Genomic DNA, 71271 nt, shown 5'->3' on the forward strand with positions numbered 1-71271 from the left:
GAAACATTTTACCTTTACACTGCCAGGGTTAGGGTAAACACAGGCAAGACATCATTTTGTTCCACCACCTCATTTGTGAAACATAACGCAGCAAGCAGGCTGTGGGGTGATTGGTCTCTTCTGCTCTTACCTAGGTCACACACTGACCAAGCTACAAGACACAGATTCATCAGTAGCTGACTTCAGGCCATTACTTTCCCACACAGATCCTGCCTGGGTGGCAGTGGAACAGCAGCACACTGGAGCACTGCTGTATGCAGAGTGCAGCTCCTGGGTGCGAACACTGACAGTGAACCTTGTGGGTTTTTTCACAGCACCACCCAGTCTGGTAGAGCAGATGCTGCCAGCACACAGCCCTTGTCAGCGAGGCTCCTGGCAGAGCAGGGCCCAGGTCAGGGTGGAACACTCTAACAAAGCAAAACAGTTTCAAGGTTTTAAAATTGTTACTGGAAGTATGAAGGTTGGGGGAGGCCCCAAACGTGCACCAACCACACATATCCTCCTGAATAGGGCAAGGGCACTCTTACAACGGCTCTGAAAACCAGGGATAATCAAGCAGCATGCTGTAATTATCAAGCATTGCTCTGATTCCCATTGAACAGCACTTAGATACCAAGCCCTCTGAAATAAACACACAGACACAATGCTGACAAAGGATTAGTCACGTTGTCTTCACAGATACCTCCGAGCTACCAAAGGATTGAGTAGTATTCCAGGCTAGAAGCCAGCAGCAAGTTTCACAGAGTTTCACAAAAGGTCATTCCTAACCCTGAAGAACCTTTGTTTCACCACAATGCCGAAGTGAGTGCAGAGCGCCTTCCGGCAATCCTCTGAGGTGGGGATGCTTTACACTTGGAAAAGGCCAACATTTCACAGCCTCGTTTTAATCCCGACTTGAAGAGCAGCTCAGCTTTTTACATTTCACTGTTTGAGGGACAACAGGTAACATTTCAGGTTGTGAAGTTCTCCTTGAACTCGACAGACAGCGTAACATGCAGCTGTACGGGGGGATTTGATTTCCGCAGGACTACAGCACACAAAGGTCATGGCAAGGACAGAGCTCCTTCAGACAGCACATGTATCTAGAAACTCGTTTCAGCAGCTCCTCAGCATCACCTGACAATACCAACAGCCAAGTCTGTGGGACTCTGAGGTTTAAATTCAAACTAAAGATTCAACTTGGCACAGCAGCAGCAGCTGGATAAAGACAATTGCCTTTCGCCACCAGTTTGCATCCTGTCAGCTAAACGTGATCTGTAGGAAGATACTTCCGACAAATCAGGAATTCCATAAGGGATCAAAATTCTAAACATAAATACAATTAAAGCCTTCTAATATTAATGCACACTTTTTATTATATTAAAATCAGGCAATGGTCTGATACAATAAAAAGGCTGCTCATGGAATACTGTTAAACTTTTAATTACAGAGGATGTTAAATCCTTACAACTAATATTTTCCTCAAAAGAGTTAATGGAAACATCAATTGTTCATTGATTGATAGCTGCTGCTTTAAAATGTGTTTATTTTTACTTTTGCTCTTTTTTTTTCTCCATTTTTCCTTTTTTTTTTTTTCCTTTTTTTTTTTCCCCAGATTTTTTTTACACAAACACTGAATCTCTCATAAAACTTAGGACACACTGGGTTGGTTGTACGTAAGCTTGCATCCATGTTTCAGCAGCTAGTGGTCCAGAGTAGTAAACCAGAAAAGGCAGTGATTTGCCAGGATGCAAAGCCAAAAGAGGTCCTTATCTGCTGTGTGCACTGCTTCCCCAGAATCTTCACTGAAGAGATTTCTCTCCCATGACTTAAGGAACCCTAATAAAATCCACTACACTGATTTGATTTGTCTGCAGTCATCACATCTTTGCATGGGCCAAACGTTAAGTGCAACATTTCATTAATTAACATTCTTGGGTCAAACCAAAGCACCAAAATGCAACTGTTTGAGCTGGAGTGTGTGTGTGTGTGTTCAGAATCTCTGTGTGCAGAGCCTCCCCACTAAAGTTTGGCAGCAGAAGATTTCAGCAATCCTGGTAAATTACTGCTCTTTTCACCATGTCAAAGCCTATCTAAGAACAACAGCCGTGGCCAGCTTGGCGGTGTGGCAGCAGTGCTGGAGGGAGAGGGAAAATCCAAGTTTGCGAGCAGAATAGATACTCTTGTTTCCCAGGCTGGTGAAGACTAAATTTGTTGCAAAACCAAAAAGATAAGCAGGAGGAACAGGTCAAGTCATTGCCCCAGTATCACCCCTGTGCTGGCCAGGGGTGAGAAGAGTCACAAAGAGGGGCAAAAAGAAAGCAGCACCCCCGCTAAAAAGAGGGGAAGAGGAAAGAGATTAAAAGAACCCTGGAATCCCTCACCCAAAGCCCATGTCAGTGGTGAAGGGGACCAGGAAGAGAAATACAATCTATGCCTTGGCCAAAGGGAAGAAGGAAAGCTTGCCCCAGATTATCAGGGCATTAAAGAAAAAAAAACAACAAAACCAAACAAAACAAAAACCAACCCAAAATGATCACAGTCAGTCACATTCAGCCTTTACTAGAGATAGCACAAAGGGCGGGATGACTGAGGTTAGCACACATCCCCATTAGTAGTCCATAAAGCCCAGCGCAGTACTGGAAGCGAAAACCTTTGTGTCTACTCTAATAAACAGCCCTGAGCTTCGACTCTATTGCAAAAGACAGAAGAAAGAAGAAAGAAATACAAATAAAAAAATAAACCAAACCAAACCAAAACCCAACTCAGGCCAGACACACAGCAAGGTGATTGTGGGATGTATGCTTTCACAGTTAAATTGGATGTGCCACACTGGTCTTTGACAGTAATAAATTTAAATAGACTTTTCCTGATAGCAGAAGTTCAGCTACGTGGACAGTGGTTACACGAGAGGATTATTTGTTATAGCACAACTTATATTTCAAATGAAAAAAAAAAAAAGAAACAAAACAAAACAAACCCAAAAAAATTAGTATCATTTACAGTATCTCAAGAAAAAAAACTTCCTTTGAATGGGAACTTCCTTTCCAGTATTTTGAGGTCTACAAGATGCATCTAGAAAATTTACTACTGTGGAAAATGAAGACAGCTTAAATTGAATAAGGGGAGGAGGGGGGGTGGGGGTGGGGGCATGTTTGTTTGTTTGTTTTTAATTAATTGCTGTAACATTGTCCTTCAGGTGGCTGAGGAAGTTTCATATTTTCTTTAGACATCATTAGACGCCGAAGCTCTTGCAGAACAACTTTGATACTATAAGAATTCTGCCATTTTGCTAGGACTGATATGGCTCTGGGGTCCACCTAAAACAAAGAAAAAGAGACCATTCCTGTCAGAATTCGTATCTCTGATGCACTGAACAACCTCCCCCCCCCACACACCCCCACCAAGAAATCTGGGTGGGAGAAACCAAAGAAAGCAAAAGCAAGCAGAGTGGTTTCCTAAAAGCATAACAGATCCCTGCACGATGCAAGTATTTGTGAGTGACAAGGCAGCAAGCAAAGGCAATTCTGTGCTTTGGTTTCAGAACACACTTGGCTCAGACACTTCCCTTCTACCCCTCTTTCCTTCTCCACAAAGCAAACGGCAGCAGCAAGCAGTGTGTGGTTAAGCAAGCTGCAAGGATCAACAAAGCAAGAATTCAAAGCTGCACATGAACATCACATTGAAAGGAATAAAAACCAAAGACTTACCACTCCATTAGAACTATTTACTCCATTCATATTAATTTTTGTTACAAATCTTACAAATGGAGGTGCTTCTGGATACTTAGGCCCACATTCTATTTTAAGGCTGTATATTCTGTTTTCATAAATTGTCTGAGGGGAAAAGAAAGGGGGGAACAATTACATCAGGCAGTTGAGTAAGCATTTGGTTCAAAGAGTGGTTAATTTAGGAACGTGCAAGCTACTAAACATCAGGGCAGACACTTATATACTGTGCTGGCCACCTCTGGTTTGGGTTCACTTTAGAATATTCAGAGTATCAGCTGTTACCTCTTCAGGGTAATAAATTCTACTGGTCTTTTAAGCATCAAATTTTCACCTTAGGAATGAATCTGACATTGCTTCCCATTCACCAGCTGAATCATCATACAAATCAGATACCTACTTTTCAACCAATCTTTAGAAAGCAGCTTGGTTTTATCAGTTTACTAATCAGCCACACTACCTTGAAACTGAAGCCACAACTTTAGCTTATGCAACTGTCTGAAGTCAGCCTGTCCTAGAACTGCACTTGAAACATATTCTTTGGTCATAAACCAACGTGCCAGCTCTCAGAAAGGGGAATGCTCCAAGATTCGACACATTGCAAAGTACATCCTGATCCCAAACAGCTCTGTCACTTCATCTCCACCCAAGTTACATGCTGTGCTACTACTCCACAGATAATAGAAATCCTGAATCATGAGTCTGTAAGAAATCTACAGGTAAAGAAAAGAGACAAATTTAACAAGGCTACTTTGATTTTTCAATAGTTAGCTACAAGAAACAACAGCAGTCAATGTTGTGCTGCATTCTGAGAATAACTGGGTTTGATGTGCTGATCTGGTGCAGCCTGGTGCAGAGCTACAGTGAAGGCAGGCAATGCAGGCAGCTGGCAGAAGCATACAACAGGAACAGGATCATCATGGGGAAGTTTAGGCAGACAAAGCTCTCCAGATTTAGAGCTTCTGACACAATTTCCTGCACCTTCAACACTGCAATGAACATTCAACTCCCAAGGCAGAGACCATGAACAAAAACCCAGGCAATATGTGAGTGCAGAAGCCCAGAAGCAGCCAGCAGGTCCTGCTCAGCTGCAGCAGCCAAGCACAACAGCTCCACCAGGATCTCAACCACAGCTGCCCATGTACAAAACCTCAAAATAAAACTCCAAGTGAGCCCTTTCAGGAGCCTGTTACACTCCTGAATAACTTAGTATTTCCCTTCATACTAATGAGCATTCTGATGCAAACTACTAAAAAGACAAGAACTGACTTCCTGATTCAGCTGGTTCTCATCTGGGCAAATGAAGTGGCTGTGAACCAGCCTGCAGCTACCTACAGCGATACCCAGCCAGCACTGGCTAGCAGTGGTACCTCTTGGTCACTTCTCCAGCACCCCAGCCAGCCTTTCACAGCTGCCTGTCCAGCAAAGGCAGCGACAAAATGAATGCTGTCACAAAGTTTTGGGGGAAACAAGTCACCCATCAGCTCTCCTTGGCCTGCCCAGGTCTCCTGGCCAAGTCCCTGAGCATGTCTTGTGCACAGAGCAGTGAACAGCCCAGAGGTCTGTGCAGGTTTTAGGGCCTCTGTAAACAACAGCACCACAGTAAGACTAGAGCACAGAAAGCCCTGGCAGTGCACATGTCCACAGCCAACGTGAAATATGTGCAGATGAAGCTGAAGTTTTGACAGCACCACTGTTTTTAAATAGCCTGTGTAAAAAAGATGAATCACTGGCTGCAAAACCATCCACACAAAGTCTGGGAAGGAGAAGCATGCTTCCATGTATGGTAGCACGGACACTCGGAGCAGCAGCATAAATCCAACTCCGCAACACAGTTCGTTTTTCCCTCTGGGATGCCCAACATAAGATTCTGCCACCTGCTACAAGTGTGGCTGCTTTCCACCCAGAAAGAAATAGGATTTAGAAATTTATATATCCAGAGCCAGTACTCCCACATCCTATTAAAAAAGGGGAAAAAAAAAAAAAGGTAATAATATACTGGAGTATGGACAGTGCTGAAAGCAGGACAGCCACTTAGCAAAGCTCCCAGAGCATCTCTCAGTGCAGGCTGTTGCTTTCAAGCAGTAAGCTCAAGTGAAGTCAAGACACTTTTGGAAAAGAAAATAAAAACCTACATTCATAAGCATGTCAGAAAGACAAAAGAGGCAGAGCTGAATCATCTCCTGTGCTAGTCCTCCAGCCCTGCTTAGCAGGATGACAGGAACTACAAACTTCTACCACCGCTGACGAGCCAGCACGTGCCTGTCTGCACACTGCAGCTGCTACTTCATTTTCTAAATCAGATTCCAAGGTTGCTTAGTTGTTCCAGAAAGTATATGCACACAGTGAGTCTTCTTCACAGTCTTAATGCAGGCTCATTAACACTCTCCCAGAGTTCTAAAATCAAATGCTCCTCTAAAAAAATTATGCAGGCATTATCACAAACAAACAAACATCACTAATGGGGAGAGGTTAACAACGGCAGACAAAGAAAAGGTAACTGACAGAATGGAAACACACAGGGCAGTGGCATTATTTAAGGCCTGTAAAGGTTTCCATAACATAGATGGAAAACACTGGAATTGTTGAGAAGTGATACTGAGGCCAGATATAGAAGACATCATCTACTGCTGTGGGCAGGAGAATCAGCTACTTGCACTTCATGGTCAGGATGTTAGGGAAACAGGCCAAGGATACACAGCGAAACTGGAGACAATGGACAAGTCTTGCTTTTAGGATACATGCACAGGAACAACGCAGAACTAAGTCCCTCAAGTCCCCTGTTAAAGTGGAGACCCACAGTTTAGCAGGGTTTGGGGGCAAGAAAAGAAAGAGAAGACAACAATACTACCACAAAGACCAGGAGCATTCTAATAAAGCTACTTCAGGAGAGAACATTCAGAGAATAAATCCAATTCATCAGAATCTGAATTTCCTGAGTTAGCTGAAACTCTGCAAGAGCAAGTCAGTACTGCTGAAATAAAAACCAACCCATGAACTCAACGAGAAACAGCAGAAAGACTGAGCAGTACTGAACAAAACATCCACGTTTTACCTACATCAGCTCCACATGTAATCTCACTAGCCGAAGGATTTTAAACCTTGCTGTATTCAAGAGTACAGGATACTAGAATCCTGGAATCTCAAAAGTTATGTCTTAATGAATCTGTAAATACAAAGCAGACATGTAACAGAACTAGCCAGAGAGAGGCACTGAAAATATTCCAAATTATAAGCAAAAAGACACATGGATACATGAAACCCATTGTTATAGAGAGCTTGAGCCTTTCAACACAAATCATTTGCTAATAGCGGTGGGGCTTTTTTCACTTATTTGTGGTTTGCTTTCTACTTCAGTGGTTAGAATGAGAGGAAAAAAAGGGAGAAGATTAAAAAGTAACAGCACTACTTTAATATTTAAGTGGATACTTACTCTTGGAGGCCCAATAATCATTCCTGTCCATCTTGTAAGTGTCATATCCTCATCATCTTCAAGGCCCCAGCTAACTGTTCCATCACCTACTCCTTTCTGACCCTCTTCAAGTTCTTCCAACAGACGAAAATTACGAGGAACTTTTACTCCTGAAAAGAGTCAGGAAAATATTTTGAGTTGAGAAAACTAGGAAAAAATAAATAAATAAGGCTAGAGTGATTTCCCTGACACTTTTGGTCATGCTACAGAAAACATTTCGGGTGAAAACATAAACCGAGTACTATTCCTTGAATGAAAATGTTTCAATGCTATGAAAAAGCTGCTTATATTTAGTCTGGCTTTGACAGACAAAAATCAAGGTATCTACAGTTCAGCATGCTAGAATGCTGCCAGGCAGGAAAATGAAGGGCAACCTCTGTCTATTCAGAGATCCACAAGTGTTGTGAAGCTCTAATCAGCACTTGCCTACATGATGTAGTACATAAAAATGTAGAAGATTCTGCAAAATGACACCATGTGGAGCTTGACATCACTCACCTCATTCAGAGCTTTCAAAAATACCATTCAAAGCGAGTAAAACTCTTTCATAACATTAGTAGGTTAATCTGAAGTTAATTTAAATGGGCTTTGTCAGCAGCAATAGCATCCTTTGTACTTATGACCTCCACCACCAAGGAACTTCAGTGCTTCTTAATCGCTGGCATTTATCCCCAAAACACAGCAAACCAGGGAAATTGTCTTATTCCCATTACATTAATGGAAAATAACGGTATAGAGAGCTTAAGTGACATATCCAAGGTCACACACAAAGTCCGTGGCAAAGGAAAATCTTGAGCCCAGGCCACAGATGACTTAATTACTCATTCTTCTTCCAGGTAACTGTACCTCAGTCACCACAAAACATAAATGCACTCTAGGCCACCACTTTTCCTTTGCATTAGGTTTGCATGGCAAGATTTTGATGGTGGGGGCTACAGGGGTGGCTTGTGAGAAGCTGCTAGAAGACTTCCCTATGTCTAATAGAGCAAATGACAACAGGCTCCAGGACAGACCTGCTGCTGGCCAAGGCTGAGAGAGTCAGCAATGGTGTTTATGTCTGGGATAGCATAATTAAGAAAGAAAACCACAGCTGTTTAACACCAGTAACAGTCAGAAGAGAGGAGTGAGAACATGGAGAAACAGCACTGCAGACACCAAGGTCAGGGAAGAAGGAGGGGGAGGAGGTGCTCCAGGTACCAGAGCAGATATTCGCCTCCAGCCTACGGTTAAGACCACAATGAGGCAGGCTGTCCCCCTACAGCCCATGGAGGGCTCCAAGCAGAAGCAGGTAGATGCCTGAAGGTTGCTGTGGTCCTGTGGGAAACCCACAAAGGAGCAGAGTCCTGGCAGGACCTGTGGATCTATGGAAAGGGAGAAGCCCATGCTGGAGCAGGTTTGCTGGCAGCACCTGTGACCCGTTGTGGGGCACTCACACTGGAGCAGTCTGTTCCCGAAGGACTGCACCCCACAGAACAGACCTAGGTTGGAGGAGTTAATGAAGAACTGCAGCCTGTGGGAAGGCCTTGTGATGAGGATGTTTGTGGAGGACTGTCTCCTGGGGGAAGAACTCCATGCTGGAGCAGGGGAAGAATGTGAGGAGTCCTACCCTTACGGAGGGGGAAACAGCAAAGACCAAGTGTGACAAACTGACTGCAACCCCCTTTTTCAAACACAAAGGAGTCCATGCCAAATCTACACCTTCACCTCCCAGCAAGACCTTCTGTTTCCATGGCTGCTGAGCAGTGCACGTCTTTGGCTTTGAAAGGAAATGAGTCAGCTGGTGAAGCCATCACCATAAGATTAACCAAGCACTAAAGCCTTGGTGGTTACAGGGTATCTTGGGGACTACTGTCACCTCCCCATTTCCACTGCACAAAAAACTCCAGTGTTTCCCCTCCCAGTAAAAGTGTGAAGTATATATCTTGTGTGCCTCAGGGACACAGTTTCAAGTATGCAGCTCATACCTGAAGGATGACAGATTAGCCACTTCATCTTAATTACAGTCCCAGTGCTCTCCATGCCGTAGTTAGGGGAGGCAGAGAGCACAGAGGATAAGAGCTGGGGGACAAAAGAAACAGATGGAGTGCAAGTTGAAGGACAAGGTGCCACTCTTCCTTACACACCCCCCACCCATATGAGTTTTTCTGCTGCAGCAGATGCATGGCAGAGCTGGCGACTGGGAATGACTCACAGCTGCACGATGCCTGAAGCTGCTGTCTAGGCTTCAGCCCTGCCTGTTGGCACCCTGGGAAAGAAACACAAAAGACAAACAAAAGGTCCTTCTAGAGGGTGAACTCCACCCTCCCTCTAACAGCAGCTCTCTGAGGCAGGTGATGCTGCAAAGGAAACCATCCCTGGCTATTATTAGAAGCCCAAGCGGAGCCGCTCCCTGCTACAGGAGAGAGGGGGAAGCCAGCACAGGTCCTGCCTCACATCGTTTGTGTTGCCACAAAACACTTCTGCACCACAACATCACTGTGCTCAGCAGGCATCATCTCAGTCTCCATACTTCAATACCTGAAAACACCACTTTGCATTCACCAGTGGCCCAAAGACCATTTACTCATGTTTACACAAACCACCACGACTGACCTAGGAGGAATAGCTTTATAGTGAGCAGACACAGGCCACACACCAAAGGAGGGAAACAAAAATATTGCCTGTCTGCCCTTCCTCTGAGCATCACCCCCCCTGCTCACCAAGGCAGGAATCCTGCAGGAAGAAGATGAAGTGATCATGTAATGAAAAATGACATCACCACGCAGGTATCTGAGGAGCCACGGCCAAGGCTGAAAGGCAGCCTTAATTCTGGCATTTGCTAACCAGCGCTAGGCTTGGCTTTTTACAACCTCAAGGGAAGAGAAGGCAACTTTACTTCCGTGCTCTCCCCAGATACAGCTGCTCTGATTCAGCATGAATTCAGCATGAATCAGAGCCATAAAAGACTCACACAGAATGTTATAGTTCTCTGACAAGCCTGAGGTCTACAGAGAGCTCGCTAGTCGTATCGGGAACCAGCTCCTATCACAGGGAAAAAGTTAACTTAAATGATCATTAATTCCGCAGCAACTGCTCACTTGTGAGCACTACAGGAGGTATAAAAAGTGAAGCACCTGTATTTGACTATGTATTTTGGAGAAGTCAAAATGCTCATGGGAGATGATTGGTCACTTTACAAGCCACCCTCTCCAGCAGTATCACTGCCTTCTAAATATGACTTTCTCCCCTATGTTGAAGCTCAGAAGTGTAAAATGGAAGACCAGCACCTCAGCCACTACAGAAGGCATGTTCAGAGTCACAGCAAAGATGGTAATCAACTCTCTTCCTGACATGTTCTCAGGAGATTCAACAGGAACAAAACCACACATACACATATAAAGGACTAGGGCCATACAATCATAAATGCTTCTAAATAATTTCTAAGTAAGCTGTCCTCAAGCAGGGCAGAATAATAGACCAGAATCACCCTTCTGGTCAGCCTGGAAAGATGCACAAAGCCATTGAGCCAACTCCAGCTCTTCCTTTGCAATGGCCTGGAGCACTCATGGTCAGCTCCCACATCCTGCCAGGACCGAACCTCACAAGCCACACAAACTTTCCCACTCGCACAGGAACACACCATCAACACATTTGCTGTCCTCCAAGATCCCTAGAAAGTGATTTGATCTGCTCTAGGCATACACAGTACTTGCCAAGTCAATTCCATGGCTAAACCATGGCAGATTCAGAGTTAGGAGATGTCCTGTGCCAGCTGACACACCGTGAGTCAACTACCTATCTCCCTCCACCCCCTCACCCCCCATAAATACGTTGCATAATCTTTTCAGTGTAGCAATGGTGACTTTCAAGGCAGTAACCAAACCAACCTGTTTTTCTGAGAGTCCTTCACTTAACACAAGAAAACCTAAATAAAGAGGCAATTAAAAAGTAATCAGGTTGTTGAAAGTACTTTCAGTTATGCATTTTAATTTAGCCTTCACTCGGGCTCAAGACGACTCTCAAACAGCAGCTTTATTTGGTACAAAAAATACAATAACAGCTAGATAATTGCTTCACTTGCAGCTTGCCTAACCACATTGAAACACTGCCAGAAATTGAATGGAAAAACCATTTCAGAGCAAAAGGAGATGTTTACTATTAATCACTACAGCAAGGCTATGAGAGCTGAATTATGACTGCACTGTGCACCTCGCAACCCAGCTGCTTCCTCAGCAATGCGTCGCAAGACCGAGGGACAGCAAACCAAAAAGGACTTTGACCATGACTGCTCAGAGCCTCACTAAGCAAAGTCCTGCACTAGGAAAGAACAGACTTATTCTGGAGGACAGTGTAATGCCAGCCTGGACTTTTACAGACATTAAAGAACTCTCAGACCGAGCTTATACCACAGCACTACTAGAGACACACAGAGACACAAATGAATGTGTCTTTTGATAGCCTTAAGAGGAAATCTCACCAGGCGGAGATTTTTCTTATCTCAAATTTACATTCATGTGAAGGACACAGAATGTTTTCAACAAGTTAAAACCAACACATTCTGACAGATTATACTTTTCAATCTGTTCATTTTGCCCAGTTACACAGTGTAAGCAATTCCAAATTCATATACCTTATTGAGATGAAAGGGGGATGGTGAAACCAGCAAAGCAAGGTGGAAGTGTGCCTCTGAGAGCAGATCCTCTTCATCAAAGTCAGCAGAACCAAAATACACACTTCTCACAAAAACTTCCAGAATACATTTCTCTTTCCTTTCTAAGGAGACATCAAATTACAAGCTACAAGCATTTCTCATCAGGTTTAAAGCACAAACAGACCACACAGAACACCCCAGTGAAGCAGACAGTAAAGGTACTTTGCTCATTAGGGGGGAACCTTCTTTTTGTTGAAGGTTTCTGGACAGCTTCACTGATAACAGGTGACTTATCAAACTGGCTTTTCCTGTCAATTTTAACTTTCTGTCTAGGTCTTGATTTACAGTAACTGAAGCTAACTGAAATCTGAGCTTTAAACACCTCTTTTACTTGGTATGTTACTGTCCTTTCTGTTGCTTGGGTTTATGTCTTTGATGTTCAGTCTTACTTGCATCTTCCCCAATACATCTCTCATCTCTTTGCAGAGACTGCAACTACTGAAAATTGGGCACCTTACCCCTGCAGCGCTGCAACTGTAAAACATGAGGAAATCATTCCTTGTCACAGTGTTATATAAAGTATCTGAAGTGATGGAATGTTTAAAACTGAATGAAAAGGCTTTCAGCAACTGTCATAAACACCTTTAGGAGACAGGAACTGGAGACGTCTTACATATAGTCGTGATTCCCACTCTGATAACGCAGACGGGTTCTGAGATGTTTTGCAGATCCAAAATAGCTTCCTGAGCACATGAAACTATCTGAAGTGATTTGTCTGCAGTGCAAACTAGAGCACTGGCTCCGTCTTTCAATACTTTTAGCAGATTACTTGGAAAGAGATCGCTTAAAACAGTTGTCTAGGGCAGACTGGCAGTGTCATTCAGGGCTGAAGCCAAACACAGCTTTCCAGCAGCAGCAGAGTTAAAAGCAGATGCATTCTGTGCTTTGTATCACGGATGAAAAGCAAAACATTACCAGCTCAGCTAGAAGTTACTCTAGAAAATAAGTCACCCTGAACAAGCATCCTGAACAAACTCTTTACACTTCATCTCACCAGGGAAAGCCCACCACTGCCTCCACGTGCTGCAAAGGACCAGCTGCTCCCCACCCAGCACTGTGAGCTCCTCTCCAGCTGCCTCTTCTACCCACAACCCATCCCTGGCTTCTCTTCACACCACCCACCCCAAGGTGAACACACAAGTGGGTTCTCAGATTTTAAGATAAACTTTAAGACTGAGAGGCCACAGGGATAGACTAAGGCAGTTACCTGTTGGGAACAGGATTCTATCACCCGAGCTGACAAGCACAGGCAGGAGCAGCAGAGGAGAGATGCACTGCCCCCAGCTTTGCTTTTGGGCTGGGGCCAGGTCAGGCTTGGGAGGAAAATGCACAAACTAATCAGCAGCTGGAAACACAGTAATTTTAATCTGACCTGCAACAGTTAAAAAACACTCTTAGAACCTGAAAACCCCAGCCTTCATACACCACACCAAGCTTGTCAGCATTCTGCCTATGATCCTTACCTACTTACATATTTAATACCCTAAAGAATCACTTTAAATTCTCAGCCAGAATGCCACTTTTCAAATACATTATGTAATTTATATCACTACACATGAAAAGATTCAACTGAATATCATCTTGCAAGAGTTCTGAATTATTTACCTTTTTATTTAATCTACTGCATCCTTCCATTAACAGACACAAGGAAGCTCTGCACCAAACTCCTTCAGCCCCTGCTATTTCAGGTGCTCTTATGAGCCACCTTATTTGAGAAGGCATATATTATCTTCCCATTTTCTCATTCATTACTTTTTCCCTACCCTTGAGTATTTTACTTACAGACTCAGAAGGCACTTGGTGGCTGGCAATGTTTATTTTGAGATAGCAATGACTACTGCATGCAGTGCACTCCAAAGGAGACATCACGGTCCATTTGCAGAGGCTGGGTACACCTTCTGTACCCTTCAATACACAGTTTCTCCTTCACTGGAACCTCTCCTTTGCTTTTCACAAGCATAACTTTGAGTTTCCTGTGACATTATGGGTCCCCCAAAGATATACTATACTTAAACCTGTGCTCTTCTCTCTGTTAGGAGCACTAAGCCACAAATCTCAGCACTATTATACACCTCATGAATTGTCCCTTCTGGAGTTCTTCACATTCCTCTGAGTAACTTAAATCTGGGCAGATTGGTTTACTACTCAGCTCTTCCACGTTGCTGGTAAATACACAGCCCTCATACAGACCCCCTAAACAAACCTAGGAGAGAAAAATGGGTCAAATGAGATTGTTAAACTTTTCCCAGGATGAAAGTTAAGAGAAACACGATTCCATAGACCTACGTGGTCAGGTTTTGACCCACTGCAATACTGGAGTCTGCAGCAGAGTGACATGGAGCAAGCTCCTGCAGTCTAACTGCAACACTGACACTCCATGTAGCCCAACTTCCCTGCATGGCCACAGAGTATGAGAGCCTCTCAGGAACCCTTGATTTCTGGCCTAGATCAGCTCTAGTACCTGAGCCAGGGGAGTGCCCCTGCCTGATGTTTCAGTCTGAAGGACAGACATATGCTTACAGTGGGGTGTCTGTATAGTCTTCTACCAAAAGCCTTGTTAAAATGATTAAAGTCAGTCCTCTCTTTTTATATTAATTGTGTATGAAATCCACATTATCAGGAACACAGGATTCCCCTCAATGTAAGTGAAACTGGTGGTCCTTGCATCACAACATTTCTTCCAGGTGAGTACTGATTTTTTCCCCTGTTCATTACTTCTCCCTGTTTATTGATACCAAAGAAAGGCTTACCTGTCTAAATCTCAGGAGCAGCCCTGTGACTTTAAGCTACAGGGACATTTGCTACCATTTCTTCCTCTGGGTCAGTAGCTGCTTTTGAAGAAAGGCCGAGTATTTTTCATCCTCAACCTCTGTTGAAGCTCTTTTGCTGAACCACTACAAACACAGGGTATCAAACACATCCAAGTGTTTTATCAACAAATATGAAGGATTTTGTGAGGATTTCATGAAACAAGTATTGGCAAAATCTTGTTTACGTGAGTAAAGACATTACTGAGCTACCTGCCCAAATCCCCAGAGTGAACCAGGGGCAGAGAACAAGAAGGTGTCACTTCCAGCCTCCATTTATATGTGCCAGTCAATGCCTTCAGTGCAGTGTCAAGAAGGAACCACACACACTGCATTGCAGTGCCACTACCAGTACCTGGACATTCTGCTGTTCTTTTTTATCAGGAGACTCTCCAACCTTTACTAAAGCAGAAGACCACGCCTGGCAGGTCAGGGTATGATTTACAGCAGGACAAAGCTCTAAGGCTCCCATCAATGTGAACTGCTGGTCTGTATCTGAAAGTTCTCTCATACTGAATTTAGAGTTTACTGCAAAAGTTCAGTGTTACTGCAACACAAGTATGAGTCAAACACTGATTTTGTTGTTGTTCCCCCCACCTCTTCCTCAAAGCAGTTAAACACACAGGATCTCATGAGCAGATGAAGTGCAGTGCTTGTCAAATGCCCACCTGGCTGCACACTGCTTCACGCTTCCAGCACTGAAGAAAGGAGACAGCTTTCAGAAATCCAGGAAATAACAGGAAGCAACCCAAAAGGCACAATGTGGCTAGCAGATGATGGTGAACAACAGCTTATCACACAACCTGTTCGCTGCAAAAGGAAAGCTGGGCTACAGTAGGACTAGCTTTGGACTTCATCGCTGCAGACAAGTCACACATACCCTCTGTGCCCACCCAGACAATGAATTCATGAAACTGCACTGGCTTACAAAGGAAAATATTTGTCTTGTTCTTCCAGCCAAATACAAAATGAAAAGTCAGCAGCTTGAAGAGAAAGTCCAACAGCCAGAATAAAGTGACAGAAGAGAGGGGAGAAGTCCCTACCACATTTTTGGTGTATTTTAACCAAGTGTTCCAACTCCTCACAGTCACACATGTTCAAACACAGATCTGTGAGACACAATTCTCAGGAGAGCATCCACTGCATTTTAGAAGTGCTTTTATAAACTGGACTACTATGAATTATCTGCATTGCAATGGGTACTTCTAAAAGTTGAAAGTAGTTGACAGAGACAAAAGAACTCCAAAACGGTTTTGTGGTATCTTCAAGAGCAGCCTTCTGGTGATCTCAGAGTCAAACTTCGGAGGAAATAACTTGAAAGCAAGTATGACAGTAGCACAATGAAGCCCTCTATGCACTGATGAAAACAGGAAAATGAAAATGACTAAACAGAAGTGAAACTAATTTATTTGATCTGTCAAGCCCATTAGAGGATGTCAGCAGAAAGAAAGAAAGAAAACCCACTCGAAATCCAGTTGCAGTATTTTTGTTTAATGGCTAATGATAAATGCAAAGATAGGATTTGACTACTCAAAGAAGTGGAGGAGCAGTTTTAAAAGGGGGTAAAAATACCCCAAACAACTCTTTGAATCACACACGTCCTGACAAGGCAGTTACATCTTTCTCATGTAACAGGAAGGTATTATCAGCGAAAAAGATTTTCAAAGCAGTTCATTTCACCCACGTAACTGTAGGCACGGCTCACTGAGCAGAAAGCCGAGGGTCAGCCCTGACCACACGGAACTCGCCGGAAAAGGAGTACGTTAAGGAAGAGCCTGCACGGCGGCTCTGCGAGGCCAGGATCAGCCGCCGCGCCGGGCGTGCTCAGGCTGTCAGCGGCCGGGGCACCCTCGCCCCAGGCCCGTATCTCAGGACCGAGCCACGAGCTACGGGCCAGGCCAGCCCCGAGCAGGGGGTCTCGGCCCTGGCCGCCTGTCCCACCGCCGCTTCACGGTGCCAGCTCGCAGAGATCGGGGATAGGCATCCCGCAGGCCGCGGGCTGGTCCCACTCAGCCCTCCCGTCCCCGGACCGGACTCGCCCCGCCGGGGCCGCTCCCACCGCGAGGCCTCGGCAGCCCCCGGGGAGGAGGCGGCCGGAGAAGCGCCGATGGCTGGCTCCACCACTATTCCCGGCCGGATATTAGGCCCCTTTCTGGGCCTCGCTTCTCGGACCGGCCCCGCCGCCCCCGCCGCCCCCTCCTCCCCTACAGCCGCCGCCGCCCTCGCCCCTCCGCCGGGCGCCTCCCGGCCTAGTGCCTGGCGCCTGCCGCCGCCCCTCCAGCCCGGCCCAGGCTTCTCGGCCGCCAGCAGCCGGCCGCGCCGACGTGCGCGGGGGCCGTGGCGGCCGCGCGGCGAGAAGCAGCCCCGCCCAGCTCCCCCCGGCCCGCGGCCCCGCCGGCCCGGCGCCCGCTCACCCGCACCCGTGGTGGCCGCCATCTTGCGCCGCTGCCGCTGGAGCCCCGCCCCCTCCTACACGTCAACGCAACGCGGGAAGTGAGGCTCCGAGGGCGCAGCGCGGGCGGGCGCGCTAAAGAGAGGTCGCGGCGGAGCAGCTACACAGAGAGCTCTTTGATTCATGTAGGGTGCCTGCTCAGCTCAGAGGTGCGGGCGGGCTCCCGGGTGGGGCGGACGAGTGCTGTCGGGGCAGCCGCGGCTTTGACAGCAAGCTTGGGAAGAACAATCCCAGGGAGCTGGGAGACGCCAAGCATTTAACAGCCTATACAACTCCAATGGAAATAATATGAATGACTGGCGAGCTCTCGTCATTGCGGCCCGTCTAGCAGCGCTGGCTCTGCAGCTCCACAAACCGTCACAGCCCCTTGGTGACAGCCCGATGCTGTGCATCGCTAACCTGTTCCTTCGCCGAGCCAGGGCAAGCCCGAGGACACGCCGGTGCCGCTTTTTGCCTGTCGCCCTCCAGCACTCACAGGCTCAGCCCCAGCAGCGCCCGGTCCGGCAGTGGGAAGTGGGCAGCCGGGGCTGTGGGGCTCCAGCCCACCGCGACAGACAAGACAGGCCGAGGGCCTGGACAGCCTCTGCAGCACAGGGGACATGGAACATTGCCACACAGAGCTCGATGTGCTTCAGGGACTGCTGCTGTCCCCCACAGGCTTGAACTAGCTGATGGGAACCTAGAGGAGCTGTAGCCTGAAGAGATGGAAAGAGCATCCAGAAGATCTGCAGTGCTGCACTTCAGTCAACAGCATTTCTTTCCCTGATCCTCTCCATTGAAAGGAAAAGAAAAAGGAGGAGGGAAACTTCTGCTTTGTCTTGCAACACCTATTCCAAAACTCGTGCCCTAAGACACCACATGAAAAGCTGCAGAAACAATTACAGAGCAAAATGTCTTGGAGACAGATTAAGTACCTGTCACATACCTGCTCTGAGCAGCAAACAACCAAGGTGCTGGTTTTATCAATTATTCTTTAAGGCTGCTGTAAGATAGCAATGTTGGTCTTGCAAGTTGGATTTTATTTAATTCTAAGCTTTAGTATTACAATTCAGTATTGCTGTCTGAGAGCAGCAGTAGTTGAAGCCAGCAGTGAAGCAGCTAGGTGGCATGAGAGTTCAGAGAACCTGGCCAGCAGATGGGGAACCAGCCTCCAGGAGAGGCTATACTGCTCACCGGACTGTCAAGCTCACCAAGACAACGCTGATAGGAGCAGCTGGAGCTTCCCTTTCACTTTTTAGGCCTGCCTCTAGCCAAGTTCCAGGAGGACTACAGACAGACCACTGCACCTGAGCCAAAACGTCCAAGTTCTAGCCCTATCTCGTATAGGCATCTGCTGATGCTGAGCCTCCTGTCTTGTGCTGTGGGCCAAACCCGCTCTTCATCTTCTTTCTGTTTTGAATAGTGCAGAATAAAAAACACACCAGAAAAGGACACTGCTGCCAACACACTTTGCTCTGTAGGCTGCCAGATGTTCATTGCTTCAGGTATGCTCCAGCAATCACTAACTCTGAGCAGGGCTTTTCCTTGTTTGTCCCCAATATTTCACAGAAGCATCAGACAGGTCAAGGCTGCAGACCAGTAGAGACAACACAGATAACTTAATCCAGCAAAAGAGTAAAATAAAGAGGAGAAGCTGGGAGACATCAGAAAACTGAGAAGTTTGAAATGGGGCAATGGGATGTTCAAACACCAGCCCCAAACCCATCAGGCTCTCACAAAGATTAGATTAAGTAAAGGCCAAGCAGGATTTCAAGGCACATTAGTGCAATTTCCCTCAGTTTTCCACAGTGCAATGCTTCCCCTTGTAGGCAAGACCCCAAACAGCTCTGCTTGAAGGACCTCTGCATCACCATAGATGCATGCAAAAACATCCACATCTGCTTTTGCTAGGTGCTCATGTGACTAGGAGCAGCTGGCTCATTGGAGGGCAACTACAGCCTTGTTAAGAGTGAAAGGCACGAAAGACCACCTTCTGAAGGTCCAGGGAACAAGAGACTGAGCACATCTTTCTATGGAGGTGAGAGACTTGAATTAAATAGCTTTTAAAAGCCTTTAGATGAAGTGAAATGCAGGCCATCTCTGTGAGAGTTCAAAAGGAGTGCTTTATTCTGCTTTAGCTCTAATCTCTTCCTAATCAACTTAAGACAAATTTGTCTTAAGCCAGATTTACATCTGTTAAGAAGGATCTGCGTACCCTTTTGCTCCAGAATTGCCATATTGATTTTACAGCAGCATCCACTACTTCAAATGAGTGGAACAGTTTCTGGAAACAAACTGAAGACCAAGGAACAAGCCAATCCATACAGGTGTTCATTAACCCTCCTCCATGGTGCAGGAAGCTTTAAGATACACTTTGACTCACAAGAAGGAGGGAAAGATCAAGGATTACAACGGCAGGACTTGCTCACAGGCCGCGCCCCTTACCACTGCCTCATGATCTAGTGACATACACAGGAGACCCTGCCAGATGCGTTGTGTTGCCCCAAGCAAGAGCAGCCTCAGAAGGCACAACAGCATCAGCATGTAAAACAGCATCCAGAGATTAACTGGTGTCCCAGTTTCTCATAATTAAGCAAGATTATCAAACCAGTCCCAGCAGCCACCAGTATGAGTAGCTCAGATGTGTTTCAATAAGACTATAGATCAAGTGGCTGAGAGGTTTGGGCACAGCCATTGCCTTTAACAGCTCTAAGTACAAATTCTAGTCATTTATGCCCTACACCTGCCCTTGTTACATACACTGCACCACTGCTCTTAATTTGACATTCCAAGCTGCAGTAAGAGAAAAGCTCTCAGAGGACTTGGTGTTTAAGGCTGTTTTACATAGAAGCCCTGAGCATCCACCCAGTTCTGTTCTGGGCTTTGACAGTGGTTTACTTAATTCAAGCTGGAACTAAAGGTGAGGGAGAAGATGAGAAGGATGAGGGCAGGAGTGAAGTATTCTTTACTGTCAAAGCTACATGAAGACCTGATATGGACTGTGACAAGTAGAACAGACAATTGACATCATGATATAAATTTCTCCAAGATAACCAAGTTCCAGTTGTGATTTTAACTTGCAGAAGCCAACTGTCATGTCTGCATTCAGCAGTTTCAGCTGAAAGAAAGCTGCCAAGTTCCAACCCTTTCAGAAGTTGTGGTCCATCTTATCTGAAGTAGTTGAGAGCAAGGTCAGCATATTCAAAAATGCTTTGCCCTGCTCTTCAGGTAAAGACAATTTGAATCCAGAGTTTACATCCAGGGAAAGGAAAATAGTCTTAGACTTGACCATTAGTAAGCTTTCACTTAGGAATTAAACAAGATCCAAAGCACATTAACTTGACAAAGGGCCTGTTGGATGTTCTTAGGAGAACCTCTCCCCAAATCCAGCAGAGTTACTCCTTAGCATCCAAAGCAGAATTACTTGCTGCTCTCGAAAGGTGTTGACCTCTGGCAGACTACAGCGTCAAGGTGCTACACCACCAACCAAGAACTGATCACTTCACCCTAAACGAGACTTAATGGGCTGCAAGGTGTTCCCAGTGGCTGGAACGGCATGAACCCTTTTGCAACCAGTGATCCCATTCTTGGACTAAGTGCTGACTAATGCATGAATAAAGAAGAGCAACAAGACTTAACAAACATGATTAGTATTATCCAACTGCTTTGTTATAAATATATTATATACATTCAAACATCACATTAAAATATTATTCCATTACACCAGAAGAGATTAAGGCTTTATATTATTTACAGAAACAAGCAAGCACCTTAAAAAAAAAAAGACAAAAACCCCAAACACCAGTCATTGACATTTCCCTTCTAACATTACAAGTTTGATACCTCGAGCTCTTGAATACAGCTATTTGCAATGTGCCCAATGCTAGAACTATTTGAAACATTTATTACCAGGGTTGGAAACACTTAATAGAAGACTCATCAGTGAGCACTCCACATGAACAACCATGAGCATGTGCTGTACTGGGTGCCCTCCCTCTCCTCAGAGGCTTGTGAAGTTGAAGGCTTACGCAGAAATGGTTTAATTCCATGTAGAGAGTAGAACAGCTCTAAGGGACACCGAAGACACTTGAGGATTCGTGGCCCACTGGTGGAGTGGGATTCTTGAAGTCTGTTCCATGTGACATCAATTAGATTTAACATGATAGTGAAGACAGCTTTATTGATCACTAAGTGCATTGAACAGTGATGATTTTCTAGGCTTCCTTTACTCTGCCACGCTGTTTCCATGCAGTGCATTTGGACTCAACTGTGAAGCGACAAACCCTTGTCACCCATTCTCCCTACAGGCCTTAGGCAACAAGCTATTTCTGAAGTGTTAAATAATGTTGATACAACACACATTTACTACGCCACCATGTACCAATGGAGTGACTGTTCTGCCTTCTGGCTTGCCCAAGAGCCTTGAGATACAGTGATGAAGTGTTGTTTTTTTTCCCTAAGATGTAAGCAGACATGGCTAAACAAAAAGGTGCTCAGCAAGAGTAATCATCTTCATTTCAAGTATTGTTTTAAGAATTAGTTCTTTTCATTACAGTCTGTGTTAGCACTTTTTTAGTTTGTGCTTTAGAGTCTGTTATTTCTTTGCAGATCTTGATTTTGGCTGATGGCTTTTTTTAAAAAGAAAACAACAAACAACATTGGCAACAAGTTAAGGATTGCAGAAGGCTGGCAAAAGTTATTTGATTTTCTGAGCCCATTTCATGTCATCTGCTCTTGGCTTCTCCCCAGTAACTGCTTGGATAATGTTCTCCAAACACCTCCAGAATCTGATCTTCTCTAATGGATAGTTCAGCCAACCTGAGTGAAAAAAACACACACAAAAAAGGATTAGTTTGTCAGAGCATTCAAAGTTCAGTGTCTTGCAGTGTGTGTTTTAAAACACTAAATGAAACACAAGGTAAAATGTAAGGGGAGTTGAGAGGTAGACTCCTTTATGGCCACTGCAAAGCTATCAGATAAAGGACCACCAAGCTGAATGATTTGTGTTAGAACCAAGACATTTGTGTTAATAGCACCTTAGATGGAGTGCTGAAATTTGAGTAACTAAACAAAAATCCCAACCCTTCCCACCCCCACCCCCCAAAGTAATTTCCCCATCATAACCAGCTCAGCTTTTCCCTGTGCTTCAATTTGGGCAGTAGAGAAGAAAGATGGCTCTGAAATCTCAAATACAGTATAAAAAAAGAGAAAGTAGTAATTTAAACAAATTTAAACTATCAAGATTTCTGTTTGGGACCCAAACACCACTACCAGAGGCTTAGCAAACTAAAAGCTGCTTTTTTTGCACTTTCTTTTGTTTTAAAGCCTGAAGTTTAGATAGTTACAACATCAGTTTTTGGTTTAAGGTACTTATATGATGCTCTCCCTGGACAAAATTCAAGTTTGCATAACTGATTGCTAACGAAAGCTATGATGAGAAAACCTTGTTCCAGCACCATGCTGCACTGAACAGCAGCTGGTGTTGGACACTTCCTGAGCTACAAAGGTAGCACCACTTGCAGCAGGCTCCCAAAGCTCAGCAACTCAGCCAATGGAGCACTTCTGCTTCCCAGTAACCAGGATGGCTCTAACAGGTTGATATGGGACAGGTTTTTACTACTGTATGAGACAACAGCAATAAATGCAGTCACTTTCTGCAGGCAACACGAGTTCAAGGCATCTTTTCTAGCCCTATTACCTGACACCTTCCCTGGCCGTGACTCAGGGGCAGACCATTATGTACACAGGTCAGCTCTGAAACCAAGTGCACTCTATGGACTTGGCTTATCTATTCTTAAGTCATGTCATGACAAGTGCTTTACAATAACTATTTCTATTTTACACAGTAAAGGTCTCTTAAGTAGCTCATTGATTGCATACTTCTGTTCTCCCTCTCATTTGTCTCTAGAAAGAGGCAGCTTTGGGCTGCAAGACCACTTTGTTCCACTGGAAAATCCAAGTTTACACTCTAGTGTGCTGTATTATGTCAGACTGGTGTGGTATGAACACTTAGAGCATGGAGTGAAGAGAAGAACACATGAGGTTTTCTCCTCAATGAGATTAAAAATGCAACTAGCCAGGCCTAAACGTCCAGGACACAGTAGGACACAGGGTGATTTTTGCCATCATCTGTCAAGTCAGCCTCCTTCATTGTTCCATGCTACATGACATTCTTGCCGTAAGAACTGGATTCTGCGATTTGATTCCTGGCAGGGATTCCAAAAGCCAAAGACAGAACGAAGAACCAGGGTGGTTTACCTCCAGCTGTCTGATGAACTGATTAACTTATTCAGAATTGTGTAACACTGGTGACTGAGTATGCCCAGCTGTACAGCCCAAATAAAGTTTAATATAGATACAAGAGGAACCCAAAGCTTGTTTTTTTCATGTCTGTCTACTCCTCTGCCCTAAATCAGAATGAATACTTAAAATCCAGAAGCCTTGCTTTGGAAACAAGCATTCAAGGTAAGCTACACTTGCAGATGACAGGATCTTTTTAAGGAACAGCAGCCTTAAGACTTAATGAACAAAATCCATTACTAGCATGAGATTACCAAGCCATCATGCAATGGGATCTCAGTATCATTGGGATAGTCAGGCTGAAAGTTACCTTTTAGCCAATCACAAGTTTCCCCCCTCCCTCCCACGCCCCCCATTTTCAGGCTGGATGTGAGGAGGAAGTTCTTCACCATGAGAGTGGTGAAGCCCTGGAATGGGTTGTCCAGGGAGGCAGTTGGGGCCCCATCCCTGGAGGTGTTTTAAGACCAGGCAGGATGAGGCTCTGGCCAGCCTGATCTAGTGTGGGGTGCCCCTGCCCATGGCAGGGGGGTTGGAACTGGATGATCCTTGTGGTCATTTCCAACCCTGACTGATACTGTGATACATTTTTCACTCAACAAAGCCAGCTGTGGGTTTGCTAAGAGCACAGTTAACTTCCCCATGTAATTTAACAGGCTACCACTAACTGACATCTGGCCAGGTGAATTGCACTAGCCTACTGAAGAGAGCTTGCAGGATGAGCAGGCCAGCAGTACCAGTGGTAATGCAGAAGTAGGTCTCGTGTGGAGAGACGTGATGGATCCTGTGGTGCTTCCGCGGCAGGATAACGTGCCAGTCCTGCAGGAATACCACCCAGCGTGGGAGACCGAAGTACGTGTGGGACCACTTGTGAATCTGGTTTGTCATGGTTATGAAGATGATAAGGGCAAAGACATAACACTCCCAAGGACACGTCTCGTATAATGCCTCTGCAAAACAAGATGTGGATCTTTAAAAACCTTTTATGAAAAGGCAAATGTCTACTAGAAAAATTATGTCCTGTCTGGACAGAGTTGCCTGTTAGCAGCAACTAACTACGGCCTCAGCACAGCTGCTTTGGCAGAGGTGTCACAAGAACCAGGGAGCTACAGGCAATTCCAGAATGTCACAAGACAGGCTGCTAAGTGTCAGCATCTTCCATCTCACCATGAAGAGAAAGTTAGATTCTGAATTGACCATCTCTAAAGCTGAATTCATCTTTTAATTCTTGCACTTCTGGTTTACAAAGTGCTTGTACACAGATTAAGCATTTTAAGACTTTAGAACAACAAGTTTCCCTATATGCACACAGTTTGACCCCCCTCAAAAAGAATATTTATCTAACTCCTAATGTTTCCTTGCAAGAGTCTTCAGCCACAGACTCTCTGCTGAGCTAGGGGATTTAGCTGTCCACCTTCTGGCTGTCCCATCTCAAGAAAATAAACTTTCCTTCCCTCCCCCCAGCAGCATCATGCTTTCAACAGCTGTCATCTTACAGTTACTCACAGACAAAATGTTCACTGACATATCAACAAAAATGCTAAATCCACCTGAAGTCAAAAGCAGCAGCTTACCTGGGGGAAAAGAAACAAATTTGTATGCCATGTTTGCCAATGGGACCAGTGTCATAAAGCAGTTGTCTCCATTGGTCTCTATAAAATCATGTCTGGTGATCGCTGTGGGGTCAATATGATGTTCTCTAAAGGGTCTGATGAAGGCCTGGAAAAAAGCCAAATGGACAAACAATGAGACCATGGCTCAATAATGATCTTGGAAAGAAAGATACAAAAGCCCCTCAGAACCTCACACGCATTCAAAGCTGATGACTGAGTCTAAGAGTTCCATGGTCTAGTCATGGGGGTCTGTGATGACAGGTTGGACTTGATGATCCTTGAGTCTCTTCCAACCTTAGTGATACTGTGATAGTACAGAATCCACACAAGCAGGACTGGAATGTTTGTGATGACAACACTTCAGTCAATTTGATTTAGATTTGCAAAACAATCCAGTTCCCAGACTCAAATGCAGGTTTGTTTTATTGCTCTTAATTTTCACTTAGGACCTTCAGTCTCTGGATCTCAACGCCAAAGCATCAGCATCCTATTTTTCAGAGGCAGAGTAAGCCTGTGAAATTCACAAATACAGGTCACTGCCAAGCAGCAGCAGCCAAGAAAATGCTTTAAAAAAATAATTCAGCTTAACATTGTGTATGGGCTACAGAAGCCAGTGCTAACAGACCAAATGCAAGTTAAATGACTAGACAAACCAATGTAAGTCAGCCTGCAGAAAAGTCTTCTCTAGTGGTAGAAATCACACCTGAATACACAATCCCAAAGGAGACAGAGCAAATGCAATAGGCAAGATTGGGACAGCAAAACCAGTATTATTATCTGCTTTGAACACATTCATCATGTGCAGTCTATGCAGCGGGGTCCTGACCAGTCTGAACTCCACTTTATTTAGTTGCAGAACCTCCTGCAGTGCCTTTAAAAACAACCAACCAACCCACCCCACCCCAAACCACCCCCAAAACAAACAAACAAAAAACCAAACCCCCAAATAAACCAAAACCCAAACAAGCCCTGTGGTCCAGACAGATTCAAGGATTACCAGGCCTGCTGAAGGTGAACCAAAACCTAAACCCAACCATTATTTGCTGTTCTGGTCCATGTATTTCTGGATAATTACAAGGAATATCCCTTACACTTCTTTTTCCAATACCAATCCCTCTAACACTGCAGGAATAAGTAATGTGTGAGGAATAAATAATGGTAGCTGTGAAGAAGTTTAACAAACAGGTAATTGCTTATTATGGAAGTCAGTGCATCTTCCACTAAACATTTGTAGCTGCAGATGTAGAATACACCCCAAATCTCAATCTTCAGTCATTGCCACTCTCATGCTACTACATGTAAAATAGGGGCCAGTAGCATTGAGAACTGGGAAGATTCCAACTGGAGTGTCTTCATGTTTTACAAGCCAGCTTTTGGAGAGTTTAACTGCAGGAACAATTCTCCACATCTGTGTTACTGGCCTTTTAGAAGATGTACAGCTGTTTAGCCAGGTTTCTACCCTTGTGGTGTCACAGGCTATTCCCACAGTCCCTTGGGAAGGTCTGTGAACACTGGTAGTAAAAAAAAAACCTGTGTGCAAACCCTAACAAGGTGATAAAATGGAAGCATGTCACCTTGCACGTCACCTAGGCCAAGCATAAACATGGCACTTCACCAGCAATTGAGTGTCATTGAGTGCAGGAGCTGGGTGTATTGGCAAGACTGCAAGATACATAGTTTATAGACACTGTTCAACCCAGCTGGGATCATTGGAAACGTTCCAGAAAAGTATTTCATCATTTTTTTTCAAGCTTAAAGATAAGAAACTCAAACCTTTCCAACTATGGGTAGCTCCACAGATCCCCAGGTATCTGCTCCCCAGTGAAATAATCCTGACAGAAAGTCAGCTGTAATAACTCCTGCAACTTGAATGAGAGAGAAACAGTTAGATATAAGTACTTTTACTGGTGTACTCACATTTTATACTCAGCTTCAAGCTTACTTGTTTGTTTATTTCTAACTCAGATGTTTAGAATCATATCAGATCTACCCAATCTGAAGCAGCAAGGCCTGGCATCTAGAAAAAAGTCAACAAGACACCATTTGATAGTGACAATTGTCATTAAATGTGTTCAACCCATCTGACAAACTTTTACCATTGCTGGCATGGAAAACACTACTCAGTTCAAACTGAACCACTTAGACCTGCCTACCCTCTTCTTTAGCAATGTTTAACAGGTTAGCTGGCTGTAAAACAGCTGTTCTAGCCATCCAACAGATAGTATTTTATATCTGCAGACCCTTCCTTTTCTCCCTTTGTCACTTATGTCTACAAACTAGCAGCACTGAACTCTGCTGACAAGCACCAGTTGTGGAGCCACTCCTGGGTACAGCAATACTATTTACAAAACAAGACTGGAACATCAAGCAACTCCAGGACTGTGGCATCTGCAAAGCTGCAGGCAGGGCCCCAGAAACCACGGTAATGATTACCTGGGAGGGACACAGCATGCCGGTATCACAAGTGCACAAAGTTAGATACATCACCACAGAGAGTGACACTGCTGCACAAGTGTAAAGATTCTTCTGTCTGCCAACCAGAGTGACATTAAATCTGTGGTCAAGCACAGTTCTTGCACATAAAGCCCTATTCTTGCCATCCTGTTCTGGACAATCTATGTATCCAAGTTTGTCACTTATCATGACATTTAAGAGTAAAGACAGAGCTGTTATCTGAACAGCTGTATGTTTTCCAGTTCACACCAGGCCTGGCAGATGCTGTCCAACAAGCACCTATTGCTCTTCACCTGCACAAGTCATACAACTCCCAAGTTCCCAACCCTTTAGCAATGAACTCTCCAACACAGTTTGGGACACTCTTCAGTTTTATGCTTTGGAGGAAGAAAATTCAGAGAAGACTGCCAAAGAAGTTCCTTTGTTTTGAAAGGAGAGGCTGGGGGAATGCGGCACAAAGCACAGAAACATGGCTACAGCAACACAAAGAGTGAGATAGTGCCTTGGGGCCTCTATGCTTAAGGGATTTAGTACTGTCAGATCCTGCCCTTCAAAGGGCAGAGGCACCCAGAGGTACCAGCTCTAGCCTGCACATCTCACTCTGAGCAGGTTTCAAGAGGAGATTAACCAGGCCTGGATGGAGTCTAGATTTCCTGAAGAATAAACCAGACTAAGAATCAGGATCCTTTTTCACCACAGCACTGTCCATTCAGGTTAAGAAGTATACCAGAAAGATCCTTCTGTTCATTTTTCCTAAGATGGATGACCCAGCGAATATGTACATACACACACACGCATACATGTACACACAGAGAGGCATACTTAGTGATTCTCCATAGAGCCAGCATTCAGGCTCTGGAAGGGGGAAATGCAGCACATACTTAGCTGCAGGTGTGGTTAGAAGAATTCAGTAGAAGCAGGGCCCAGATTTCAAAGCACCGATTGCACACTATGCAAACACAAAGTACCTGGGAATTGATAGCATCTGAGCTTGCACAAGGCCCTCAAAACCACACACACAAAGTCCATACCAATTAAAGCACTACAGACTGATCTTGCAGCCTACTGTTCAATGAGTCACAGAAACAGAAATACAAAGATTATGTGTTCAAAACATGTTTGAAACCAGCTCAATTAGCCATTCCCCACTCTCATTTGGTGCTCAGAGCACAGGGCACCATCACTTACTGTTGTCATGCCTGGCAGGTCTCAGAGAAGCCTGAGCCCATGCAAACCACAGCAGCAATCACAGGCCCAGGGCAGAGTGGCTGAAATACAGTGCTTTAGTTTTCCCCACTGATATTTACAAAGACCAGGTTGTTTACAGAAGTTGTCCATTGTAACATAATCTTTGCATCAGAAACAGCAGTGAGTAGCAAAACCAGTGGTGATACAGCAAATTTATTTCTTGCTTTGCTTGCCTCACCAGCTCTTCTTCAGAGGTCTGTGAAGCTAGAATTGTTGGCCTTCTCCTCCATGAGCCAGCATTTGTTTTATTAAGTGTCTGAAGACTTTCTTCAAGCACAGCCTCCTATCTATAGCAGAAGCTGTTTGTGACAGGCAGGTATCCCTCTGCTTGCTAAGATGTCAGGCAAAACAATTCTAATTCACTTGTAATCCAACCCAAAAGTTAGAATTGTTGTTCATCTTGCTTTGACTCCAAGGCATCTAGTTACTCCTTCCTCTCTCACAGAAACTTAAAAGCAATCTGAGATACATCAGGAAACATATTTCCCCATAAATCACACAACTTTTATTTACCTTGGTCAAGATCTGGACTTCCTGATTTCCCTGCTCCAGCTGGGGTGCTTAGGTCAGCAGCCTTGAGAGTCCAGTTTAATAAAGTTCTTGTAACATTAGCAAGATTGCTGAATAGCAGGTAATTTTTAGAACACAAAAGAGAAGCAGGTTGTCCTCCTATTGATCAAAAGCTCTCCACCTTCAGGGCACGGCAGTTATCTGCAGTGCATGCAGCACAGCTTAATTCAGATGCACCCCTCCCTGTGGTTCCCTTTTGCTGAGCTGCTCCCTCACCTCTGCAGTCCTTTCATTTTCAAAATGGGAGAAGGAAAGAAACCCAATAAATCAGGAATAGTGTGGCATTCACTACTCCAAAAGACTTTATTTTCATATTGGAAATCTACCCCCAGCGCTGAAACCATTCTCTAGGTTGCCCAGATTCTGAAATGCAGCAGGAGAGACTTCATCCTTTATGTATCACCTGATTGTCCTAAAGACAGCTAATTTGTATAGGCAGGAAATTCTGTGCACTTGGTTTTGTTTCAGAGCACACATTCAAGCTGCAGCGAGACAGGGTGGAGCACAATAGCTTTTAGATCCGCACCTAGCTGCTGAAAGAGCAAACGGCCTCGATTCAGGAGGAAGATATCCAAGCACTTTACTTTGCAACAAGTAAAATACCATTCTTGCTGAGGTAATCGCCCGATTAGCCCGCACTGCCTCCAGCACCCTGCATTACCAGAGCCTGAAATAACAGCGGGAAGAACAACAAAGAGGGAGGCAAAATACTGACAGCTCAATGGATACTTCCCATGTTACTTGGATGTCAGCTGGTAGAAAGCTAAAAGGAAAGAATGAAGGGTGCCTGAAGCAGTGCATTATACCAAAGCAATCTGAAAAGCCCTAACTACCAGAAATTGTATTTTAGCCTCTCTGCAGAAGGGCTTGCTGGCTCTTCAGCAGTTGTGCATGACAAGTTGTAATTAGAGCAAAAACTGTACCAAAAGTTATGTGTGACTAGCATGGTAACACTGCATCCTGTCTCCAGTCAGAAGGCACATCAGACGGCAATGAACTGACCTAAATACTCTCACATGCCTCACATGTCCTTAAATTGGAAACACCAAGGCACAGGTGTTCAGATACTTCTCTAAGATGCTCTATCATCAAGGTTGAGAGGGTGAGAGAAGACTGACAGCCCTGAACATGAATTAAGAGTTAATCATGAAGTCAGAAAAAGCAGAATATCCCCAGTATAGATATATATGAAGTGCAAACACTGGCTTTAGACCCTCATCAGAAGCAAAGCATTAGAGCAATACTGCTCTGAACACCAGCCTTTCTGCAGCCTGCTGAGTGCTGGGATGGAGGATCAGCCCAGCCATGGCTTCTATCTGAAGAGGAATTTAGTACTCAAAAACCACAGGAGGAGAGGAAGGCAGACTGGCAATGAAGAAGCAAACTGCAGAACTTCTTCAAAACACCAGGATTTCTTTGTGCTGGAAGCAGACTGCTGAATCAGGAGAAAAGAAAAAGGCCTAGCATCCAGGCAGACCAAACGTGCACAGATGAACTCCAACCAGTAGCAATTTTAAACCAAGATGACAGATGACTGACATTTGGTAGCATGGCTGTTCTTCAGCTGCCTGTACTTGTGATCCTTAACAGAGGCATGACTACAGGCACAGCAGCACCCTCACACACCACCAAGGAAGTGAGTCAGAGGACAAGCTGGAGCATGACACTCAAACAGCCAAGTCGCCTACCAGGAAATGAGATTGGCCCCAACATATAATCGGCACAAGTTGGCTTTGCTCCCGCTCATGTTCTGTTCAGAAACCAGATCATATGTAGGGGCTTGTATCACAGAAAAGCCCAACTCCTCCTCTTCCTTGCTTAAGTACCTCATGGAGACTTTGCAACCTTAATGAAGGGCTTTTCTCGTGAGTCACACACCACTTCCCGCAGCCTGGCCACTCACAGGCATGAGCTGCAGGAAGCCACATGAGAGCAGGACATTTGAGGTTCAAGGTGTTAAGGAGAGAAAACTGGTTTGCATGTTTGCAACACAACGTTGTACTGGCTGAAATTTCACAGAGCCATGTGTAAGCCTGGCTTTGCATAGATATAATTGTCAAATGGTAAGCCAGAAGCCTTCCAGCAGAGCATATCAAGTTTAACATTTACAGTGAAAATTCCAAGTCTCTAGAGTGGTGGTGGGAAACCAAAACACCTCCACATAGTGAATGACTTTGTTAAATTACTTGGTGGTGTTGTGTAACATCCCTGAGAAGTGCAGTCACTTTCAATCAGAGACTGTAGGACCTAGCTAAATGTTGCAGCACTAAGGAGTCAGGGCAGGGGCTAATTCCAAAACAGAAAACACAGTGCTTTGTAGAACTCAGTATCCTAAAGTAACAGTTTGTTACTTACTTGCACCAAAACATCTTAGTCGTCTGCCTCCCACACTCCGTAGTTTTCAGTAGAGGGGAGGCAGAGGTTTGGTACTATGGCAAGTTACAGGCTAAGAAAACGTACTACTTAAAACATTCAAGGGTTAAAGCCTAGAATCTCAAAAGCAAAAAAGGCAGGTTAATCATTTCACCTACTTAAAGGTGAGAAACACTCAGTAAGAACTGGACCTGGCAGCACAAATAACAGCTAAACTACAAAAGCAAAGGGCCTAGATATCATATGTAGTGTGATTATTATATAGAGTAATTATATGCTATTATAATGCCATGTCTACAACATACACACTCCAGAGATGGGAAAGTCTAGCCTAAGTCACACAAGCTTATTCTGCATGATTGGCATGCTGCTCAGAGCAGACACCTTCAGTCCCTCCCTTCTATGGGAATTCTGTGTGATCACTGCCTCAGAACAGGGCACACCTCTGCCTCACCTCCAGCTGTGACAGACCTGAACACCAGCCTCAGCACTGAAACCACGAAGCTTGTAACACTGCCAGAAGCTACCAGCAAAGGGAGGTCCCCCAAGAATCAAGGTACTGTCTCCTCTGGAGCTGAACAGCAGGAGGTCCTAAAGCAAATACCCATTTATCAAAAGCAGAACTTGGCTGAAAATCACTACCTGATAATGACAGGAACAGCCAAATTGTATTTGTGTATCTTTAACCTTGGTCTGTTAGCACACAGCAACCTATTCCTACTTCTCCAGCTGATGGAATGCTTGTGAAGCACCCATCACATGTAAATAACAAAATCCTCACAACTCTACCTAGGCCTCAGGCTCTTAAACACAAAGTACCATTGTGTTTTGGGGGGGTGGGGAACCACACATTACTAGAAAATCAATTAGGCCATCCCAGAAGAAAGTGATTAAAAGAACAGAGAACAAAGGATTCTAAGTGAAAAGCAAAAACAATTTTTCTCTCATTAAAATACAAATCCAATACTTTCATTAGTAAGGCTAATCAAACTAAGCCTCCAGTTTCTTCTATTTAAAACACTCCCAGGAATGGAGCAGTGTGAGCTCAGCTCTCAGGAGCACTGACCAGCTGTGCAGACTGGCATCCAGAGGAGACCCAGTACCTGAACATTGCCTGGTGTGGGGTACAAGCAGCCATAACACTGGTTTTGTTCAAGCTCTACACTCTCCAAAGCTGATTATTCTGTCACTATTCACTATAAGTCACTCAATCAAGGCAAAACCCCAACATGTGTCTGTGTTTTGAAGTGCAAGAGGCACTGTTCTGAGTGAATCAGAGCCACTGAGACCTATAGTTCTTAAATCCCTCAGCCAAAGTCCCCTGCAACTTTAAGAGAGTCCCTGACAACTCAGCAAGCACACAGAAGTTTCTTTGTCAGCAGCAGGGACTGGGACAAAGAGCAATAGCATATCCACTGTGCACACAAGGGCGAAGGCACAGATGGGGACATGTCACCAGCTGCCCTTCACTAGCAGGGTAAGCAGTCTGGGGCAGGGAGGCCTCATCCGCCCCCATCAGGGGATAGCCTTCATCCACCCGGCTCAGGAGCAGCTGCTAGCATGCCTGAGATAGTTGATCCTCTAACCCAGGTTACATGAAGAACAGAGAACTGGTGTCAACATCACCTGCCTGAGTGTAAAGGAGCAACTACACTCCATAAATCCACTTTGAAGACCAACAGCCTCCAGGATCCTTCGGTGCTGGAAAGGCCTGGAGCTCCCAAGTTAATCTAACTTCTACAGAACAGCTCAACAGGAGAGGTAACACAAATTGGGTTAGTGCAATGCAATTTTACTGGTGCCATACAATGTGTAACAAAGCATACCTATTTCATCTCAACTTGTGGAGTCACCCTCTTTAACAGATGATACATACAGTTTAGGATGGAAAACACAGAGTTACCTACAGCTAAGAAGTAACTCAGTTACTTCAGGTGGGCTATATTAGGAGGTGACAATCATCTGGCTGATTTGGACCAACACTGAAATAAAGGACAATCTTCCTTTGTTAACTGAGGCTTTCCTGGTTAAAAAAAGAAAATAAAAATAATGCTAATAAGAAAATCCTTGAAATTACAAGTGGAAATTTACTTTAATATACAAAGCAAATCCAGAGTAAAGTGACATTGCTACAGTTCTGTCTCTTGGTGGAAAGCAGCAGGCCTCTGAAGTGGTTGGCCCACATGCAGAGCAGACCATTTTGAAAGCACTGGTGGTCTCTAGAGTGCTTTTACTCCAGTGTGTGCCAGAGCTTCCCTCCATAGTACACACTCATCATTTGGCTCTGCAATGCAGCTAAGCAAGGGCAACTCTGCAGAGCTACTCAAGCTTGAAACAAACAACAAAAAAAAGTGGTTTGGGCCTCGGTCAGAAGGAGTTTCTATTTTAAAAGCCAACTAAGCAATTCCTTTCTGCACACTCTTGCTGGCAAACCCCCATCTGCAATAATGAAACATGCACCTCAAACGAGGTTAAAGAAACGAGTTCCCCATCTCTCAAGTCAGCAATGATTAACTGTATCTTGGGCTATGGCACAAGATGTTTCTAAGGATACCTGCCCTCCAATGGGGCAGGTCTTATGAATATAAGAGGCTACAGTAAGCAATTATCTGTTAAGAGCAAACATAGCTGCAGATTAAAATCAAATGTCAGAAACAAGTCAGCCAGTTGGAAAAAAAAGGCTTCAAAACCCAAAAACAAGAGGAGGGAGGGGAAATTAAAAGCAGAATCCATGGTGTACCCTGCCAAACCGTTATCTAGATGGTCTTAGTTTACCACCTATATATACACAACTCCTGTATATTGAATTATATGCCAGACGCCAAACTCGCCTAAAGGGGTAAGAGCTTTGCAGCCTCATCTTGCATGTTCTGGTGAGGTTTTCCTGCTTTTCACACAAGGAATACCTACACCAGACTTGTCCCTGGCACTACTGAGCATCTACTACAGGGGCAGAGGTTGCTCTGGCCTGCATTAGGAATAGTGTGGCCAGCAGGAGCAGGGAAGTCATTGTGCCCCTGTACTCTGCACTGGTTAGGCCACACCTTGAGTCCTGTGTCCAGTTCTGGGCCCCTCAGTTTAAGAAGGACATCGAGACACTTGAATGTGTCCAGAGAAGGGCAACAAGGCTGAGGAGAGGCCTTGAGCACAAGCCCTATGAGGAGTGGCTGAGGGAGCTGGGATTGTTTAGCCTGGAGAAGAAGAGGCTCAGGGGTGACCTCATTGCTCTCTACAACCACCTTTCAGGTGGTTGTAGCCAGGATGGGGTTGATCTCTTCTCTCTAGCAACCAGCACCAGAACAAGAGGACACAGTCTCAAGCTGCGCCAGGGGAAGTTTAGGCTGGAGGTGAGGAGAAAGTTCTTCATGGACAGAATCATTCGTCATTGGAATGTGCTGCCCAGGGAGGTGGTGGAGTCACTGTCCCTGGAGGTGTTCAAGAGGGGGTTGGATGTGGCACTTGGTGCCATGGTCTAGTCATGAGGTCTTTGGTGACAGATTGGACTCTATCTTTGAGGTCTCTTTCAACCTTTGTGATACAGGACTGCTGGATGGTGTCCTGGTTCAGCTACAGCTCAAAAAGCAGGGGGGATGAAGCTTCCATCACACCCAGTCTTCCTAACCAAGGCTTCCTTGGAGTTAAGAAAGCAAAGAATAAAAACCCCACACCAACAAACAAAACCAGATTGAAATCTGTCCATCATCTTACACAGAGGAAAAATGTCATAGCTTCTCAGCAGCTGATGACACTCAGAACAGGGCATGACTGGATTTAACACAGAAAGAACATCAACAGAATAAATCCATTGTCTGCCTGCTCTCATTTTAGTTTTATTGATATTGTGGGGCAGGGGGAGAACAGGGAGGGAAGCACCTTGTCTCTTCCAAACCAGCCTGGAAGACAAGAAACTCACATGCCTCTTCATTTCTGGGAAGATCATCTTTAGTCAGCAGGAAACAGCCCAGTTGAAAAGCTACTCTAAACAATGCCATAAAGTTCTGGCCTCATACTTCTTCCCTCATTCCGCAGCCAGAGTAGCCTGCCCACGGGTGATTCAGCACAGCAAATGACAGCCTACCACCTGAGTTCAGCTCTTAGCAGACTGCCTGCTCACACCACACAGGGAAGTAAGGGCTTACAGACTGCCAGCATGAGGAGGATCAGATCCTTTTTGTCCTAGGAGTTTAGAGAGCAAGATATTTACAGTATTATCAAAGGCATGAAAAGAGCAGTCTTTAATTATAGATAGAGGGTTTATGATGGGTGAAATGATGCAGAAGATACAAACTACTCCCTGTTTCTTAAAAGAAAATACATATTGATAACAAGAGTACAGAGGGGGTCCCAACCAGCCCATCAGACCACTGAGCACTTTCAGATTTCCAAAGACCTGAACTGGAGCTAGGCAATGTCTTTATTAGCATAACTGTTATTTTGTGATCTCAACTCAAAGGTCAAGATTCCAACTGAAGCTTCAGGAAAGCTCTCAGTGGGAATACATCTGATGATGCCTGTGACTCAATATTCCCTATCTTACCCACTGTGCTGCATGTGGCACTTAGTAACCCGGACACGTACGGAGATGAGCTTCACAAAACTTAATAAAGCCTAATCATCACTGTGAATTAGAGACAACCTTCAGACTTTGCCTGGAGAAATAATGCATTGAAGGAAGCCAGCAAAACAATAAGGCATGCAGCATGCACTTTATTGCACTCATTTTTGTACACACTATCAGTTATTTCCACATTACTTTATTTGCACAGAATCCAGATGCTGCTACTGTAATCATTCACTACTACTTAAATAATATTATCAGTGAATTAGCTGCTTTATCAGTTAAGCTGGTAACCAGGATATCAGAGAACTCAAGTTTTTAATCAATATTATCTCAGAGATGAAAGCCAGTTGTAAACAGAGCGCACTACAAGTTAACTATCATTACTGATTCTCTTGTCTACATCTGTCCTCATCATCACAGAGCGGTTCTCGTGCCACATTCTTCTCTATTACTTCCAACACCTCCACCTCATCAGCTGAGAGTGGGCATGATTAAATTAGGCCAAATGAATGGGTAAGACTCATAGTGGAAGAACACCAGTTCCCTCTTCACCCCACCACAAAGCAAATAACCTTTAACTCAACCCGTAACAAGAGGAGTCAGGAATGAGCACTTCTCAGCTTCAACAAACATTTGTAGCACTAATCATGCATCACTGATCCTGATGTTGTGTGGGGTTTGGCCCTTTTTGTGTGTGTTTTTGGGGTTTTTAAAAAAAACCATGAACAACATAACAGTGCTTATGGACAAGTGCCATTCTCTTCCAAAACATACACCACCCCACAAAGCTTATGGAGAATTTACTCTTACTATAAAGCACAGAAATGTTACACCTGTGACTAGCTTATGTGGGGCTCTAATGAATGGCACCATTTGTTCTCCTGTCAGTTATCAAGGCTATTGATATAGAAGTATGCAAACATGCATACACACCCAACATGAGAACATTCAGCATGCATCACAAGTACAGCAGAAGACTGATGAAGTGCTTACTGTTCTCTCCCCTCCCTCATCCCATGCTAGCAGCTTACAAGCTTTTGCTAGGAGACATGTGCACTGTAGAGTTGACTTCCAATTTCTATATGCAGGCCTGTTCCTTTCCTCACATCCCCTCCCCTACATATGTGGCCATACAGCTACAAGTCACCTGTGCCACCCAAATAATGCCAACAGACAAACACTGCTTCAGCTCCTCCTGCTCCATTGCCCTCTCTCTCTTCTGCCCGTCCTCAAAGTTTCTGTAGAACAGCATTTCAACACCGCTCTGATAACACAAAGCTCATGTCAACACTGATACTCCTTGCTCCGAGTGTTAAGCAACAGTCAAGTTGTTCACAGGTTTAGATTTCCAGTGGTGCAGTGAACACTGGGGAGTCACTTTTCACACCCAGCTCGTTCTAAGTTTTCCCTTTAGCTAATTCCAAGCAGTTCCAGACTTTATCGGTGAAGCTGTACGGCATCAAACCAACCTTTTACTAGCTCTTCCTCTCCTTCAGTGAGGCTGAAATGACCAACTCGTGTTGCACCTAGACCAGCTAGCTCTGTACTGCCAGAGTCAGCACCTAAACACCTCTTACACACCCAAGCCAAAGATATGAAGCAGAGCGTGCTCGCCTACACTTCCAATCAAACCAAGTAATAAGAGAACAAGAGTCACAGTTATTACCACAAGAAAGCTACAGCTTTGGTTATACTGATGGGGAAAAATTAAGTCATCACTTAAGATAAAAGCCAAACTTCATATCCTGACATAAAAGCATAATCCACCAAAATACTTGGGTCTAGTTATCAGTCCCCATAAACCAAGCCAGTGTGATGCCTGGAATACCTTTAATGAGATCTCTCTTGGGGTTTTGTTTTCTGAAATGTTCCTGCAAACATTTTTGTTAGCTGATGTTCTTCATTTCCAACTCTGACAGTCCTGGCAGCTCTCAGAAGTCCTTACACTTGCAATGACTGTGTAAGAACACCAAATTTAATCAGCTACATGAAAAACTTCACCTTTGAGATACTGAGAAGCCACTGAAAGACAACAAGCAGCAGCTACTTTTGCAGATGGTCTCGGTTTCAGAGGCACCACAACTGCACACACACATCCCTCTGCCTTTCCAACAGCCAGTGCAAGCCTAGAAGCTCCCACACTTGTCTGCAGCATTACAAGAGAAACAGCTCCTACTTACATATCCCCACAATAACAGAGGGCGTGTGTTCCAGGCGTAAGTAGAAGAGAAGATTGTAAAAATTGAAACAGATCAGAGAGAAGCACAAGATGACAGAGATCCATTCTTGTAGTCTCTTTCCTGTTGGGAAAAAAGGGGAAGAATTGTTTACTTTTAGCTGAGAGGACATTTTGATGTCCACAATGATACAGACAGACTATTCTACTGCCCAGATGACTTGTTCCATCTGAGGGGGAACTGAAACAGAAACTTATTTATCCACAGGAGGTGTGCATATTTTGTTAAATGACATTACTCACCCATGGGCCACAACCAACCCCTTCCCACAGCCCTTGCCCAAACAACAGGGACAAATCAGACATCATCTCACACTGTCCTAGTTTCCTGTTCCCTGTGGTTGCTGGCATAATGTTCCCCTGCATCACATCTTTTTTCCAAATTTGCATTTCATTCAATATTCAGTGCTGCTGCTGTGGCTGGATCTGGGAAAGAAGTTTCTAGCCTCAGATGCCCTGTGTTTAAACCACCCTTATGATCTGCAAGATCTCAAAGCTCAGATCTTGTAAACAAAGCTGTTGTGGTAACAAGAAAAAGCAATATCCTGTATTTTGGTGGCCGTAGAACTGCTTGTCTAACATCACAGGTACACTCCTGCAGCCTTGTCTTTGCCTCCCTGCTTCCAGGCAGAAGGCTACAACCTCTCAGCCATTCTGACATACAAGAGACAGAATAAGCAAAGAGAAAGAACCAGCACAAATTCTCTCACACCTTGACAGAAGCCTCCCTTATTGCCTATAAAGAGGGAATAGGCACATGAAAGTATAGAAACACTTTGAATACTCAGATTGGCAGCAGAAAGCTTCTGCCTATTCATCAGTGCTAGATCTTCACAAGGCATTGATGCTGACAGCAAGGGAATGCTCAATCCAAGACCTGTATGGATTAAGGGATCAGAAACAGAACTTTAATGCCTAAATCCAGGAAGGAGATCTGAGCTGCCACCTTGACCCAGAAGGCCCTGGCTGCAGTTAGCTCTTCACACACTCAGGAACAGACAGTCTTTACCTATTTTAGGGGCCAGTCAGAACAACTGTCTCTTGCTCAGGGCTTCCCAGAGCAGCCAACCCCACAGTTCACTCCCTCCTGCACCCTTAAACACTTTTTACTGCTCAAGTCTGAGGCAAAGCAATGTGCAGGGGAACAATCACTAAGGACTACACACAAGCTGCACGTCCTCTCCCAGCAGTGGAAGCATACTCACATGTCTGGCATGTGTTCAGGATAAGAGCTTCTTTCCTACTCCTCTATGTTGACCTGATCAAATTTCTTCTCCTACATGCTAAATCAAGGCTGCCTTCTCAACTATACCAAGCAAGGAAAATGAAACTAAGAACATCAAAGAAGGATCAGTATTAGCTCTCTGCAATATGACTGCAATTTTAAAGATGCATGAAGAAAGACTGTTACAGTGCAGAGTTTTGTTCATGTATACATGAACATCCTCTGCAGCTGCTGAGAAGAAAACTGTAAAATTAAGACAAGAACAAATGTATTTCAAGACAGCATCAGGTCACAATATGGAAGATTCTATAAAGAGATCCCTGGAGTAATGAAAGTAAGAGTTAATTAACACTCACTTCCTGGAAAAAGAAAACCACACCCTGATTAGAGGAGCTAAGTGGGGAGATCCTCAAGGAGCAATTAGCTGACTTGAGGAAACACAAGGCTCCTTACTAGCAAGTCCCATGAGATCAGTCTAAGCAAGCACCACTGTATCCTGATGCAGGAATACCAACATGACTGTCTGGAGATACCTGAGTCCAGAAACACAGTCCCAGCTCCAGAGACTCCAGGAAGGCAGAGCAGTTGAAGGAGCAAATTCAGCACCAACAACTTGTGTTCAAAGAGCACTCAAATTTAAGAGTATGTCCTGCATGAAGGAATAAGGTAACAGCCACAAAGCATGCACTTAAAGAAGTCATGGAACTACTCCAGAGTCATGCTAACTGAGTATATGATAGGAAATCCTTATTCTTAAGAATTCAGTAGTTCAACATCACGTGCTTCCACCATAACACATACTCTGACATCATTTATGCAAGTTATGCAATGCCAGGAAAAAATGCAAGTTTAATATACTATCACAGCTCACTGCTGAGAGATAACACTATGCATATACTGCATCACAGACTTCCCAGGAACTTTGGTCTACAGCTGAAGATAAGGGTAGCAACTTGTTTGGAGAGGAAAATCTCTTCCTTATGAGCAAGAACAGAGCATAACAGTAAAGCCACTGATTGCTGATAGCGGTTTCCTACGCTGTGTAAAGCACAGTGACCAGTCATTGCCTGGGTCCAAACTGTGTATCCTGGCCAGATGGAAGAGGTCACACACCACCTCCTCTCAAGGCATGGAAGATGTGATAAGTACAAGCTGAAATGGGCAGACTTGCCCTGAACAGTCTAGAAAACTGACAAACTAATGAATGCCATTGTTTTCTTATCATTACTTGCTCTGTGCAAGTAAGAACCCTTGCTTTGCCAGTAACTGCCATGCATGTGTAAGCCAAGCTGTTCAGATGACCTACTGGGAAGTACAAGATGCTGAAAAGATGTCTACCCTTTCTCAATCCTTCACCTGCAAATGGATTCGCTGGGAAAGGCAAGAACACCTAGCACTACTCTCGCTGTCAGCTGACATCAAATGACACACTTTATCATAAGGAGCTTGCAGTTATTTCCACAGCTGCTGTCACTTCACTGTGCTCTAGACTAACTGCAAGCTTCAGGAAGACAAGGCCAAAACAAAATTCAAACATCCCCCTGCCCCTTTCTGGGGAGCCAGGACTGAGCATCTTTGAGTAGTTCACTGAACAAATACTCTGAAGTGACAGCTTCTGTTGTTACCTTGCTTAGCAACCAAATTTGTACATCTGCTTTAGGATGGAAAGGTTCACTTCTTGTTTGCTTATTTCTAAAGGGAAGAGTACTCACTGCGGGCAATTTCCAGCTGGAAAACCTCCACCCCAGCAGCAAAGCTCATTTCTTAGACCTCTAAGCAGCCGTACTCAGCAGCTTAGCTCAGGCCGCGACGAGGGCGGGCAGCAGACGGCCGTAGGGCCGCCAGCATGCGGCATCCCACCGCCGACAGCCCTGGGCCGCCTCACCCAGCCCCAGCAGGGCCCGAGCCGGCAGGGCCCAGCCAGGTCCCCACTCCTCCTGGGCTCCCTGGCCTCCGTGCACCCTTCAGAGGGGAGCCGGGCCTGAGGGGAGTCATCCCCCAGAAGTGCCCGGCCCCAGCGCTCCAGGGGAACCACCCGCCCTCCTGCCCTGCCGCCCCTCCCCGGGCACTGCCCGCCGCCGCCGCCGCCCTCACCTGGGGAGTAGAGCTCGGCCAGCTCGCGGGCCCCGGCGTGCTGCGCGCCCCACCGCCGGCTGCCGCCCTCGGGCTCTTCCGCGGCCTCTGCCTGCGGCCCCGCCACTACCGCTCGGCGCGGGACACTCTCGGCGGTGCCGCCGCTCGCCATGGCCCGGCCCCGCGGCCGCGGCGGCTCCTCCTCCTCCAAGCCGGCGGGCGGCGGCGAGCGGCAGCCAGGCCCCGCCGAGGTGCCCGGCGGCAGCGCTGCGGCCCGCGGCAGCATCGGGAAATGGGGCCGCGCCGCGGCGCTGCGGTAGCGGGGAGGGGACGGCGGGCGCGGTTAGCCACGCCCTAGCACCGCCTCCCGCCTATCGCCGGCTCCGCCGCGCGGACGCCGGGCCAATGAACAGCGCCGCCCGGCTAGGAGGAGCCAATGGCGAGGCGACAGGGTCCGCGGTCACATCTGGAGGCGCCCCGCCCCGCGAGCCGCAGCTGGCGGCGGGAGCGGGCGGAGGCGCCGGCTGGGCCGGGCCGGTGGAACGAGCGTGGGGTGAGCAGGTCCCGGCAGTGCCCCCCCGCGCTGCTCCTCCGGGCGGTGCCTCGCGCGCCTCCTGGCGGCGCTGCTGCTCGCAGACGGGGCCACCGGCTGTCACCGGGCGCCGCCGGAGCCGTCAGGCGTGCGGTGTTAAGAGAGCCTTCGGGAAGCACCTGCGCTTGCCTCGACATGTAATCGCCACCCCTCGATAGGTGATCCGGCCCTTGCTCCTTAACCGGCGGGATCGTGGCCCCGCACCGAGGCACTCTCTGTTCACAAATATACATGAAAAAAGCCCCAGCAGCAGGAGGGACTGCACCATGCTATAGAAAACATCGTGTCCGCAACAGAGTCGTTTGAAGATCAAATAAAGTAGCGCTCAAATAAAGAATGTTGAAATAATTCCATAGATTTCACTTAAACATTAAAACGCATCTGTTTGCAGAGGGTGGACACTAACATAGGTATCTAATCCACAGGTGTGAAAACCACAACGTGAATAAAATGCTTCTCTCTGCCACAACAGCTAGGGCAAAGTGACAGTGAAGCAAGCACAGGCCAGTGTCATCTGGGCACCACAGCTGTACCCACCCTAACAGCTCTGGACCACCACATCACCCATCCAGTGGGTCAATGCTGACCCTGCTCCTGAAGGATATTACAAAGGGGCTGCCTGTTGGGTCTCCTCCAGAGCTGGAAGAGAAACACTAGTTGCATCAAATCACCTGGGAACTGTCCAAAACTTGACCACATTGATGGTCAAGGACTGCTCTGTGTGGTCACCTCATGACATTGCCACATTGCTGAACCTGGCTGAACCTCTGCTAGGTGCCTCTCAGGGCCTGCCTGTCCTGCTGCTTGGGGATTACAAGCTAATTAACAAGGAACTGGAATCACATGCTCAAATTAGCAGTTCCTACAGAAAGAATGGCTCAGAAATTCCACAAGTCCTGATCAAGAGTTATGTGTGTATATACCTCTATATATCAAAAGTTCTGGAAACTATAAATGATGGTTTGGTGCTGACACAGGAAAAGGTATTCACCTGAAGGATTTTTCTCTTTTTCATTAATTAGGTAATAGGCCAATTAAAAGACATTATCTTGGGGTGCCTCAGTTTGTAGGACTAGGCAGTGTTTAGGCTGAGGGATGGGAATGTTCTGTCAATGTTTCCATCACACTTTTGTGAGGTTAGGCTGCTCTGATACTAACAGTTTTGCTAAGGTTCTCTTAGGGTCACAGTGAGATCGATAACGTCAATACAGAGGGGATGTAAATGTGAGTGAATTAATGTCAATTCAGTGGGGTATGGCACCCTTAGATGTTTTGTTATCTCTGACTATACATCCCAATTATGAGTGTGTAAATTACAGGAAAGCTATAAATGGGTTTAATTAATGTACAGTTTTGGGGAGTGTTTCCATCTGTTCCTAACCTCGTTTTGCCAAGGCAAAAGGACTGTGAGTATGAAGACAAGGCAGCACACCGCTGGCAACGTGTGGCTTTGGAGGGGTTATCAAATTATCTTGGGAAACATTTTTTATTTTTGCCCTGGTATTGGCTGCAATAAAGCTGCATCTTTCTGTATTAATGCCCATGTGGCTGCCTAAAGACAGGCCTTGCAAACGGGAACAGGTGCTTTGAAGCCCTCTCTAATCTCACCTTCATGGGACAAGGCAGAAGGTTGGTCCTTTCCTAGAGACAAACCAGCACTTAGGCCACATCTGAAGAATGTTATGGTTTTTATCGTTGTCTGGGAGGGAAGGAAGAAGCAGTGAGTTAGTTCATCAACTCTGGTGAAACTTCAAGAGCTAGTACAGCCACAGTGCCACCATGTTTCAAGAAAGGGGAGTCACATGGGTTTTACACTGTGCGAGGGCAATGCCTTTTAGAGACACCACCACCACAAAAATGATGTACCAGGCATCCTGCTGGTGAGCTGGTACAGGTATGAGAACAGCTAGGAGAAGGCTGCTGAGACTCTGTCTGTATTAAGAGGGTAATTCTGCAGGAAATCTTGATGCTGTTTGGAGAAGACAAGGACCACACCAGAATCACATCAGGTCGCATCACTCTAAGGAGGTCTTTTAAAGAGCTGAATCCCTGGCAGCAGACAACCAAGCGGCTGCCGTGCTGTTTTGCGTTTGGCACCGGGTCGCCGGTGAACGGTTCCCGCTTGTCCTCAGGCGCCCCGGGCATGAGCCGCCTGCCCGGCTCTGACACCGGGAGACCGAGAGAACGGGTGCGTGTCACGGGAAGAGGACAGGCTGCTCTGTCCCCCTCTGAGCAGTCCGTGCAGATATGGCCCCACAGGACACGTCCCAGAGGCGTGAGGCCGGCTCACGGCTCCTCCGAGGAAAGAAGTTCTAACGGAGCGGCCCAGACCGGGGGTTGTCGCTCCAGTCCCGTCGGTGCCGCTAGGTGGCGCCCGAAGCCAGATGACGGCAAGGCTGCCTGGACCGGAGCGGCGGGGCTGTGCCCGGGGAGGTTGTACCCGGGGCTGTGCCTGGGGTTGTGCCGGGAGTTGTGCCCTGGGCTAGGCTCGGGGAGGCCGTGCCCGGGGAGGCTGTGCCCGAGGAGGCTGTGCTTGGCACTGTGTCCGGGGCTGTGCCCAGCGACGAGCAGAGCGGCGGGGCCAAGTAGCGAGGTGTTCGAGATCCTGAGGAGCGCGACCCGTGTGAAGCCCTGTCCCCTTCCGACAGTCCGACTCGGAGCCACCTCTGGAACGGGACACAGGGCTGCAGCATTCACGGGAAAACTTTCCATGGTTCCAGCCGCACAGCCCGTTTGCCTGTGAGTTATTAGGAACATCACCCGAGCAACCCGAGGTTTTGTATATTCCTCATAAAACCCATCACCTGGTCCTTCGCTGCTGTCAGCGGCTGCATTTTCAGCCGGGCCACCCTTCACACCTTAAATGATGACAATGATTTCGGTCGAGACAGCCCTGGCTACTGTTCCACTCTGCGAACTCACAGCAGTCAGATCACCTTCTTCCTTACACCTCTGTGCTCGGAGCTGACCACTACCACGCCCGGCTCCTAGCACACAGCAGCCTTCAAGCTCATCTCTTTCCCCTGGTCCCCTCATTTGAGCAATTCTGTCTCTTCCTGAGCCACAAGGCACTTAGGGAACAGAAACTGGCTGCAGCTTCCTCGCTGGACTCTCTCACATGGGAAATCGTCAGTGGGTGGGAGAGCTGGAACAGCCACTCCTACGGCTCCCGTCCGCAGCCAGAAATGCAAAGATAGGGAGATGACAGGGACCATGAAGCAAAGTATGTGGAGTACAGACCACTGTGGCTATCCCCACCTGGTACCTGGTCCATCCAAGGCCAGCTGCCACATGACACAGACCAGCCCAGGGGCCATTCTTAGATGCCAGTATTCAAAATCAACAAGTCCTAACTGCTTCCCTGGCAGCCCCACTTTCTCCATGGAGCTCAACATCAGATGAGAGCAGATGAAAAAAAAGAAAGAAAAAAAAAAGAAAGAAAGGAAGAAAGAAAAGGTCTGGGGCACAGACCTTTAATCCTTTTAATGAAGAAAAAATTTCACTTAAGCTCACTTTCCTGTCACCCTAAGACTGCCCTCAGTTTATGTTGCTCTTGGCAATGCACACCATGGAGTTTCAGCTACCTGGCCTACAGACTCAGGACCTCTGAATAGTGCTCCTCTTTTAGATGTTTCCTAAATGAATTACTAAGTTCTGTTACTGGGAACTTCTGACACTTGGCATCCTTGGTATCCTGGAAGGACAGGATTCCTGTTCCCTTGACAGACCTTTCAAAAACTTTGATATGTTAGAAAAAAAACCCACATTAATACATGATCTGTAACCAAATCTTCCAAGTAGGAGGCTACAATCACCTAGGAAATGTCAGGAAACTAAGAAGAATTTCTGGAAAGAGATCTGCTCTACCATTTTGGTCTAAGAACAGGGAAACAAGCTACTCAAAAAATACAAATCACTTCTTCCTGTCCCTGCTCAGAAACACAGCCCACATCTTGCCAGCCAAATGGCTTCAACATGGACTTTTTCTACAATGCAAGACTGGAGACCGCAGCTTTTGCTTTGTCAGTGCTCCCTTCTGTGCATGTTTGTGTGCTCTCTGGCTCTCCTTCCTTTTCATTCCTTCACAGGGCCACAGAATGGGTGCTCTGACCTCCCATTTGCTCTGGAAATTTTTCAGTCTGCTAGGGGAAGGTATTTTGCTCATGCTGTCCCACCTGCTGGAGGCAGTGGTGTCAATCCCCAGGTATCATCTCTGCAACACTTGGTAGGGCAAAGAGCAACATGTAGATAAAAGTGGAGATTGAGCAACCCAGCACTGCAAAGGCCAAGCATGCTAGGTCAGAGGTGAGCAGAAAATCAGCATAAGACCAACAAATACCCGAGCATCACCATGTCACATGGGAACAAGGGGTGAGAGAGCACTTAGAGAGGGGGAGGACTCTTGTCTGTAACAAAAGAACCAAAGGAGGCCAGGAGACATGGCCTGACACTGTCTGGGGAGCTCCCTGCCACTGGAGACTACAAGGCAGAGTATTGCAGCTGCGGGTTCAGAAGCAAGGAAAGCATGTGGCAATCATCTTTTATGTTAAAATAAGGCAAAGCCTTGAGCCTGGTCTAAGCTGGGGAGGAAAGAAAGACAGCCAACCTCTCTCCAAGCTGAGACATTGTCCCTGACTGACATTTCACAAGTGCTGTGTTTTATGGCAGAGAACAGCAAGTGGAAGGCAATAGATTGAATTCTGGACTCTGCCGGGTACAACCTAGGATTGTTGTTGGCATAAGGTGTGCAGCTGTATAAAGAGGGACCTGGGGCTAGGAAGAAGAAAAGACAGAGCATACAGTGTGCTCAGAAATAAATTTCAATTTTATTTCTCTGTTTCGCAGCCTTTATTGCAACACCACTCTGCTTAAGGCAGTCTTGCAGGCAAGGTCCCCTCCTACCCCCCAGAGAACTTCCCGCACCACCTCTCTACTCTCTCCCAGCCTGCCTGCTTGCATGGATACTGATCTGTTCTGGAACCCCCCACATCCCCCTCTTCAGCTCCAACATACTGCCTGCATTGCATCTTTCACTGATGCAATTATCAACTTCTGGCATTAACCTCTTTTCCTCCTGCCCTTCCATGCTGTTCTGGACTGCAAGTCTATGGGTGCGAAGCTGTATTCACACAGGGTGTAGTGTGATGCAGCTCTGATCTTACTGATCTGATAAGAGCTAAGGGAAATAATACATGAGACAAGTCTGCAGCAAGAAGCACCAGAAATTACAGAACAGCGTTTTCTAGAGTCTGCCTCCTCAGTCCACGGACTTTCTTATAAACACCTCAGGGCTGGAGCCATCACCATTAAACCAATAGCATCTCCCCGAAGCTGGTGTTCTTCCAGGGACAGCTGCTGTAGACTTGGAGCACATGAACTGGAGAGCTTGCAAGAAATTCTGGAAAAGAAGACAATTTCCAGGAAGAAAATGCCTTTAACAATGCTTTATTGTAGGTCTGAGTTTGGAGCTGAAAAGTTGTGGCTTCTACTGTACAAAAGGGAAACTGGAGAGGAGAATTTAAGTCCTGACAGAAATGAGAATGAGATTCTTCCACTTTTCACTGTTCTGCTATCCTTCTGTTACCCTCCCAGTATCTATATTGCTTCACATATGAATGTAGAGAACTCTGGATTCTGTTGCATCAGATTTATTTTCCTTTTCTGCTCAGAAATGTTGATGTTCTTTCTAAGTAATTTGTGAGTTATGCTGCCTCCTTCCTTAGCTGACTAGTTCTGAAAAAATAAAAGGCAAAAAGCAATGAAATCACTGGAAAGAAGATGCTTTTCACAGAAGTGCTGCTTTGCTGCTGAAAATTGTTCTGTGAGAGACATGCTGCCGAAGGGCTGCTGCCCTCAGGTTTTTCATGGTGAAGCCACTGCCTGGATCCCTGCAGCAGTAATACCTGCATCTCTTTTTCTATCTAAAGCATCTCTCTGAGGATGTGTTCCAGGATGATTATTACCAGCCTCTGCACATCTGGCCAGGCTAAGCCATTGCATTCACAGGGACAGACTTTCATGTGCCCAGACCTCCATGTGCCCAGACCTCCACCCAACCCTTTGTGGTGCGACTCTCGCTCTGCACCTGTTCCCATTTAAAAAAACACACCAAAACCCAACAAACATTTCTGGCCATGCATTTGTTATGACAAGTGCAGAAGCAATTTAAACCAAACCAGAGTTAGCTCAAAACCTGCTTGCCGAATGCTAGGGTTTTGGATAAGTGGTTAGTCCCGCCAACAAGTTTCCCATGAGAAGCTGAGAATGGACGTTGGCTCTGTGAGAGTGGATGCTGGGGTTTGAGGTGAGCTGGAGGAAGTTTAAAGAGATCCAGGTAAAGCAGGGAGGTGAGGGGGAGAAGGGAAGGAGGGGACAAGCTGGGCATCCAACCTCAATTACCACCCTAGCTGACGTGTGATCTTGGTGACTGCAGGATTACTCAGCACTGACCTGGAAAGGAGGTGTGGGCCACACCATCTCTGATACAATCTGTTTCACATGACAGTTGCAAAGACGTTTTATTTTGCTAAGGAAGATCAGCCTGGACAGGAGCAAAACTTTCTGCTGCACAGCAGTGGAGAATAGGGCAGATATTTGAAGAAGGCAAGTGTAGATCTCCAATAACACCCTGAAAAACTGCCCAGGAAATTTGCCAAGAGGCTTCAGCCCTCAGATTTAGCCAACAGCTGTAGCAAGCTGGAGACCTGTCAGGGTAATGCCAAGAAAGACCAACCATGGTTTTCAGCAAGTCACCAGGGCAGGAGACCTTCTGTTTGCAGGTCCCTGAGACAGTTTGGAGGTAGGAAGCACATGAGACTGTTTTAAGAGTTCGTTTGCAAGGGCCAGTTGGGGCAGCCACTGGATGTAACTGCCAGATCAGAATGCAGGATAAAGACACAGCATGAAGGAGTAAACAGCCAGAAGAACAAGCCCTGGCTCACTGCAACTTGCCAGCATTTGCACCCAATGGTGATGTTTGTATTTATGAAGGTATGGGCTCCAACTACAACCTCCAGCCCCAGCTCTCTGGCCAGGCCCAGCTCCAATTTAATCTCTGGTGCATTCACCAAAGATTAACTTAGTAGATAAAGATGGAACTAGAAGTATTTGCAGCCTGAAAACCTGTTAGGGTACTTTTGTTATGGAAAGAAAAAGTCCTTTTGAAAAGTAAAAAGAAAAAGCAAATTAAAGGAAAAAAAAATATATATATAATCAAGAAAAAGTCCAATGATCCACTGACTGATTCTTGAATTCTTCCTCTTTTCAAAGTTTTGAGGTTTGAGCATGATGAACAGTTGACTGTTTGAATGGTATAATGCAATACCTGTTCCTCTGGCTTAACGTTACAATATTTCCCACACCGCAGGATTGCTTCACATTATTCTAAGAGGCAGTGTCATTTTCCCTGCAGTGCTAGGTCTTCTTTACTGAGGCGAAGGACACTCCTACTTCCTTTAATTATATGTTTTGTTTTAAATTAATGTCCTTTATTCTGGGGATGAATCACCAGCTTGTAGACAGGTAAATGTGGGAGTAAGAGAGTGAAAATATAAGTTTGATTCCCAAGGTGGGTGTCTTTAATTAAAACGGACATCAAGATTCAGTCTTCCTTCCCAAACTTACACCGCAATTCTAAAAACATTTGGATTCCACGTTTCTACCCACCTCTCTCACTTTCCTTCTGAGTTGTGTCATGCACTGTCTGCTCTGGTTTCAGCGCTCAGGCTCCCTATCGCTGTGTACCCTGACAGTTGCACCACAGCATGTAAAGTCAATACATCAAGACAAACTCTAAGGCCATCATCCTTTCACGCAGAGATGGGGAGGGGAGCTCTGGGTTTGCTTCACTTAGGCCGCGGGAAGGAAGCCTGGAGCATGCCGTGCCCTGCTCCAGCTCCTCTCTGGTCGCCTCTGGGTAGGTCCGTGGGGTCAGTTCACCCCGCCGGTGGGATTCACTTGTGCACGGGCTGGAGAATAACGGGATCTGCCTTCTGTTTGCAGCTTTCTACTGCCTTGCCAAAAGCACTTGGAAAAATCCTTTCTGCCCCAATTTCCTCCCGGGTAAAAAGGGGTCAGGCGGGGTCTGCGCCCACCTCTGCAGGGCACTGCCGGAGCCCAGCACCGAGCCCCGCTCTCTGGTGCGAAAGGCGGAGCGGAGGCAGCCCCGCTGTCCCGACACACGCGTGTCTGTGCTCTGGAGCCACACGGTGCTCGCTGGCGTCTCCCCACCCACGGCCACGCTGGTGCTCCCCACACCGGCGGGGTCCCGCAGCCCGCTCCCCTGCTTTCGCCCGCTCCTCCCTAGCAGAGCCCCGTTTTTATTGCGGGCGGCCCGGCGGGGCACCGCACCGGCACACCCGCCGCGGGTGCCTCCTCCGGGGCCGGCGCTTACCGAGCGTGCGGCGTGGCAGGCGGCCAGGCGCTGACGCGCCTGTTGCTATGGGATCCACCGCCCCTATAAATAACTGAGGAAAGGAACTTTCCTAAGTCAGAGACTTTAGGACACGGGACCCAGAACCAGATGGTCCGGAGGAGACGCGCCAGCCCCCGCCGCAGCACCCGGAGCGGTGAAGCCCCGCCGCGCCGCCGGACCTGATCCAGCCCCGCTGGGCAGCGCAGCCGGGGCCGTGTCCAGCGCCAGAGACTGAGGCAGGGTCTGGACACCCCCCACCCCCCCATCCCGACGGCGGCAGCTCGATCCTCTGCCGGGGGGGGCCCCCCTGCGTCGTTTTCTCCTCCCCGCATCCCCCTTTGCTTTCATGCAACGCCTGGTGGCCTGGGACGCAGCATGCCTCCCCATCCAGCCGCCCGCCTTTAAATCCATGGAAGTGGCTAATTTCTATTACGAGGCGGACTGTCTGGCTGCTCTCAACAAGCTGCACCCGCGGGCGGCCGGGGGCCGCTCCATGACCGAGCTCACCGTAGGGGACCACGAGCGAGCCATCGACTTCAGCCCCTACCTGGACCCCTTAGCAGCATCCCAGCCGCCGGCGCAGCCGCCGCCTCCGGCAGCAGCAGCAGGGGGCAACTTTGAGCCTCCCTGCAGCAGCGGCGGCGGCCAAGATTTCCTTTCCGATCTCTTCGCCGAGGACTATAAAGGCAGCGGCGGCAGCAAGAAGCCCGACTACACCTACATCAGCCTCGCCCGGCACAGCCACCCCTGCGCCAGCCAGAGCCACAAACCGGGGGGGCTGCCGGGCTGCTTCCCGCCCCAGATCGTGGAAACCAAAGTGGAGCCGGTCTTCGAGACCCTGGACTCTTGCAAAGGGCCCCGTAAGGAAGAAGGAGGCGCCGGGCCGGGACCGGGGGGCATGTCCTCGCCCTACGGCAGCACCGTGCGCTCCTACCTGGGTTACCAGTCGGTGCCGAGCGGCAGCAGTGGGAACCTTTCCACCTCGTCCTCTTCCAGCCCCCCCGGAACCCCTAACCCCTCCGAATCCTCCAAGTCAGCGGCCGGCAGCGGGGGCTACTCCGCCCCCGCGGCGGGCAAGAACAAGCCCAAGAAGTGCGTGGACAAGCACAGCGACGAATACAAGCTCCGCCGGGAGAGGAACAACATCGCGGTGCGCAAGAGCCGCGACAAAGCCAAAATGCGCAACCTGGAGACGCAGCACAAAGTCTTGGAACTGACGGCCGAGAACGAGCGGCTGCAGAAGAAGGTGGAGCAGCTCTCCCGGGAGCTCAGCACCCTCAGGAACTTGTTCAAACAGCTGCCCGAGCCCCTGCTAACCTCCTCGCCTCGCTGCTGACCCCCGGCCGGGCCGCGGGGCGAGCGGAGCCGCCGGCTCGTTGCCCTGCTCAGCGCTCCCGGGCCGGGGCGAGGGGGAGCCCGGGGGCGGGTGGGTTGGTTGGTTGGTTGGTTTGCTTTTAAATTTTTTTTGTTGTTGGTTGGTTTTTTGTTTGTTTATTTTGTTTTGGTTTTTTTTTTGGTCTTTATTTACATGTTGGCGGAGGGTCCCGCCGCCGCGCGGGGGCCGCACCGGGGGCCGTTGGTGGGGGCCCAGCGGCCCCGGCCCCCCGTCACGGGCGGGCTCTGCGGGCTGCTGGGCGCTGGGGTTATTTAAAAGAGCGAGAGGAGAGCAAGGGCAAAGTGATGCAATCCTTTAAGCATGGCTGGGAATGCTGTGTACATGATGCAATCTCGTGTAACTGTCAGTCATGAATTGAGTAATCTGTTAAAGATGTTCCTACAGGTTTTTTTTATTATAAAGAATAATCTATTTCTATAAGAAAATACATATGTATATTTTGGGATCTATGCATTCTTGCTACATTTGAAGCATTAATGAACAATTTTAATAAACTTTATGACTAGGTTACAAAAAACTAGCTTGTTTTGTTTTGAAGGCACATTGAAAGTTAGATCAAATGCAGGGCTGAAGTTCTTGCTGTATCTCGTCCAGTTCTGTGATCAGGGATCAGGATTTTTGTTAGTCTTTCGGCTTGCTCTGTGTCTCAGAGAAAGGAAAAAACAAAAACATAAGCAAAAACCCCATGAGAAACCCAGCAAAGAGCAGAGCTGGAACCTTTAGCCAGCTCTTGTTGCCTCATTTTATTTCCTCTAATCACTTGCTTTAGCTGCCGCTTGGGTGTTGTTTGGGGAGGAGGTGTTTGTGTTGGGGTTTATTTTTGCACTTCTTGCTGTTCTGAACGTGTAGAGTGAGATGTGCTGTCCAAACCATGACCAATCTCTGTCAAAGTAATGCCAAGTCTGAAGTGGGAGGAAGAAAAAGTAAGGGAGGAAACTTGAAATGAGCTTTTGTTTGTGTTTTCTTTACAGAGTTGCTATTCTCTAAGTTATGATTCAGCATTTTTTATGTTTGCAGTTTACAGGAATAAACATGAGAAAGTAGCATTTCTGTTGGATGTCGGTAATTTCGGTCATTGCTCAGGAAGTTCTCATGAAACCAGCCAGGTGAGAGGCACACAAACAAGTCTCTTCCCTTTTCTCTTGAGACAGTCTTCTAAAATCTGTAGGTAGAGTTTCTCTGATGAGAGGTGGTTGTTCCTGTGTGCGTGTGTTTGCTGGGGGCAAGTAACAGAGAAGTAATGGGGGGTTGGCAGAGGAGGTTTGTATCAAGCCATAACTTTGTTTCACAGATAACTAGGGCTCTGCCAGCCTTGCCGGGGCTCCCAGCCTTTGTTATTCCCCCAGCTGTATGCTGTTGGGTTGAGGTCTGTAGAAGTTAACAGGCTCAAGCTGGTTATGTGGAAGAAGTTGGGCAAATAATCAGGTCTTACTCAGCATTTTCCATTTTCCTGTTAGGCCAAATTTAAGCATTAAGTTTTTAGATTCAGATTCCCAGTTCCTCAGAAAAGAAACTCCTTGATCATATGCGCTCAGTTTGACAGCTGAAGGAAGAAGGAGTTTTCAGTATAGACGTAGTGGACTTGAATTTGTTACTGTACATTCTAATACAAACAGGTTGCAGAAGGGAAAATCGTCTGTTTGATGCTTATTTCTAGTGTTGCTTTAAGGAAAGCATGTTTCCTCCTGAGAGAGCTGTTGTACCTTTTCTCTTCTTTCTTTTTTTTTTTCTTTTTTGACACTTAAGATCACAGCCTCCTGCAGGTGAGTGTTTCAGAGCTCTTCCTGAAATGCATTACACATTCCCTGCTCCCGCAGCCCTCCGTAGCTCCTGTTGGGAGCTGTAGGAAGCAGTGGAGTGTTAGTCCTGATGCAGATTTGGGTTTTGATTTGTACAATGCAGTTAAGTTGCTTTTACAAGACCCTAAGAATAGATTTTCTTGGGTGAGCTAGCTCCTGCACCAGCATGACTCAAGTTCTTGCAGGCAAGATAGACGTTAGATCTTGTCTTGACTGTCCCTCGTGACGATGATTACTCCAGCCTCCTGTGGCTGTTTATTCTACTATTCTTCTAGTTACGAAACTTATCCACATCGTTAGATCCTATTTTCTTGTTGTGCTGTAGGCCATGTAATGTTACCCAAACTTGGAAGCAATGCTCCCAGTCAGAATTGAGTGCTGCTAAGGGTGGAATTGCTGGAGGACTGAAGGTGTCCTCAGAGGCATTTCTTTCTTTCTTTCTTTTTCTTTCTAAATGACAAAGCTTCCAACAAAAGTTCAGTTTGTGGGGGCTAGAAGGCAGGGTGGATTGCAAGATAAGATGTACTAAAGGTATTTATATTTGTTTAAATAATAGTTTAGTTTTGGAGATAGAGCTGTATCAGGCATGAGTGAGCTAATCCCCATCCTTAAACTTTGCCTGCTGTAGCTTGGGAGATCCAGGGCAGTGTGGCTGCAATTTAAAGAATGCTTAAATTATTGCTGTATTCCATTGTATCTCCTAATTAGGATTACAGATTTCTTCTCATGAGGAAACTTGCGTGGCAATGTGATTTTGCCCAAAACATGCAGTTACAGACAGGAAAACTGGACATAAATGCACCCATTTTACACTCGGCTCAGAAGGGATTTGTGAAAGAGTCAAAAAGAGAATTCCTGAATCCTACATTCCTAACCTTGTGTTACTCACAGAATTTATATTTTAGGAGCTTTGTAGTGCTAGTAAGTGTATGGAGGTCTTGAAACACCCTGCTTTATAAATCACATGGAAAAGCCCCTGTAATTAAAACATCTCCTAGGTAAAAATAGTTTGGAAATGAATCTGAGAAAACTCCAAGCACTGAAACAGAAGAAAGATTCCAAATACCTTTTCTAATCACAGAGGGGAGATTGGAAAATCCCTGTCCAAACAGTGGCTCAGCTCCAAATATTGATATAGTTTCCCATTACAAATAAGATTATGTTAACTGAAAGCAGTACTTGGTACATTTCAGTTGTCTTCTGCCAGAGTCTCTTGAGCTTCTTTTCCTGGTGCGACTCAGTGCAGCGTGTGGTGAGACTTTGCAGTCTGAATGCAGAGAAACCATCAAAGAAGTTAAGGCACTTACTCCAGCAGTGTTTTAAATGTTATGGAAGTTTGTAAACAGCACTTTTAGGGGGCTTTTATTTGTTCTTTTCAAATAATTTATTGCACTGACTTATTTATACAGGTCTTTCTCCTTATCCCTAAAATAACACATATTCTTCCTGTGTAGAACTAAGGCTGTGAGTTAAATCCCTAGAGCTGACAACTCCTTTTCAAAGCCCCTAGCACTGTTTTACTATTTGCTAGGTGTCTGAAATCAGGTTTGCTTAGTTCTGCAAAAGGAACTGTGGGTATCATTTTAAAACAAAGTAATTAAAAATACATCTATAATTTAATTATCAGTTCTTCTATCTATTGACAGGAATTATTACTCTGCTTATCTGCCCAGTGTATGTATAACCCTGTGCAGCCCTGACACTGTGGTGTTGCTTTCACACTTTTCCCACTGCTTTCCATAAGTGACTCTTGGAAGATGCAGGGAAATTTGTGTTTGATTCAATACTAATTGTTTCTCTTGTATCAAATAACATCACCAAATTGCACCCATGCACCGGAGGGTAACTGGGCAGGAGGCTCGATCACATTTGATAACAGTATGGGATTTTCTTCATTAAAATTCTGCAATAGCCTTCAGATATTGAAATTAAAACCTGAAAAAAGCTTTGTGCACAATGTTTACCTTTACAATTTCGTTGCTAGAACAACTGTCATCGATGTGGGCATGTATAAAAATATGAAGTTACTCTCATACTACCTAGTTTTCAAGCAATGTTTCACTAGCTGTGACTAAAATAAAAGTCAATGCAACGTAGTATCTGCTTCAATAAAGAGAAAAAAAAAATGTATGAGGCCAAATTACACATCTTCCTCTGTTATTTATAGTGATAGCATTTAAGATACAATAAGCAGTGTCTTGCATTTTTCTGTCACTCGTATCTAAAGCACCACCGAACGAGAATGGCAGGGTTCTGCATCCAGTTTGTACTGGATATGGATGACTATATGGTGGATATGAGGTAATGATGCATTTGGTTCTAACTCCTTTAGCTACCAATTGCTAATGCAAAAAAAAACAGATTAAAAAAAAATAGTCTATTTCTACTCTCCCAAGTGATAGCCTTTTTTATGTTTAAGCCTACACAAATGCCTGACAGTCAGAATTTTAGGGCAAATCTCATACGTTAATGTGAAGCATCCAGAACCATTTAAACCTATGCACGTGTGTTGAAGGGGTCCTAAAACATTAATCAGGAAATCCAGACAAAACTAGGAATATAGTTAAATACTCTCAGGGAAACAAACACTTCTAGAAATCAATCAATAAAATAAAAATAAAGCCACATGGCAAGATCTGTACATTAAAAACGAAAGAGAATTAGCTCTCTTTTGAGAGACACTTGCTGAACGGACAAGGGAAATCACTAAAAGAGCAAAGTTTTATTTAACTCTTTGTTGGCACCTAGAGCACAGCCTGAGAGTTTAGTCTTTGCAACATACAGCTGAACTTTGGTACAAACTCTACACTTGGATAATATCCAGAGGTTTTCTGAGGTTCCTGATTCTTTCATGTGAAGTGAGGCTGTTTTGCCCCAGCTTGGGGAGATGAGCAGCACAATCTATGGTGAGTATGTAAACATCTAAAAAGATTAGATAGCCTTGGACTGACATCAGGATCATGTGAAATTTATGGTGTGGTGTTAGCCTGACTACGTGAAACTCCAGGAGAGTTTCTCTTCAAGATGATCCTGGAAGCTGCAGTGTGGCTGCCTGGAGCACCACCCCTGGGGCCTGATGCCAGCACACCAGTTTGGTAATGGCACACCAGGCCTCAGCAGCTGCAGTTAAAAAACAGCATATCTGTAATTCTGATTTGCTCAGTTTGATCTATTAGAAACTCTCTTGGCAATCCAAATGTCTTTTTCTGATCGTTTCCACGCCTGCTAAATTGTTTGAATGCTTTGTTTTGAATTAAAGGCTTTCCTCCCCTCCTAGAAATGGTGGTGGTGGTGGTTACATCTGCCTGGCTGTGAAAAACAAAAGGAATACTTTCTAGCTAATTAAAAGCTAAGGAAGACTTTGATCTGCATCCAAATTTCACCTTGCCCTGTCCTATCTCCTCTTGCCCCTGGGATTCCCCTGTATCACACATTGCACAGCTAGCAAAGCACTTCTCAGAGTTCAGGGTATTTAAATCAGAGGTTTTATTTAGGTCTCTTAATTTCATACAATGTGCAGAATAAATCCTCTAAGTCACACTACAGAAGTGCTGGCTCAGTCAGCCAACTTGGCTTTGACGAGCTCAGATGCAGACACCTCTGTATATCATGCCAGTCAGAGCAAAGAACTGGATTTTGGGTAGAGGCTACAGGATGCTACAGTCCCAGCCCCACACAAAGCAAGTGCAACGGCTTGTTTGTTTTCTATAAATACCTTGGGTTTGCTCCTACATTGCAACAGCAGTTCATTAAGCCTGTGATAAACAGCTCATTGATGTTGTCTAGAAATTACAGTAATAGGAATCACAATTTCCCTCAAACAAAGCTAAAATCCCTCTAACCTCATCTTCTGTGTCCCCTTCTCTGTTAGCTCACCTGGGTCCTGAGTCCCCAAAAGCTTTGCAGTATCTTTTCTATAATCGAGCAGAGGAGCTTTGGTTATAGAAATAAGTGTCATGGTGACACGATGGGAAAATATTTCTGTGCAACATGATGAAACAATTACTTGGCTGAAGTAATTCAGGAAGGGAATCACAAGAACAAGAGAAAGTGCCTGGAGCCGGTTTGAGAAGCAGAAGGAGAGCAGTGGTGGCTGCTAGCAGAAACATTGTTCTGCTGATTTCCCCAGCCTCTGCCATCTAGACAATAACTTGGGGGTGGATTCTTCTGACAATGATTTGCCACTTTTCTCTGAGCCTAGGTGTCTGCCTTGAAGCAGTAAAATGCAGATTCTCCTGGTTGTTATATGAAATACAAAAAGTCCAGGAAATGAACTTAGAATGTAATTTATTAACATACTTAAGTGTGTCCAGATTTAAATGTACATGGAACAGAATAAATCTGTGAGATAACTTGGCACAAGATGAGTAGAATTAAAAAAACAAAAAAAGAAAAAAAGGGGCAAGCAGTAATTATCAAGGAGTTTGGTTGCTTACAGCAATGCAAGCTGGACTCTAGCACCTTACACTTCACTTCAGCACACAAGCCAGCTGTTGTACCAGCTTCATGAAGTAAGGTAACTTCTGAGCAGCACTGCTTTCGTGCTGCTGAATTACTAATGATTACTTATGGTGGCAGAAAATATTTTGAGCTTAAAGTGAAGAATAGTGCTGATTGGTGGGTTGAGTCCTCAAATCTAAAGGAGTAGAGGAGAAGGCAGAAGGCCTTTATGTGTGACTTTAGCTACTGTATACGCAGTGTCCTTAATCGCTTTCAACGCAAATTACAGAGCTGCAGAGCTAATGAGTGTAGAACAGTGACAGAAACTGGGATGCAAGAGATAAATGTTGAGCTTTGAAACAAAAGACAGTTTCTGGTCCTGGCCCTTTCACCAGTTTATAAGATATCTTTAGATTATCAGTCAGCCCCTAAATGTAATAGAAGCTGTGTGCACGTACATACATCTCTAGTCACAGTGCAGTTGCCATGGCTGCAGGTATATTTGCCTATTATATATTTAGATCCTGATCTTACATTTGTGCTTCATTTTATACATGTAGCTGTAGTGATTTCAGTGGAACTATTATTACTCAGATAAGTAATGATAAATACATAGATCTGTATTTACATGGATGTATTTACATGGATCTGTATATACAAGGACCTGAGATCACAGTGTCTCTGGGAGCACATGCCCTGGCAAATGTTGAGTACTTTCATTTCACATGTTTTCAGATTCAAGAGAGCAATCCATGGACATGGGCTGATTTGGCTGTCTCTTCCTGTACAAAAGGAGATGACAGTTGCTTCAGCAGTTTTGCACTTCTCAGGGAAAAACAAAAAATCAAGCAAGCAACCAACCAAAAAACCAAACCAAAAACCCAGCACAACTCAACAAAATATCTGCCAACTGGGGAACTGCCTGTGCTCTAACAGCTATCACTGGGGCCCAGTCCAACAAAGTGCTTGAAGTTCTACCTGAGCAAAACCAAAACAATGCTGAACACAAGCTTGAAAATTTGGGATGTGCCAATTGCTCTGCTGAAGCACATACTGAGTTGCCTGAGTTGCAGCTTCCTGACCTCTGGAAACTGCTGTGATGCGGCTGTGGCATGGGCATAAGTCCTGGGAATGAAAACATGATAGAAAATCTGGCTGCCCAGAGGGATGGTGAATGAGATGCACTCAAACAGGCCAAAAGGATTCCTGATTCCCTCCTACTGTATTGAAGGAGCCCATCCAGTTTGTGTGCTGGCCAGGTCTGGCAAGACACTGCTTCAGAGCATGGCGTTAGTACCTGGCTGCTGATCAAAGGATTCTTGAGCAATAAACCACTGCACATCAGCAAGAGCTGCTGCCAAGAACTGTGGACTTCCATGGGCTGGAAGGCAACTGATACAGCAGATGCTGAGAAAGGCAGTGATGCCTGCATTGGGCAATGAGTGCTACCAATGGCTACTAAAAAAATGTTATTTTTGTTACAGTTCTGCAGTTGCATAAGCCTGATTTGCTGAAGACTCACGGTGACATAGTGTTTGTACAGGGCTCGTCTTTGTTGTTTGGAAAGGATTTTATTTAGATGAACAGATGCTCCCTCTTTACAGGGGAAAACCACTGCTCCTTGGTAGTTCTTCCTCTGGCAATAACAAATAAGGGCTGACTGCACCCTTCTCTAGAATTAGCTCCTCTGGATTTTGGCTTGTGAAGGATGGGGCATTCAGAACAGGTGGGAATGATGCAGTCGAACTCTCAGCCCTGTGCCTGGCTGTTGTGGATACAGTGCATGAGTGAGGCTGACAGATCAGAAAAGGCAGATCTCCATATGGTGAGGAGGCCTGAAAAGAAGGAAGTGATACCAAAGAACACAGGGTTCTGGGAAGGCTATTGCAAGCTGTGGCAGTGATGGGAACCATTTCCAGCAGACAGGCTGGGGGCAATGAACTATTTTCCCACTGACCCTATGGTAACATGAAGTGAAAATTCCACTCTAGTGTTTTCTGCCAAGTCCTTAAAGGCAAAACCTTAGCAAATGCCTCCTGCTTTTGCATTAATTCACTAACAGGTGCTCTTCTGCACGAGCCCTTCAAGAGCTTTATTACCAGAGGTACACTAACTATTAAACAGCCATAAGCTTAACCTGGTATTTACGGTAGGACGGTGCCTTTTATTGTGCAGAGGGAGGGAACTCCCTTCTCAGCCCTCCAGGTGGTCCCTTCAGGGCAGGGTTGAGGCACACTGGCGAGAAGGGGTGGGGTTGGGTGGGAGAGGCTTTCATTGCTGCCCTACCTGTTCTGGGCATAAATGGAAATGATCAGTCTCTAAATCCTGCCAATTAGGCATGCTTTACTGACATTAGACTCAGTATACTATGATAAGTATAACTAAAATGTTTCTCTTTGAAAAAAACAACAAAAAACAACAGTTCAAAGGCAAAATCCTGCTTTAAGACGTTTAACTCCCAGAGCAGGGGCAACAGTGCAATCTGTGGGGTACCAGACCTAGACCAGGAAGGAAGGAGCAGGGCAGCATTCTGCAACACAGAACAGTTCAGAGACAAATACCTCCTAATGGTTGGACTCAGTGATCTTGAAGTTCTTTCCAACCAAAATGATTCTATGATTCTCACATGTTTGGGTAACCCTGTCCAGCAGCAGCTGTCTAATAGAAAGCCTATGGAGCAGGGCTGGAGAGCAAAGTCTGCAGTTCCCTGCAGCACCCTCTCCTCTGCAGTAACTCCATTTAAGCATTCATGATAGCATTAGATGCAGGGGGGAAAAAATAGTGGTAGCCCTTTCCTAGGCTCCACCTGCCAACAAAGCCCCACCTACACATGAGAGCAAAATCAGATGCTTTTTATAAGACTATGAAACTACTAATCAAGATACTACCTATGCTCTTATGTTAGTACCTTACTAATCTTCTCATCAACAGATTCCTGTCATGAAGACACCATATGGACCTCTTGGGTCTATTACTTCTTGTTTTCTCCAGACTGTGACACGCATTGTTCTCTTTTATGCACGCTGCTCCCACTCTGAGGGTTATCTTGATTGCTACTGAGGCCAGAAATGATGGGGCTGTTTTTTTTCCTCAAAGAAAAGTTTTATTTGCATCATGTGTTTCTGTCTCTGAAAATATGGTTATGCTGTACTGCCATGGAAGAGCACAAACTGGCTTCATTCTCCCCTGCACTCAAAGAGGAATTTCCCAAGAGCCTCATACTCCTTTTCTTTGAGCCATTCTCACCTCTGAAACATTTTGTTTCTACTAGTCCAAAATAAGCATTTCTGATATCAGCATTTCAGACCTTTGCAGCCCTCACTTCCTTCAAAACAGGTTTTATTCAGAGAATTTTTCACTGGGACTTGAGTATGTGGAAAGGTTTTTTTTTTAGGAATCAAAGAGGAAATGGGAGCAATAATTATCCATCTAAAAACTCCTATCATGTAAAGCTCACCTGCAAGGAGTGCTGCCTTTCACTCTCATGTCCTGAGAACTCTGACCAACTGAGCCTCCTGCTTGTCAAGATCCAGAGTTGTTTCTAATCCAATCACTCTTGTATACAAATGTAGGGCAAAAAAAGCCATCTTAGCATGGCTTATCATAAGCTTCCTTACAAATGCAGTACTGGGTTCTTCCCTCCTGTACCTACCACTGTGCCGTGAGGGGGGAAGGAAGGTGAATGTGACCTCCAAACAAACACCTCTCTCAGATAATTTGTGCTCTCCTCCAGCTCCCCCAAGGATTAAACATTAGCTAGGGATCTCAAGAGGGCTTTGGACGTGCTGCACAGCTGAGTTAGCTCATGGGACCTGGCACAGTGCAGCAGGGTGCTGCACTAGTTCCGTGCTAGATGTTAAGCACAGATGGTTGCTTTCAGCCTCTGCTGCAGAGACTCTTCCCTGAATTAATTAGGTTGGACTGATGATGTAGTGATTCTGGAGTAAGGAAAGTAAAGTTCTGTGCCTGGCATTGCTACAAACTTGTTTCAGGATCTTGGACAAGTTAATTCACCTTTCTTTGCTTCGTTTCTTTTATCTGCAGACAGATACTTCCTGAAGGTGTCTCAGGTATTATTTGTTTGAAGAACAGTGCAATATGAGACATGAGACTATGACAATACCATATATTAATTATTTAAATGTTATGTTAAAAGCTAAAAATATGAATTAATTCCACAGGGAAAGTCTTCTAGTAAAAATGACTGGAAGCACAACTGTCCCTCACTCCAAACACTTCCCAGGCAGTTACATGACCACACAGATTTTGGCTCATTATACATGTAAAATAGGCAGATGCTATTAGAAAGTAATTTTTCTTTTTCCACCCAATGAGTAGTGAAGCCTATCCCTCATGATGAAATCCTCTGCAGGGGCCATATTTTTAACATGCCTCATACCTCTCAAGGTATTTGAGATCACCCTCAAAGCCTTTTCTCTCTTTGAATGAGCTCTGTCTTCAACAGAATTCCATCAAGTCCTCAACATTTTCCTTTCCAATTCCCTTCTCCTTGACAGTCTGCAATTCCTGATGTTGGTGAGTATCACTGTAGTTTTTATTAAGCATGTAATAACAAGCTGTTCAGGGACAACATGTCATGATAATAAACCACCCAGGTAATTAGGCCTGACTTGTCAATCAACATGCAAAAAGACTGAATGAAGTTCATAAAGCATCTTTAAGAGGCTGATGGAAATGTCCAAAGAAAAGGGAAATTAGCAGTGTTTTGTATTGTTAAGTATTTTGCAGACTAGAAAATTAATTAGCAAGGGAAGGACACACTCTTCTGGAATGCCCATAGGTGGCCCATTATGCCCCATTTTGCCCTCTGAGTCATCCCTTGGCAGCCATGGGTTCTGTGCGAACAGGAGCAGTCACGGCGGGATCAAGTTTTGTGACTTACTTGTGTGAGTAAGCAGCCACAGAGGGAAACTTCCCCCTGAGCTGCAGCCAGGATACCATTGTGAAAAGCTTGTGAAATAACTTTTCTAAGCAAAAAAGCCCCCAAAACCAAATCAAACCTAACCCCCCATATTTTGGCATACTATTTTTTTTTTGCCTTTTCACTTTTCACTTTAGGAATTTCATTATTTTAGATGAAATGCTATACAGATCAGAAGGCTGGATGTGCCCACATGGACGATCTGAGACATCTGGCACTTGTGCTTGGGGCCTTCCTGCACGGGAGAAATTGTCCCCATAAAGGGGATGTACATTTCCAAGGTGTGGAAATGGTGAAGCAGGAATAACAAAAGAGTTCCTGGTGCACTTAAACCCCGAAACTGTACATGCAAGTTTGCAAGACCCAATCCAACTCTCTTCAAGACTATGTGAAAGGTCATCCACAAATTAGGAAGCAAATTATCGAGTTCCCAACGCTGCAGCAACAGAATAAACTCTCACCACCTGATTTGCTAAGGCAGTGGGATATCACCCCTAGCCATGGGCAACTGTCCTCTCCTCATTAACCTTCATTAAGGTGGTCATCTCCAAACCAACCGAATGCGCGGTTCAGTTACTGATATAAAAGACATCAATTAGATTTATGAAAGAGTATTGCAAAATATTAAATAAGAAAGGCTGCTACTAAACAACAGCAGGGAGAGTCACTGCCCTGCAAAGTTTGCTTCCCAAACTCACAAAGCCTGGCTATTTTTGGGAAATCACCCCATGACTGGTGCCAACACTTGCTCCGTGCATTTGATCTGGGGGAGAGAGGCACCGCTGGCATCCTCTGTCTGTCTAAATCTGACAGCAAGGCCCAGGATGGCACTTAACTGCATGAATCACCAACTACTGAAATTTAAAACCTTGCATATGCAAATTACTAATTAAACACATTAGCATAGTCAGTTACTCAAAGTCTAATCTTAATCGTATCTCCACGTTAGGCATGCAATCACACACCCATTTTGCAGATTTGCATTTGTGAGTATGGTTTCCTGAGAGTTAGGTCCAGAAACTAGACTAATAACTAATTTTTCCTCGTGTAGTTCCAAGGAGGATAAAGAAGAGTGAAAGTACACTGAGTGGCTTTCTCTCCTGAAAAGTAATGCAGAATTTTACAGACTCAGGAACTGGTGTGGACAGCTGAGTGACAACTGAGAGGCCCAGGTGGTGAGCCATGCATGCTCTCCTTTAATCTAATGCCCATCTTGGTGACTCCTTCGACCCAAACAACGTGGATTTCCCTCCATTAGCAAATATTCAGACACAGGAAAAGACTATGTGCCAGATTTTTACTTTATTTACATTGAATTACCTGAGATTAGAATCTGAAACTAGAAACTTTCTTTATTCAGTTACAAATAGCTATATTATGCAGTTTTAAGGGGTTAAGAAAAGGAGGAAATCATAACCACAGAAGTCATAAAGGCAACTTATCCCAAGCCAAATAGTTTTGTTTCTAACGCAGAGCTTTAATTATAACATGTCATATAATGATGACATAGTGCTATAATAGGCAAATATAATGCATTAATCTGATATTATATTTTGGCTTTAACAATAGGTGCAGCGAACCAGCCTTAGTGGATAACTCATTCAGAACCTATCTGCACACTCCACCTAGATACTTATCTGCCTCTTTAATTAAGTGGAGGGAAACTTCTTGAGGCCATACCCATAAAGCCAGTCTCTGATGATAGCAGAGTTACTGGAAGCCTTTGGTAATTGTTTACACCCACGTACTGTGGTTAGCTTCCAACTTTGGCTCTTTCCTTCTTGCTTTGGAACCACCTATTTATCCCTTCGTGTAAATCCCCTAGTGGTTTTCTACCAAAAGGGGTACAAAAGACCTCTAGGGGGTTGTTTGCATTGTCATTGGCCTCCTCAGGTCTGAATCAGGTTTCCTAACTGACGTGGTGAAAAAAAGAGTTTTGGCAACTCTTTCACTTACCGGTGTGTGTGAAATGGTAGTGTCAGACTGTGTCAGTGAGCACAGCACGGCCAGTGCCACCTTCCATAATGCAAGGTCCCCAGGTTCTCCTCCGTTTGTCCTCAGATTGTCCTCAGTGTGTGTTCATGGCTACCAGAGACACAGCAACAACCAGCTTCAGTGCAAGCAGGTTTGGGCCTTGTGGGATAAAATAATATTGCCTGATTTTGTGGGTTCTAAGTAACTTTATGTACATTGAAAAACACCTCTTTTGGCTTCTTCAGGCACAAAGAGTTTGTAGGACTGGCACACTATGCTGTAAATGAAATGCTAACTAGTGCATTGATTTGGAGAAGGTGGCTGCCTGAGTTGCAGCGCTCCACTCAGCCTGTGAGAGAAATGTCCTTCTCTGAGGCAGTAATGCACCAAAATCATAAGGACCAAACATGTAAGCAATATTTGAAGAAAGCACAGGGACACCAGTCATGAGGCCATGTGAGATGACCTTCTGAGGTGACTACAGCCTGCAAGTACTGTAGTCCTGTAGCAGAATAAAGGCAGCTGACTTGATGTTCCTACATTCAGTACTAGCTAAGCCAGCCACACAGGGTGAGCACAAGCAAAATGGCTGCAACAGCTTACCTCCTCCTTTTCCTCTTTCTTGCCTTCTGCATGCTTCCATACTCTCATCCAATCTTTTCCAGTATGAAAGACTCTGATAATGACCTTTGAACAGATCATGTTGAGAATGTCACTGCAGAGCTTCTTAATCTTATGGTGGCGCCTAGATAATATGGTGATGGGTACTGAAATGCTGAAAAACAGACAGACAGATAGCTAGATAAGATTAGATATAGAAGTAATTTAGTCAGTCATCATACAGAGCAGCTGACATAAGTTCATTTGTAAAGCCAACTGCTAAAATTGCTTTAGAAGTTCCTTACATTTTAATTCTGTTGAAAGACAGACCTTTGATCTGAATTGTTTTGGTGGCATGTACATTATTTGAATGGAACCTCACCTGACCAGGTAATACCAGACCGGTCATTCCTGGCATACTATTGTCATAGGAGAACAGTGTACATGCAAATCCATACCTACCAATAGCTCAGGGGCAGGCAGATAACTGAGCATCATGGAACAGATACAGACTGAAAGCATGAGCACCACTTTATGCTGATATGCAGAATGAATCACGGCTAATAAAAGGCTCACACAACCATCTATATGTCTACACGTAACCCCAAAACACTTTTAAATGAAGAATGATCAGAAAATAAAAGGAGAAAAATGAATAGATAAGTGTTATTGCTTCTCTTTTTCATTAATATTTATTAATTTACACTGAAGGGAAATGAGGAGGAAGAGAAATAAACCAGACCTGTCAGATTCACCATTGTTTATAGACAGTTTTGTAGTGCGGCTCTCAGGTACCAGCAAAACACTGGGATGTTTGTAATGCATTCATTGCAGGGACAATTGTTTACATTCACATGTTGTGTTTTCTTTTCTTTTAAATTCAGTATAAAAAAAAAATATCAAAGACACTTCCTAGGGCAGTTTATTTTTGAAGTGGGTTATTTGTTTTCACTCTGAGGCCATGGTATTATTCCCAACTACAGAAGAGGTAAGGGAGTTAATATAAAAGTGTAGCTTATTAATCTATGTGTTTCTCTGAGCAGCACTCACCCCAGCACAGACACTTTGCACCAGTATGTCCCACTAAAGCAAAACCTGCAAAGTGTATGGATGAACCAGAGATAAGTGGTTGTGTATCTTCACTAGTGATAGCTGAAGCTCACAGAAGGTTCTGTGGTTGAATTAGAATAAGCATTCAAAAAGTTCAAATGTTAATCCAAGCCTCTTTGGTTTATAATGATGGAAGTCACTCTCTAGAGCTGATTTACTCATTCTGGTATTAATATATCCTGACATAAGCTGGGTTTGAACTGCTGCAAAAACAGCAGCTGTCACAAGAAGCAGCTCCCTCCTTTGTACCCACTTGGAGTCAGTAACTGCAGATGTACAGAGAGATCAACTGAGCAGCAGCCCGCTCGTGGTATCTTGTATCCTGTGACACACTACTTCTGCACAGACTTGGCTTTTAGGCTTCAAGGACTGGGTTAATCTTACTGAGCTGTTAGGATCCATGTTTCCTTAACTTTTGGGATGCTCAACCTCTTTTTGAAAGTAACTGCCTCTTGCCAGTGACTACAGTGAAGGAGATAATTTGAGCATCTCATTTATTTGCCTGTACTTTGGAAGGATCAAGGTCCAGCAGTCTTGTGAAATGCCTGATGTTTTGGTATCTCCCTGACCTGTACCCCATAGTTAGTCGGCTAAGGGATATTTCAAGTCAGCTTTCCTGCTCTTTGGTGTATTTTAATGGACTGCAATGCAGGAGGCTTGATTCTCTAAACAGAAGTGCTCGTATACAATACACCTAGAGCCTGATTCCCCATTGCCTTATGACTGTGCACTCAAACCCATGGGTTTGGCAAGTCTACAGGGTGTGTAAAATGCTGTCTAGTACATGTGGAAGTGCCAGGCTCCAAGTCTCTATAACTTAAAATCAATGGAGGATGAGATAGATAGTTACAACAGTTATACTTTCATGCTTAATGTCTGCAATGGCAAATACTGAGCTTGTGAGTTGTCCAGCTTGGCCATAAAAATGGAGCAGGTGCATGTTTCCCTTGCACACCACATGCCATGTATGTGCAAATCAAGCACAGAAGTGTGCCACCAGCCATTTAAAACAGGTGTCTTAAAGCATTACACACAGTATAGTGCTAAAGAAAAGTCTGAATTTTGCAAATTAACAAGCAGTGATCAGCTCTTGGGGATTTTTGAGAACCAGACTCACTCACACATTTCTGTTTAGGATTTGGAATGCCACTTCACGTACCTGGCTTTTGAGGAACATTGGCCAAATTGCCAGCTGTCACCTGCAGTATTTATCAGGAAATCTGTAATTGAACATTTCAGACCAAGCTGCCTGGGAACCACAGCTAGGCAGAAACTTGGACAGTATGGTGGTAGTTCCAATGGAAGCAGCAAAAATGACTGAAGAACCTAGTTCCAGTAAAATTCTACTTCAGGAAAAGGGACAGGAATGAACTTTTGTGAACTCAAAATGTGTACTTTTGTGTTTGCAGCGATAAGAGCATTCTTTCTGCAGCATTGCACGCTTGCAAAGCTTTGAATGAGTAACTGCAGCTAATGAATAATAGCACTTTCAAATCAAACCTTAATTGCAAAACAAAGGAATACTAAAGAGAAGTTAATACTTTTTTATTTATTCAAAGCTTAGAAAAGTTTGGGATGGAGTTTTGGGTGAAGGTCTCATTGCAGCCTTTCCCCCTTTTTATCTGAAGCAGCTCTCTCAGACCTAATCTTCATCATCTAAACCACATGATTAACACACAAAATAACTTTGGAGCAAGCCAGGTCCAAGCAAGGAAGCTGCAAGTACTATCATGTCTTCATGATATTAGCCAGCAAAATAACTGTGGTTTCTTCAGATTTTTGTGCTGGTTATTTGTTTTTTAATTTTTCCAAATTCTCTACATTTATGTTTTCCTTGAAAGGGATTTGCCTTTCTGTTTCTTCTTTGTGTTGGAAACGTGCAGATTTACAATCTCACTCCCAGAGGGAATGCTTATTCCCTCAGACAATCCCCAGAAGATTGGGACAAGCCTGGACCTTTATACAAGATGGCTAAGGATGTCTCTCACTCTACTCATGTTTGTCAGTCAAAACCAAACTGTCCAGCTGGATAGCACCTCTCCCACCTGTTTAGAAAGTGGCTGTGACTATGTCATGTGAGGAGACTGGTCCTGCTGGCATGTATTAGGCTTGGTCAGAATATTCCATCTGAATTGGCTTTCCTGAGAAAATAGGTGTTTCTTTACTTCTTTCAGGATCCCAATGGGTTTTTGGTGGAAACTCTGTACTAAGCTGCTTGGATCACAGCAGTTCTGGGCATGTCTAGACATAAAGTTGCTGGTACTGGAAGAAATGTTATCCTGAAAAGGGAGGAACCTACTGAGTTGTAGGTGCTTAAGTCCTCTTAAGCATCTGGCCCTAACTTGCAACAGAGGAAGAGCCAAATGCTCAAAGGCAGCTTCCATATTATGGCTCTTAATTATGAAACGAAACAAAACAAAACAACAAACTGGATAATTTTGCACCTGCATTTGTACTGGAGGTGAGGGAGAACACTGGCCAGGCAGGGAGAGTCTCTGATTCTCTGCTCTTTCTCTGCTCTGTGAATTCAGAAGTGAGAGAGGCCTCATGCTAGCAGAAATCATAGTCCCCATGTGTGTCATACACCCCTATGCAAAGCTCCATGGTTGGTACACTGGCTGCTCGTTGGGCAATGGCATGGAGAAGGCCAGTTTCCTTGGAACATTTTCTGTTCATTGTACTATTCCTTCCCAGCATTTCACAAACCACCACAAAGAAGACAACAAAAAAAGGGGAAAAAAAAACTTCTGAAAATGAATTGTGTGTCTCTTCCCCTACTATCCCCATAGCCTTGGCAAGCTCATAGGAGCCAGGCAGAGTTGGTTTCTGCTGGATGCTACCCTGCACAATTTTATGACAATTTTGGGGAGTCTGCATGATTGAATGGTGAAAGCACAAGGAAGGAAGTCAGGACTCTTAGCTTTCATTCCTGGTTCTGTCACCAAGATCCTGTTTGTATTGGTATGACAGATATAAACTCTTTTGGTTGCCCCATTGGCATGAACTTTGTTTTATGTATCTGCTGTTTCTGTTATTTCTAGGGCTATCTGAGGCTCAAATCAAAACACTAACAAAATGTCCTAATTTATCAGCAAAACAAATTATAAACCTAAGAACTACGGCCTCTCCACTCTGATTCAAAGCCTGTTAAAGACAATGCAAAGACATCTGTTGACTCTAAAGTATACTTCACAGTGCTTGCCTTGGTCAAATGGAAAAGAGAAGGAAGGCCACTAGAACTCAAGGAAGTGGTGGGACATCTATGATGTATATTAATGGAAAGTAAAAACATCCTCAAGGGATGCTGGAAGCAAGACTTCTGCCAAGGCTTGGCTAGAATACACGCACTTGGGAACCCAGATTTTGCAGCTTCTTGGCTCATCCCAGGAAGAAAACAGCTTCCTGTCTTAACCTCTTAATATGAGTTCTATATTTGTAATTTGTAGTACTTTTCATACCTGGAAGAACAATTCAGTTGGGCTTTCATGGCAAAATTCCCAGAGATTTCATTGTGAGCAGAGCACAGCTCAGATCCTCTTATTCTCTGCTCCTGGGTCTTTTTCACTGTGAGGATTGACTGGTCCTCTTCTCACTCAGGCTCATCCTTGGTCTTTCTTTCTCTGGCATGGGGAACAGCTGATAACTTTCTAAAGATCTTACTTGTTTCTGTAACAACCAAAACAGGAAAAGATTAAATTGATTCAAGCACTCTCTTCTGCATCCATTCAAGGCATCCCTTGCTTATAGTCTTTTCTCCTTGCTATTCATGATAAGCTTTACGGTCAAGCTCAGCTCTTCTCAAATGGGGCTTATGGAGGAGAACAGTGCAGCCAGACAGTCCTAGCTGCCATATTTGCAGAAGTAGTCTGTAAATGTAGATTGTGATCATCCCAAAGCACAAATTAAAAAAAAAAAAAAAAAGGAGAAGAAAGCAAACAACCCCCCAAAGAATAAACCCAAAACCTCTTACTGTTTGTGAAACTAAAGTCTCGAGATTTCACCATGTAGCACAGCTATTTTAGTTTTGTGGTTGTCAAAACAGTCCTAGCGTTGTGATCCTTCTTTAGGTACCTACTTTGCTGGGGATGCCACCTACAACTGTCTTTCAAAATCCTCTTTTAAACTAACAAAGTGGTTCTGAACAAGTAGCAGGTTACACACAAAACCTGGGTAGCTTATGTAAGAACATATTTTTCCTAAGTTATTTCAAGTCTTTACCAAAATAAAAGCTGCGAAGAAGTGCAAGCG

General features: G+C 45.2%; 3 protein-coding genes across 4 annotated transcripts; 1 reads left to right on the forward strand and 2 right to left on the reverse strand.

Moving 5' to 3' along the window:
- Positions 1-3131: 3131 nt before the first annotated feature.
- On the reverse strand, positions 3132-17137 carry UBE2V1 (ubiquitin conjugating enzyme E2 V1). Of its 2 annotated transcripts, none has more exons than XM_054173731.1 (4): positions 17091-17137; positions 7141-7289; positions 3690-3815; positions 3132-3299 (listed from the first exon to the last, which is right to left on the reverse strand). In XM_054173731.1, the coding sequence occupies exons 1-4, from the start codon at positions 17110-17112 to the stop codon at positions 3153-3155; spliced, it is 444 nt and encodes a 147-aa protein (XP_054029706.1). In that variant the 5' UTR covers positions 17113-17137; the 3' UTR covers positions 3132-3152. The 2 variants fall into 2 exon arrangements, with proteins under 2 accessions (XP_054029706.1, XP_054029708.1); XM_054173733.1 differs by having other exon boundaries at positions 17097-17135.
- A 3453-nt stretch (positions 17138-20590) lies between these two features.
- Positions 20591-42085, reverse strand: PEDS1 (plasmanylethanolamine desaturase 1). The gene is made up of 6 exons (XM_054173730.1): positions 41779-42085; positions 38404-38523; positions 26791-26882; positions 24979-25123; positions 24142-24354; positions 20591-21925 (listed from the first exon to the last, which is right to left on the reverse strand). The coding sequence occupies exons 1-6, from the start codon at positions 42041-42043 to the stop codon at positions 21804-21806; spliced, it is 957 nt and encodes a 318-aa protein (XP_054029705.1). The 5' UTR covers positions 42044-42085; the 3' UTR covers positions 20591-21803.
- Positions 42086-50850: 8765 nt separating this feature from the next.
- Positions 50851-52197, forward strand: CEBPB (CCAAT enhancer binding protein beta). Its single transcript, XM_054173694.1, has one exon. The coding sequence runs from the start codon at positions 51109-51111 to the stop codon at positions 52096-52098; it is 990 nt and encodes a 329-aa protein (XP_054029669.1). The 5' UTR covers positions 50851-51108; the 3' UTR covers positions 52099-52197.
- Positions 52198-71271: the final 19074 nt, after the last annotated feature.

The sequence above is a fragment of the Dryobates pubescens genome, chromosome 26, assembly GCF_014839835.1.
Source record: "Dryobates pubescens isolate bDryPub1 chromosome 26, bDryPub1.pri, whole genome shotgun sequence".
NCBI lineage: Eukaryota > Metazoa > Chordata > Aves > Piciformes > Picidae > Dryobates > Dryobates pubescens.

Coding starts and splice junctions, on each gene's coding strand:
- UBE2V1 (XM_054173731.1), bottom strand. CDS start 17,112: ATGGCGGCCACCACGGGTGCGG. Junction 7,290..17,090: donor GGCGGCCACCACGGGTGCGG/GTGAGCGGGCGC, acceptor GACTCTTTTCAG/GAGTAAAAGTTCCTCGTAAT. Junction 3,816..7,140: donor TGATTATTGGGCCTCCAAGA/GTAAGTATCCAC, acceptor TTTTCCCCTCAG/ACAATTTATGAAAACAGAAT.
- PEDS1 (XM_054173730.1), bottom strand. CDS start 42,043: ATGCTGCCGCGGGCCGCAGCGCTGCCGCCGGGCACCTCGGCGGGGCCT. Junction 38,524..41,778: donor GGCCGAGCTCTACTCCCCAG/GTGAGGGCGGCG, acceptor TTTTCCCAACAG/GAAAGAGACTACAAGAATGG. Junction 26,883..38,403: donor CTCTGTTATTGTGGGGATAT/GTAAGTAGGAGC, acceptor CTCTCATTCAAG/TTGCAGGAGTTATTACAGCT.
- CEBPB (XM_054173694.1), top strand. CDS start 51,109: ATGCAACGCCTGGTGGCCTGGGACGCAGCATGCCTCCCCATCCAGCCG.